General features: G+C 42.7%; 1 protein-coding gene across 1 annotated transcript; it reads left to right on the top strand.

Annotated features, from left to right (window-relative positions):
• The first annotated feature begins 13347 nt into the window (after positions 1-13347).
• Odf2l (outer dense fiber of sperm tails 2 like) lies at positions 13348-49663 on the top strand. Its single transcript, XM_032897222.1, has 16 exons — positions 13348-13760; positions 19857-20019; positions 21520-21664; positions 22472-22600; positions 24815-24874; positions 24992-25063; positions 25888-26004; positions 29145-29330; positions 35511-35620; positions 36457-36592; positions 37701-37811; positions 41410-41514; positions 44902-44987; positions 45088-45250; positions 47157-47282; positions 49425-49663. The coding sequence occupies exons 2-16, from the start codon at positions 19913-19915 to the stop codon at positions 49551-49553; spliced, it is 1782 nt and encodes a 593-aa protein (XP_032753113.1). The 5' UTR covers positions 13348-13760; positions 19857-19912; the 3' UTR covers positions 49554-49663.
• Positions 49664-62576: the final 12913 nt, after the last annotated feature.

The following is a 62576-nucleotide window of genomic DNA, read 5'->3' as shown; positions in this document are numbered from 1 at the left end:
TGCTTTTCAGTTCTGGTCATGCCAGTGGAAGAAGGAGTGAGTGCTTTTATGGAATGGTGGGTTGTGTTGATGGTAGCTTATTAGTGACTGTGGTAGCTGAATAAGTCATGTCCCATATAGACTCAGGTATGGGAATACTTGGTCTCAAATGGTGGCACTGTATAGGGACACTTAGAAGGTACAGCCTTGTGGGGAGGTAGGCTTGGAGAGCTTAAGGGTTTGTACTTTTTCCAGTTCACTCTGTCGACTTGGCGCTTGAGGTGAAGGATTGGCTTCCTGTTTAGCCGACAGGCCGGCTGCTTGTCGTCATGCCTGTACATTGTAATGGATTTTGGATTTCTGCACCTCTGAGACCATAAGCCAAAGGAACACTTTCTTTCATAAGTTAGTCATGGTGTCTTATAACCACAACAGAAAAGGGACTGACACAGTGTCAAAGCAAAGACTCAGAAAAGCTAAAAAAAATAAATAAATAAATAAAGAATGCAGTGCTAACAAAAGCAATGGGCTTTGACTCCAACTGTTTATCACTGTCCCGTGATTTCTCTTGGCTATCAAGTTAGACTTAGGAACCATCTTTCTCTTATGGGTGTGTCCAACCTGTGGCCTATGGAACTATGTAGATGGCAACATCTTGGATCAATGCCAAGAGGCTGGACCTGCTGACTGGTTTCACACACACTGACAGCTATTGTGAAGCTTTTCCAAAACTAAGGGAAAGTTGTATTTATTGGGGTAAATGCCACAGAGAACACATCTGGAGACCCGTAGCCACTTGTACATTCTGCCCAGCTGTGACCTCTTTAGGTCAGGCTAACGTCCCTGTTCTCAATGTGGAGGTCACACTAAGTCTACGCAGTTCTTTAATGGCCGTCTTCAGGGCACTCTTCCTTCCCTAAAATCTGGAGTCGTCTGAACTAAGGCTTCGAACTCCTGACCTTGCCTTTGCACATTACCAGAATAGCATGCAGTCTTTAACGAGTACTTACCATGCACACACTTTGCTTACTGTATTAGTTATTACCTTGTCCTCATGATAAAATGACTGACATAAACTAAAAAGAGGAGGAAATATCTATTTTTAGCTTGTGGGCATCCAAGGATTGGGTTCATATTTGCTTGACCCCATGAGCTTGGGTAGACCACCAAGGTGGCAGAGAATGTGATTCAGGAATGTGCTTGTGTCACAGCAGGCAGAAGGCAGAGAGGTGCATACTGAGAGCCTAGCATAAGCTGTAAAGCATTGCCTGAGTAACCATAACACTTTCTATAATCTTCATTTTAAGAAGTATTTTTGCCATCTGCATCATACAGATTTGGAGCAAAAGTTTAAACAGAGTCTATGAGAGAGAGGGAGAGAGAGAGAGAGAGAGAGAGAGAGAGAGAGAGAGAGAGAGAGAGAGAGAGAGAGAGAGAAACAAGACAAAGCAACCAAATAAACAAAACAATAGACTCACCCTTGCCCCCAAGGAGTTCCTGGCCTAAGAGAACAGAGGCCAATGTTTGAAAGATTGGTTAATCTCAGAGGCAACTGAGTCACACTGGGAAGCATCTCTCTGTGGCTCCTGAGAGGCTGCAGGGGACGAGTCTCCATCTGAGCTGGAAAGTTGAACTGGAAAGGATGAGTAGATGGCAGGCAATGTAGAGAACACGAGGGTTGGGGAGTGTCCGGAACAGACACCCGGAGGTTCGAACCACCCTTGGAGAACCCGAGAATGAGTTATAGAGCTAAGAGCTAGTTGTAACCCTGAGAGGTATCGAGGGGACACTTCTGGATGAGAACCTCCTTTCTTACTGCCCTCCAGCTTGTCCTTCAAATTCCAGCTGTAGTCTAGACGCCCTGCATGAGCGGCTAGCTGAGTCGGATCTCCCCTTTCCTGCTCTGACAGCACCAGGTATCTGCATTCTCTTCTGTCACATTATCCTGAGTCCATGGCTTTCATTGACCACTTATGTCACATCCTGATGTCGGCTTCCTACGGTGGCTGCGTGACAGAAAAGACATGCCTACTTTTGCTTACTACTTTCCCAGCAACTAGTTCTGTCAAATCTGAATAAATATTTATTGAATGAACAAATGCATTTGGTAGAAACAAGAGCTAGGCTGAGGAGGGGCCTGGATGATGGTGTGAAATGCATGCCAGAGCTCTCTGTCCTAGGGAACAAAAGTCTCTTCTGCTTAGGGAGGTTTTCACTTTCATTTCCACCTGACAGGAATGGGTCTCGGGATCATCTGGGCATGGTGGAGAATGGACTGCCTTTCGCTGTGTGACTGTAGAACCTGCTCACCCGTGGCTTGGATCACATCAACCACCTACCTTGCCTTCCCAGGCTCTCCTTCCCAGTGTAGGTTTTTTCCACTGGGCTTTGTGCCAGGCGTGGTGACTCACTGAGCAGGACAAAGCACTTCCTTTCAACTTTCCTTGGCAGTTTATTTCCTTATACCAATCTCTTTTGAGAAAAAGTAGGCCAAGCAGTAAAGCAATAGGGACAAAGATCAACTCTTACCTTGTAAGCATGCTGCAAATGGGTGCTCCTTGCCCTCGTGTGTGAAAACTGTGCATCAGAGGAGGGTCGAGGACTATATCCAGTCTCTGTTTTTGTCAACAGCTAACCATGGCTGTATTAGAATGTGGGTATGGATGTTATTGGCTCTATGCAGAATACATGCAGCTTAAGTGTGCAGTCTTGTCCAGTTTTACCTGGTTAAACCCCAGCAGGTGTGCTAAGGCTCTGCTTAGCTTGTGCTGATAGTTTAGGAGTGATATCTACTCTTGTCTACTTTCTACCTCCTTGGTTCTGGACCAAATCCTCCCTCTGGTCATTTCCCTAGATCCCACCCTCATTGTCTGTTCCACACAAGATACTTGGTTGCTCACCATTTTCTGAAGATGCCTTGGAAACCTGTCCACTTCTGAGACCGAGGTCAGCTCCCCAGAACCCACTTTGCTGTCAGCATCCTTTCCTGGGCCAGGCCAGGCACAGATAACTCTTTTTACTACTCTCCCTGTCTAGCTGGCTGACCCCACAGGAGACACAACAGAAGCTGGGGATGGTGACTTGGCCAAATGAGGAAAGTTCAACCCCTGAGCCCAGGACTCGGTTCCAATGAAGACCGACTCCTAACAATCGACCCTTTGTGTCCATAAACCTGACAGTATCAGAAGGAGTGAAGAAAACTGGGAGTACAATTTCCGCGGGGTCATTTCAATGTTCTGTAAACTCTAGGAATGTGCTTTGCTTTTATCTGCTTTCAAGAAAACGAGTTATACGATTTCAGTAACTAAAGACCCAAGACCCATCTTTGTTCACTGTCTGATCTGCTGGCCGGCTTGGCCTTCGATGAACCTGTGCGTTTCTTTTCATAGAAGCTGTTGGCATAGAGCCATGAGCAGCACCAGTGAAGCATCTAACAGAGTCAGGGAAGAGAGAAGATCTGAAACCTTGAGCCGAAAGTTCTGGACACTTTGGTTTTGACTGGCCCATTTAGAGGAGGAGAAAATACTCACGGCTGTGACTGCGACACAAAGCTCACGCAGCACGAAATATAACACGTTAGAAATGGGGCAGAAGATAAACTTAGGAAGGCTTTTCTAAGGGACTGGACTGTGAACTCCACACCTCCCTGATCAAACTCTCTCCCATTTCACATCCCTTTTTAAAGCCATGCGGTAAGGTGGACGGTGCGCACAATGGCTGGAAAGCTATTTGTGTGTGAGTCATGGCATAGAGAACAGGGGGGTGAGAGGAGATGAGGCCAGGGCAGAGCTGAGCAAATCAGAACCAAGTGGCTCTCCTCACAGGCTCCGTACTGAGGAGCTGCTGAGGCGAATGAAGATTTCCAAACCGAACGAGACGGGTGTGACTCGGGGCAGAAGGAGGCACTAAATTTAGATCCTGCAGAGACTTTCCCACCATAAGACCCAGGAGCCTCAGAAATAATTAGGACCAGCTCTTGTATGGGGTGTTTCGGGTTTAAAAATAATTTCTTATATTTATTTACTTAGTGTGTGTAGGTGTGTGTGTGTGTGTGTGTGTGTGTGTGTGTGTGTGTGTGTAGGCCTTCTTGGGGGACCTTCCCCAGCAGAGAAAGGAGAGTTAAAGAGTGCTTCTTGGAAGGGTCCTCAGAAGAGATAAGGAGTAGGGGTGGAGGGTGGGGGTAGTCAGGCTCCGTGCTCAGGGGAATCTCACAGCTGACTTGTTAGCAATCGGGCAGATTCTGTGGCTCTAACTTGTGGGCAATCAGGCCACTTCTGCTGTTTGCTCTGACTGAGTAGCAACCAGGTGCCTCTTTATTTATACAAGGTTCACAGAACAAAGGCAGACTAATGATTATTTAAGTGGTACAGACTATATGTTTGACTTTCCATTATGGGTCTAGGTCACAAGTTCAATTACACTTAGACAATACAGACAGAACATATTATTCCTCATTAATAGCCTTATAACTCCAATTTCAAGACTCTAAAGAATGTCACCTCCAAAGCAAACACATTTCAAACAGCAGCCTGCTTTTAGGCCGGCAGTATTTGCTATTTGAAAGTACTTCAGACAAACAGAAAAGTATCTGAACCGATCTTTTTATGAGTAGCAAATATTAATGCCTAACTTCTTTTACTATGTTTCATCAACTACACTATAAAGCAGAAAAAGTTTATTTTAGTCAATTTATTTACTGAGTTTTATCCCTTCAGAAGTGCACCCTGTACAACCTTTTATCATTAAGCCACATTTTAAAGAGCCCTCTAAGCCTATAATAAAAAGAGAGCTTCAATCTGTAACCTCTTCTGGCCAGTGAGCGCTTGTCTCTGTTGGTCCTGCATCAGTCATTCTGTTTGAATTTGCTCAGGGGCAGACACCCCAAGAATATTCCTGGAGTAAGGGCCTCATCTAGTTACGTGTCTGTGCCTAATGATCTCCAGGGCATACGGGAGCCTTCCCAAGAGTGGCCAGATAAAGTTAACTTTAGGATTTTCCTGGAAAGAGTTAGACATCATTTTTCTCAGGAAAAAAACATAAAATGAACCACAATGCAGTGACTTCCCAATAACGTAATACATAGAGACCAAAACTCAAAAGTTAGAGACAGATGGACAGCGACTGTGGCAATCCACTCAGCTTTGCTGGAACTGTGTCAAGCAGTCCTTTCCAGTGGATGTGGTTATACTAGTTCTGTGTGTGTGTGTGTGTGTGTGTGTGTGTGTGTGTGTGTGTGGTTGTGTGTGGTTGTGTGTGGTTGTGTATGTGTGTGGTTGTGTGATTGTGTGTGGTTGCGTGTATATATGTGTGTGATTGTGTATATGGTTGTGCATGGTTGTGTATGTATGTGGTGTGTGTGTGTGTGTGTGTGTGTGTGTGTGTGTGTGTGTGTGTGTAGGTCAGAGGACCTTGTGGAAATCACTCCTCATTCCACTGTGTTCAGCCCAGGGACTGACTGGACTTAGGTCGCCAGGCTTGGTCACAGTGCCCTTTCCCACGGAGCCATCTCACTGTCCCGATTTTGCAGTTTTCAAGGAGCTTCTGCACACCTTACTTCTTCCCAAGGCACAGGGACCTGTGACATGCCACTCTGAGTAAATTAACCTAGGTAATTATCTTTTCGGAAGGTTATTTTAGTGAGCCCCCTTTTGAGTTCAAGGGAAGTTCTGTAGCTCATTCTGGGAAAATCAGTAGTAGGAAGTACCATGTCATTCGAAAAGCAGGAAACGTTGGTTGTTTTCATTTTCCACAGGAGTCAGGTCACTCCTGGGAAACTTCCGCAAAGCCAGGAGATTTACTTCTTTATAAGCATTATTTCTTCTTCCTCCTCCACATGCTTTACTTATTTCACTATGGCAATAACTCATTAACACACACACACACACACACACACACACACACACACACACACAGAGAGAGAGAGAGAGAGAGAGAGAGAGAGAGATTTGCCAAAAATGGTCAGTAAAATTACTATTAGTAACAATTTAATACAGATAATTAGAAAAATGATATCAAATAGTACCATTTGCACACTTGCAAGGCAAGTAATTTTCATAGAAAATTACTTTCTATGAAATATTTCTATGAAATATTGCTACCTCTGTTTGAACCTGGTAGAACATAGCATCGTATGGGTGTAAATGTTAATACTACTGTAGGTGCTTTTCAGAGGTGAAAAGCAGAGAGCAGGGGTTTGACAGAGATGAGGAAACCGGAGGGACAGAGAGCAGTGTGCAGAAGCGGCATAAGGTTCTCTCTATGCTCCAATTCAGTTTTTTTTTACTGCTCTGACCCTGCCCTCAATATCCTGGCCTTTGTCAGATTCCCAGCTGCCTTTAATCACACCAAGAAGAAGTTTCTCCCAGCTGCCCCTGTGGACAGTCAACCAACCAGTGGAAAGGCCTGGAACCTGGATTAGGGCTCCCTCCTCTGTTCAAGAGGTGCAAGTATCCAGGTCTCTGAATCTTCAGAGCAAATCTTCAGCAAAGGGAGCTGAACCAGAGGCTCTCCTGCCACAATGCCACAAAACAGATTTAGAGCTTTTAAAATTGTATTACATTTAAAGTTATCGCCTCTTCAAATGCAAGTTCTGCCTCTGTAAGCCAAGGTGAGACCATTATTCTGCATATCAACTGAACTTCCATAGGTCTCCAGTATAAGTGTCTGTTACTTTATGACTACCCTCTAAAGAGGAAGCATGAATGAAAAGGAAGTCTAATTAGTGAGCTCTGCTAGGGGAGACCAGAGCGACCAGTATGTAAATTCATGAGATGCATGTATAAACTGGGGTCTGTAGGTCACATAGTCTCTGGATCAGAAGAACACTGCGGGGTGGGCATGATGCATTTCCCACTGCAGCCCAGGCACCAGAAGCTCTGTACTCCTTTAAATAAGAAGCATCGGCTTATGTTCATTTAAGAACTGATGGGATTTAATGTAGCTTGATCGCATCCCTCCCATTTTCTCCTCTCCCTTCCCCTGATCGTCGCCTGCCTCCCTAACGGTCATCTTTCTACACTTGTGGTTTGCTTTTTCTAAATTCTACACATGAGAAAAATAGCTGATATTCTTCTTTGTGAGTCAGGCCTATTTTGCTTAACACAGCAATCTCTAGTTCCGTCCGTGTTTCCTTCAAATTACATAATTTTGTTCTGCAAACCACTATCCTGAAAATTATATAAATTCACTTTCCACAATGGAAAAATGCCATTGTGTATATAAACATTTTCCTTATCTGTTCATCCATTGATGGACCTTTAGTTCATAACTTGGCTATTTTGAATAGTGCTAAGAAGTTGTGTTTTCTACTTGCAGATGTGCAGTTTATCCAATACTGTGTGCTTTTGCTGAATCAGATGGCTGTAGATGTGTGGTTTTGTTTCTATTCCATTCCATTAGTCTACATGTCTGTTTTTGTGTCAGCATCATGCTATTTTTGTGAAAGCCCTGTAGCATACCTTTAAATCAGATTTTGTGGTACCTCCTGCACTTTTGTTTTTGGTCAGTATTACTTTGCTCTCTGATGTACTCTGTGTTTCCGTGTGGATTATTAACTTCACTGTCATTGTAGCTTGGATGGTGACTGCATGGAAACTGCCGGCCATTTTTGTTATATGGTCATTTCGCATCTCTAAATCTGTCAGTCTATGAGTATGGGAAGTTTTTCCCTCCTCTAGGGTCTCATTCAGTTTTGCTCACTCCTGTTTTAAAGGTCTGTCACAACCTTGGTTGTGCTTGTTACGAGGAGGTTATTCCTGAGCCTATTGTAAATGCGATTATTTTTAAATATCATCTTAAAACACATTTTACCATTTATCAAAAAGGACTGATTTCTTCAGCACTTGCACTAATTTTTGATCCTTTTATGGTGGCATTATTTCTTAAAATTCTGCAAAGAGCTGCAAAGTATCACCTTAACAAAGAGAGATTTTAAAGGCAGGATGTTGCTGACACTAAGAACTCACAGTCCCCGACTTTGGGTTCGTAGTTGCTGTGTTCACCCAGGTCTAACCAGATTCTGGAATATTAAACTTTATTCTTTTTAACATTTTGGTTTTGAGTCGAGTCCTTAAAACTCATTTTAAAAACTTTTTGATTCTTTGTGAATTTCACATCATGCCCCACCTCAATCCCACTCCTCCCCTGTGCTTTCTTATTTCTTTCCTCTCCTGCAACCTCCCCCTCAAAAGAAAACAAAAATCAAGCAAATGAAAACAGAGCGTCTCATCACAAAAGCTGCCGTGTGCCACGGTGTGCCACACAGTACACACTTTTTGCCTAAACTGCTTTACTTGCAAACGTTCATTGCAATGAGTCTTTGGTCTGGATGGATGTCTCTGGGCTCTGCTATCACTACTGAATCCTCACCAGGACTCCTCTCTGGGCTCTGCTATCACTACTGAATCCTCACCAGGACTCCTCTCGGAGATCTTGTGTCACGGACATCCTGCAGCTTTGGGTCTGAAGGACCAGCTTCTTCACATGTTCCAGCAGTTTATAGATGGCGTAGATGTTGGGGTGGGCTACTCGGAGCCCTGGGCCTGGGTGGATGCTGAGTTGGTCAGCCTGCCAGCTCTCCTGCATCACCAGGGCCAGCTCTCCTGCATCCAGGTCACCAGGGCCAGCTCTCCTGCATGCACGTCACCAGGGCCAGTTCTTCTGCTTTGCTGGGGGTAAAGATTAGGCCACTTCTGCTGCCCTGTGCTGCCAAGGCCAGGCCTGGGATGGGAGTTGGGGGACTGGGCTAGATCTCCTCCCTGCCTCGGGCGTTGAGGGTTGGGGCAGGGCATCTCTCCCAGGTCCACACCCTCCAGCTGCTCTACTGTGCTGCCCAGGTGAGTTTCGAGTCCTGCTCTCCCAGTCTCCCAAGTGCTGCAGCCAGCGAGAGACTCTCCTACCTGCCATAAAACTCTATCCTTAATGTACTTCTGCATTATTAAAACCATACTTCAAAGTCAATGTGTTTATTTTCTTTTTAAATTAATGCATTAATCTTTTCAACATCTTTCATTCTTTAGTAATTTTCAACACATAACCACGCTAGCCAGGAACTCTGAGATGTGTCTCCTTCCTTCGTGCAGGGAATTGCTCCCATACATCCTCCTCATTTGCTCTTTATAATCCCTTTTAAAACTAAAATTTGCTGACACGACATTATTAAAACTGTTAAAATAAAGGTGGGCTCTTACCAGCCCCAGCCATTGTTAGCTAGGAGTGACAGCAGTCAATAACAACATGGTCTTGCTTTTGTGAGGTCTCCATTCTAGAGAAGACAATGGAAGAGACGATAACACATGAAATGTGACATCCAACTGGGGATGCTGGAGGGCTGAGAAGAGAGGAAGAGGCAGAGGTCGGACTATGCAGACTTGTATCAGGTGGTCCATGAACACTGTCTGATAGGATTATCCAAGTGAATCTCAGATAATCATGCTCAGATAATCATATCTGAGAGCAGAGTCTTATAGGAGAGATGGGGGCTGAGACCTGCTAGAACTGGAGGGAGATGAGCACAGAGATGCATAGACAAGTGGAGGGGTCTCTGCTGGAGGGCACTGTGGCATGGAAGGCACATTTGTGTGAGGGCAGACACTTAGGCTGCATGCAGTTCACGGTATGGGAAAGCTCTGGCTTTGTGCTGCTCCCTTGTCAGGACCACTCTAGCTGCTGCGTGGAAAATGGGCAGAAGAAACCCATGGGTGTGGACAGAAGTAGAGGCCAGCTGATGCTTTAGGTAAGCACACATCATCTCCGTACAGGTTTTCTGATTGCGTCTTTACTCTGAATTAGCAGGAGAGGCACAGTCCTTGGGTTGGTGACCTTCCTGTGTCTCCTTGGTTGCCCCGTCCCTGCCTTTCCAGTGGTGGCACTTCAAAGCTCAGGCCAGCTCATTTCTACCCCTTTCTGATTCTGATATAAAACACCAAGCTTTTTCTCTGTGGCTGATGAGTGCAAATCTCTTTTCCTTCTAACTGGTTACAGCCACGGGTTCCTGTGTCCTGCAGACGCCAGCTCTCCATGTGATATGTTTTTCTTTCCCTTCGTTTATCCTTCTCCAGTTTTCTTGAATAAGCCACTACTGTGATTATTTTAACAGATTTGGCAGCAGCTTTTCTGTATCCCTTATCACTCAGCAATTCTTTCTTCATCTTCTGTAAGTTCTTCTCTTTTCCAAGAAAGACAGAGAACAGCTTTGAAATGCTTAGCATTGTCTCCTCTATCACAGCACTTTTTACACTGTTCTTTTCATTAGACTATGACTGGACTGGGCCAGGAGATGACAAGGGAGTGCAAGAAAAACACCTGCTGCAAGAGTGACAATTGGGGTGGAGCATTATGGGCAGTGGGACGTCGAGGAGCTCTGCCTCAGCAAAGCCCAGGGCGAGAACCCACTCCAGAAAGCTGTCCTCTGTCTCCACCTCCATGCCTCTGCCTGTCCAAATGCATAGACACAGGCACAAAACAAGGGGTTTAAAACAGAAAGCAATGAGACTAATTTGAATAGGAATTCTTATAGTTTCATAGATAGGGAATGTAAATCATCCTTTCATTTAACAATATAGTTGGTTATTAAATACTATAATTAGAAAAAAAGAGAGTGACAGACATATCTTGGTCAAGATCAAACATTTAAAATATAATATTAAAATATTAGTTTCCTTGTAAACAATAGTTTTGGACAACTGCTGATTTGGAGAGGGGCCTTTTTTTCAAGGGTTATTTTGTCCTTTATCATTCAAGGATAAAAGAATGAGTTTTTACATCATAAACCATGTGACATCTATGACTTACCTCTTCTTGGATTATTATAACACAGTAGCAATGGATCATGCCTTGTAAATTACTTACTAGGCTGGGGATAAAGTCAATATATTGAAATTCCAGTATCTAAAATTATGGTTTTTTTTTAAAAACTCTCATGTTTTCTGCTTTCAGTTACAAAAACCTCTTTCGGCATTTGCCTACTGTTCGTGGACAGCCATGATCGGGTAAAAGCAGCTTACAGATATGGTTAAACATGCCGAGAAGTGATAGTGGGGAAATAATAAAAATTTTTATTTTCCACAATTAAGTCAGTACTGGGAGAACAGCCTTCAGGGAAGGCTCACTCTCCAACAAGAAGTAGCATGCAGCCCCCTGCCCTGCAATGAGTGAGTCCCTTCCTCCCCCTGTGAGTCCCTAACCCTCTGTGTGCAGGCACTTGGAGAGGAGGCCTTGGGTTGATTAGATTAGGAGTAGAGTCCTCTTGATGAGATCAGTGCCCTTACAGGAGACAGTGAGACCTTGCTTCTTGCTCAATTGAGACTAGAGGCTCTAGACTGAGCAAGGAGGCTTCCAACCATCTGTAAGCATTAGGAACAGACAACCCATTAGCAGCCGGATTGGTGGATTCTCAAGTTTGGTCTTCTGAGATTCCAGACATGTGACAAACATGTTTCTGTTGTTTAAACAATTCAGTCTACGATACTTTCTTATACAAGGCTGAATTAAGATGCCTATTAATACTCTATCCATGGCTATTCATGTATCCAGAAACTCAATATTGAATGTCCCAGGCAACAGAGTGAGGAGCTTCTTATGCAGAAGAGTGCATATTGAAGTGGCTTGTTATTTTTTATTGTGTAATATCATTCCATTGTATTGAATACATAGTCAATTTTCCCACTGATAAACATTCAATCTACTTGCCATTTTTAGCCATTATAAATAAACGTGCCAGTTATGATGACATTCTTATAAAATATTTATAAGCATGTATTTCCATGTTCCTCACCTAGGAGTAGAATAGCTCCCCCTGGAACTCCGTAAGAAGCATAGCAACTGTCTCGAAGGCACTTGGACCGGTCAGACTGAAGGCTCTACAATCAGCTCCTTCTTGACACTTACATCACAGCTACCATTTTACTTCATCTACTAGCACTACAAGTATGTGCTGCTTCGATCCGGCGTTCATTTTCCTATCTCTTCCTGTAGACTGCTCTAATGGTGGTGGAACTTAGGGGAGTGGAGCCTAAGAAGGAGGCAGACTAATGCCTCATGCAGTACCCAACTTTATTCAGAGCATCAGACAGTTTATACCCTGAGTGTTAGGAAAGGTCACTTGAGTCTATAATCACAGGGACAAGGTGCACATGGCAAAAAAAAAATGTTTGGTTTTTTTTTCCCACAGAGGCAAATAAATGGATAACGATAGCCAGTTGTACAAATAATCTAAAGTAAACACTTCTATTCACTATACCTGGGAGGAGCATGAAAACACATTCCAATAACAATGACAAAAATCCCGAAATTTCATGAGAAAAAAAAGCACTTCCGGGTCCTCCCCCTTTCTCACGGAGATTTCATTTAGCTGGCTCAGCAGTTTAGAAAGCACAGCAGCTTTCTGTAAGAATTTGGGACTGGGGGCTGGAGAGATGGCTCAGTGGTGTTAAGAGCACTGACTGCTCTAACAGAGGTCCTGAGTTCAAATCCCAGCAACCACATGGTGGCTCACAACCATCTGCAACGGGGATCTGGTGCCCTCTTCTGGTGTGTCTGAAGATGGCAACAGTGTACTCATAAATACATAAATAAATCTTTAAAAAAATAATTTGGGACTGGGATGGCATTTTGGAGAACATGCTGACTATGTTATTTAAGAGGAAAAACCCCCGAGGCCTAGGGAAGGCTCGGGGATAATGCCATACATTGGAAACAAGGTTTTTCTATTGTCTTTTTTCAAATCCTATCTGCAAAAAAAGCAGAAGCAGGGAGGTCAGATTTCGCCCCAGTGTCAAGAGACTCGGAATGGACCTTTCTTCTCTGCTTAGAATGAGAGCGGTTGAGACTTTTCGGTAACTACACACAAAAGCTATGCTTTTTCTCAAAGCAAAACGCTTTACAAATTCTCACGGGAGAAACCAGAGCAGAGACGAAAGCCCCGCCGGCCACACCCCCTCGCTCCCACCAATCACAGAGGGAACGGCACTCGCGCTCTAGAGCCCGAGCCAATTAGCTGCGTCGGAGCGGGCCGACGAGGGCGGGGCGTCCGTTTCCAGAGAAGCCGCGGGCCGGTTACTAGCAACGTTTGGCTCCTGGGTAGATGCAGTCTGTCCGCCGCTGCCTGTTCTGGTGACTCCTCGACTTCTCGTCCCGCGCTCCCTGCCTTTCCTTCTGGCCATCTTCTCTTCCTTCTGCACTCTCCGCCTGCCGAGGCGACCCTGGGCCGGGCAGACCTTAGAGAGCCCTCCAGCCATTGTAGGTAGTGGCGGCGGCGGGGGATGACGTCAGGGCGACGGGCGAGCGCGAGTCGGGGCGGGCTCTGAGAGCGGGCCGCGGGTGACCCTGGGCACCCGGAAGTGAAACCCGGAAGTGAAACCCGTGGTGCCCACCCTACCTGAACAGTGGGTCTTTGATGCTCAGGTCCTCCACTTTTCACCAAGAGGAAAGCGGACATTCTGCCCCTGCTTCCCGAGCTGTGGTCTCGGGACGTCGGGGAGAAGTTAGCGGGAGGAGGGGTCCGGGGTTTGGGTTGTTTCGGAGGTAGTGTTTTCCTAATCTTGAAAATGACAGTCCAGTTCACGTCATGCCCCGAGTCATGCCTCTTGTCTCTGGCACTGAGTATGTCAGTTAAGTAACCGCAATCTAACTGGCTGCTATCGGTGACGCTAAAGGCCAAGTTTCTCTGTCACCTGCCTTACAGGGTGTCAAGTGTTTGAGGATAAGAGTGCCTGGTTTAGGTAAAGGATCAAACTGTAGAAATCGTGCCTGCTTTTAAGCTTTACTTCATACCTTTGATTATGGTAAGACTGGCCACATTTGTAATTTTAAATACCCAAATACGTTATTATTGTTGTTTTCTGCTAATTGTACAACCGATGTGTGTTAATAGTTTAGTCCTTGTTTTTCAAGCACCTCAAGACCTGAGCAAATGACCTCAGCTTTTATCGGTCACTTTTGTTAACTCCGTACAAATGGGAGTGAGGATGAGTATAGAAAACATCTGCTGGACTGCTTTCTGTCAGAGGCCACTAGTAGCCCCAACCCCACATCCTCTGGTTTAGTAGTTCTCAATTTATGACTGAGAGGTTGTTCTGTAAAATAAGTTCTGATAACTCAGGCTTGTAAGTGGTTGTAAGGTAGGTTGGTTGATTCAGGATAACTACTTTAAGAAGGAGAAACTGGGAGAACATGAAGACTGCTGAGAAGGCCCAGCTAAGCAAGCCCGATAGGTTCTAAGTTTAAAGGGGGTGGGATAAAGTAAGACTAGTCCAGTGGTTCTACTTTTTTTTTTTTTTTTTTTTTTTTTTTTTTTTTTTTGCACATTACTGTGACTTTGGTCAGTAACGGTTGTTCTCTTCTTACAGAAGAGGAAGACAAGGCCCAGTGTGGCTAATGACTAAGTGATTGTCTAGATCCTGTCGACATTAAGAATTAAGAAAAGATGTTCTGTGAGTCCTGTCCAGTAGTCTGTGCTGGTTCCAGGCCAGACTAGAATGCTTAAGTTCTGTTTGCTCAACTTGTTCTCAGATTAGATGATGAAGAAGAATAAGTTTCTCTGTTTTAAAAAAGGAGTTTTCTAAATTAATTGTGGTACTTGAAGGGATAGTGTAGAAAATTAACTCACATGTAGACCAATCCATGCTTCATGGGCAAATGAAGTGTAATGTTTACATATGACCTTTGTACTAAATTCCTGCTGTTCCAGAATTCTCATTCCTATGTGATGTCCATGTCTCTATTACTCACGAGAGCATTTTAGTTGATTTCGTTAAAATATGAGAAAATGCACTGACATTTCATCTTATCTCTGTGTTCTAGTTTATTTCTTTGTTGCTGTGCTTGAAACACTGGCTGGAAGCAACTTGGGAGAAAATGGTTCATTTTCACTACAGGTTACACTCCATTCTGAGGGAAACCAAGGCAGGAGTTCAAGGAAGGAACCAAAGTACAGACCACAGAGGAATGCTGCTTGATACCTTGTTCCCCTTGCTTCGTTTAGCTTGCTTACTCATACAACCTGGAGCACCTGCCTGGGGTGACAATGCTCACAGTAGGCTGGTTGTTTCTAAGTCAGTCATTAATCAAGAAAATGCCCCTACAAACATGGTCAAAGACCAGGCCGATAGGGACAGTTCTTCAGTCAAGATTCACTCTTCCATAGTGACTGATTTGTGTAAAGTTAACAAAAAGGGTGACAACTGACACCCATCTACTTGACACACAAACACATTATCATTAAACCATAACCTTTCTTTTTTGTTTATCCTCAAGATCTTTTGCTAACATTGCTATATAAAACACAGAATAACTTTAAAACCCCCATAGTCTTTAAAAGTCGAAACACTTTAAAAGTACATGGTTTCTTTAAAATCCAAACAACTTATATATTTTCTTGTTACAAGAGCACAGTAACAATCAGATAAAACCAAAACCAAACTCTGATAACATACGTAACTCAATCAATGTCTGCTGTCGGGAACTCATTGATGATTGGGCTTCAGAGCACTTAGTACAGCCTCACCTTTCCAGTTTTGCCCTGGGAAGCTTTCTTAGGTCAGCCGTGAACCACCCCTGCTGCTATCCTTGATGGTCATCCCTGGTCCTAACAGTGCCCTGGTCTGCAGTGTCCTAGGGTCTCTATTACAATTGAGGCTGCACTCTAACCAGTGGCCTTTCCTGTCCTTTCGTTGCACGAGTCCTCAGTTTCTTCCCATGATGCTTCAATCTTTGTGCCTCCACTGTCACTGAGGCTGCACTTTCTCCAGTAACGTCTCCTGGGTTTTCCTTAGAAACTCTTGCCTAATGGTTCCAAGCCTTAGTTTGTATTTATTGCCTCTTCAGTCCTGAGGCCTCCACTATGATGGAGGCTGCTCTGTCACCAATGGCTTTCGGGCCTCTGTGCTGGGACTCCAGTCCTGCTGTTTGGTGCCAAACCACAGCTGCTCTCTGTGATCCCTTTACTCCTTCAAAACCAGTACCATGTGTGAAAATCTTAACAAATTACTAAGTTTAGCCACCAGCTTAAGGTACAGCCTTGGTCTCCCTGGACCATAGCTTCCAGGGGAATTCACCCCAGCAATGCCGGCCACTTGGTAATTATAGCTAAGTTTGCAGCCTCAGCTAACCAGCATCTGCTGTGAAGCAGAGGCTTGGTTTCAGTGCTGGCTGACCTCCTGCTGACTCTCCAGCCCCAGGTGACCAGGAGCACAGATTCTTACTCAAGTTAGCCTCTCTGAATCATAAATGTCCCCGTTCCTTCCCCACCCAATCATTTTGGTAGCTTTTACTTAGAAATCTGTTTGCCTGCTTTGGTCATTTTGCTTACCTGTTTCTAAGTTTCACATTTTCCCCCCCACTGTGGAGTCTAAAATGCTGTGCAGTTCCTTCTTCGATAGTTTTGGCTCGTTTCCAGAATACAGAGAACGGCGTCTTTCTTAATCTGCCTTGTGTTTCTCACTGAGTGTCTGAGTTTTGGATGTTGTTAATAGAGCCTGCACGTTATTGTTTGAAGTCACTGAAGTTTGATTTTCAGAGATTGGTGTTTAGAAAAACAAATAAGAGCTTATGGAATTCTGTGCTTTCTCAACCAGGAGAGTAGTTTTTAACCAACATTTGCCTAAACTGGTCTAGGTGCCATGGTCTTTCTCTTCTAATGTCCTTGTTTCTGAGCATCCATCCGTTAATACACTTATTGATCAAAATGGAACACAGTTCTGTGGTTATAGCTACACCAGCAATGCCATGATCACCTCTGACAGATTAAAAATTAAGACTACTGATGTTTAAGAATTTGCTCAAAGTGTGTAGGATGGGCCTTTGTTCCACTACTGACAAGTTGTACAAAAAGGCAGTGTCTGTCAGTTGGCCATACCTTGCACATCACTGAAAACTCTGGCAGAACCTCAGTTTCTACACAAAAATGCCTTTAGTAAACAGAAATGAGAGGATATTTTATAATGATGGGATTTTTTTATAGATTAAAGAAAAGTATAGCATTTTTGTTCAGCATGCAAATAGTGTTATATTAAAGAAAAGTGTTATACCTGCTCATCTACTTTTGGTTATAGAATTGGCACAGCACAAAAACAGTGGCATGTCTTCAGACATGTGCATAATCTTTGTGTCACAGAGTATGATTTCTTATAACTTCTGCGAGAATATGTGAAGCTCACCCAGGTCTCTGTCTTGTGTTTTGAGGAATCGCAGATGATAATATCATAGAAGTCATTCTTAGATCCCATCCTGCTTTCGTTTCTCTTGCTATGATAAAATGCCTCAACAGAGCAGTTTTAAGAGAGGGACAGTTGTTTGACTTACAATTCAGATTACAGCTCCTCATTGCAGCCAAGACAACAGGAGCTAAAGCAATCAGTCACACTCACAGTCAGGACCTGAGGGAGACTGAATGCACACATGCTTCCCTTTGCTCTCTGTTTTATTTAGGGCCCAACCCATGGAATAGTGACGCGTACATTCAGGATGGTTCTTCCTACCTTAGCCCAACTAAGCAAATCCTGACAGGCATACCCACTGGTCAGCCCAGTTAAGGCTGTTTCTCATTGAGACTGTCAGGCCAGGATTCTAGATTGTGTCTAGGTGATAATTAATCACAGGTCCCCATTTCTACTACATTTTTACATTATTTACCATTTTAGATGTTGTTAATATTTGTAGGTGATGAAGCAAAAAAATTTATAACTTCTGATAACATTTTAGAATAGTTTGTGTATTTCTGTGTGTGTGTGTGTGTGTGTGTGTGTGTTGCCATATGCACCAATAGCCCAGAACATACATGAGAACTCATTTAAATCACTGATGCCAATGATTTTCATCTTATAAAATACTTCCTAAGAATGGAAGATCCTTAACCTCTCATGCTGGTTTTACGTTTCACTCCTAAGTATAGAGACGTTGTTCTTAAGCCCTTGGAAAGGTCAGAAAGGGAGGGAGGGGATGTGGAAAGCAGTCATTTATCCTGTTTGCTGAGATGCTGAGCTTAGCTATTCCAGGCACTGCCAATTCTCCAGAGCTGTAGGTGTTTAGGATTCAATTGTAAATAGGACATTCTTTCTTGAGATTCCAGCCTGTGGAGAGAGAAACTTTTAAACAGGTGAGTGAGAAAAAGATGAATGCTAATACCCCAGAGGGGCTGTGGCATTTACAAACCAAACAGACCCACCCGCCAGCGAGTGACTTCCCAGAGCCTGCTCCTCCTTAGCCTTAGTTGGCTTTTCATGTGACCTGTGTATTTCAGGTTCTTCTGGACTGCCACTGTCTCCATGCACTCTCTACAGTGTGATGTTGTAGTGACAGGTGGTACAGGACTCAGCAGCAAGGGACCCGGGGAGCAGGCGTCACAGGTCCTCTGCGTTCCCTTTCCTCAGATTTTAGCTGCTAAATATTTGTGTCTGCACTGTACATCAAAACACCAGACAAAATTTGATGTTATTTGGTCTTTTTTGTTTTGTTTTGTTTTTGCAGCTTCTCTGGGAGGTTTGTGACTTGCTAATTAGAGTTTTTGAATAGTTTCAACCTATCATTTCACATGAACCCAAACTAATGAAAAATTCTTGAACATAATGTATTTAAATAGGGAAATCTAAGATTAAGTCATAAATATTTGAAAGCAATGTAGAAAACCTTAGACATGGCATTTAATCTTGTATGAATAGCCACAAGCAAAGAGTCACATGACCGTTTCTAATTAGAGCTGTGAAAATGTAGCTTCATTGTTGCTGACCTGTTCATTTATCACTTTTAACAGGGCAGTTTGCGAGGAATTCATGTCTGACCAGTCACTTTTCAAAAATGACATCTACAGGGCCAAATGAGAAGATTTTTTGCTAAAGTTCAGAAGTACTGTCATTTTTAATTATTATTTTATCAGCAGAAAGTATTATTCTTGATTGAGCTGGAAATGGGAATAAAGAAATGTAAAAAAAAGGATGCCTTACAAAATAACGTTTTGTCCACTCTGTGGCAGTTGTTGGGAAGTACGTTAAACGCTGCATTGAGTTTCTGCAGCTGTAAGAGCAAACAGCAGCTTCTGTTGCTCAGGCCAGGTAGAGCTAGTACAAGATTCATGGTTTGCATATTTGTTTTCTACTCCTTTTGGGGGAATATCGAAGGATTGCTGAAATACTTTTGGAGATAGACCGATGAAGATAACTAAATTCGGGACTGGAGAGATAGCTCAGTGGTTAAGGGTGCTTGCTGTCCTTCCTTAGGACCCAAGTTCAGTCCCAGTAGCTATGCAAGGTCACTCACAATCCCTGTGTAACTCCAACTCCAGGGTACTCTCTGATCTCCATGTTGCCAACTCCCTAGGACTCAGGCACATACCCACAAACAGATGCGTGGTTAAAAATAAATCTAAAAAATGTGTGTGTGTGTGTGTGTGTGTGTGTGTGTGTGTGTGTGTGCGTGCGTGTGCGCAAGCCTTCTGAAAATGTGTATAGGGGTTGGGGATTTAGCTCAGTGCGCAAGGCCCTGGGTTCGGTCCCCAGCTCCGAAAAAAAAAAAAGGGGAAAAAAAAGAAAAAAAAAAAAGAAAAGAAAATGTGTATAGAAACTTGGAATTGGTAAATTATTATGCAATGCAATTTTGATATTTTGAGTTAACTAGAACGGTGAGTAGCATTTATAATTTTTTTAAGACAGAGCCTCACTATGTAGCCCTAATTGGCCTAGAGCTTGCTGGGTAAAGTGGACTAGCCTTAGACTCACAGAGATCTGCCTCCTTCTGCCTCTTAGGTACTCAGATTAAAGACACGCACAACCATGTCCTGATAGCAGTTATAATTTGATATTGCCTTCGAAGCATTTATACATGATTGGGATCTGTAAATCACAGAATAAAGATAGGAAATGATAAGTGGAATAACACACGTCTCCTAGCTTTCAGCGTCTGTGGGAAGCTGTTGCTGAAGCGCTGTAAGAGAGTGGCGGAGTTGATGGAGAAGCCTACTAGTGATGGAAGTCATTCAGAGGGCCTGTTGTCCTACCTCTTACAGGAGAGAGGACCTGACCTACTATGTGCCCCTGAGAAGCACCGCAGCAGGTATCCTCCGTATTGGTGGAACAAATCTCATCTGTCTTCTTAAGTAAATGTGGTAATCATTCACAAATATTCTGTCACATTTAGTGTTTATTCATTAAAATATACCTACACAATCTGATTATAAAGATTCTTATTCAGCAGTTATAGAGCAGTTGTCAATCTTTATTATGTTTGTTGGCTTTACCTTTGAGACAGGGCCTCACAAGCAGCGCAGGCTGCTCCCAGACTCTCAGGCTACTTGCCTCAGCCTTCTGTGCTCCGTGATTACAGGTGTGTGTTTAAGGGTTTTTTATTTGTAATGAAGGGAACTGAAAAATCAACCCAACCTATTAATAGAATGAATATTATTGTAAGGTGAATATTATTGCTGGCATATTGTTGTATAACAAATGATTATCATATTTTCCTTCTTTTAAATGGGAAATTTACTTGTTATTTTTATGGATTAATATTCCCCAAAGTAGTAATCTTAAAAATTATTAAATCTTAAATCATTATTGTTATCATAGGTCGTATAGACTAGCTTTTAGTTTAGTTTGCAGAAAATGGAAAATGGTGTTTCATCAAATATAATTGTTAATTTTTGAGCGCTTGGTTTTGAGTAAATGACGCTTATTTATCATAGGCTTTTTACTTTAAGCCAGTGGTGCTTACGGACAGAGTCTTCTCTTTGAAGTGCTGTAAGATTCCAAATGTGTGCGTTTATGTGCACATGTGAGATTTGTGCTGTGGAGGTCAGAGGACAACTTTCAGAGTCTGTTCTGTCTTTCTACCATGTGAGTTCCAGAGTCTGAACAGATCTGTAGTCATGGCAGCCATGCCTTTACCTGTGAGCCGGCTTCCCAGCCCATCAGTCCTAGATGAGTTTTTATAAGAATTCCATTAGGACAGAAACAGTACTGAGTGATGAAAGGCATGGTGCTCTCACAGCAATTGCTGTTTGTTTTGTAATTGAAAAAGCTGCTTTCAAATTTAGTTATACATAGATTTTTATTTATTAAAGTGTTTAAATATATTATTTGTTAAAAATTTAAAGATATATTTAAGTATATGTAAATTTTGCCTCCATATATTTGTGTGCACCACATGCATGCTTAGTGCGCATGGAGGCCAAAAGAGGGTATATGAGTTCCCCCAGAACTGGAGTTACAGACAGTTGTGAGCTACCTTCTGGGTGCTGGCACTAGAACCTGGGTCCTCTGAAGAGCACTGGTGCTGAGCCATCTCTCCAACCCTATACACAATGTACATAACTTGTGATTCCATAACAGCAAAATGTAAGATGAATCATTCACTTACCTGTACTCCAGGTCTCCCTTTTGACCTCTTTCCGCCCATGTTTGGCTTGGATACTTATAATTCTGGTGGTAAGGCCTCCCCTACGGGCATCTAAGTCAAATTCATGTCAGTCCAGAGGCAGGCCTGACTGTTGTTATCATACATGAGATGTCTCCAGTTTGTGTGTTAGATGTAACTTACAGCTTATCTGTCTGTTATCAGGTTCAAGGGAGACGTACCAAGTACTTGCTCAAGTACCAAGACGGAGTTGGAAGCAGCGCTTAGGGAAGCTGAATTGGCATCCTGTTCAGTAGAGTTACTTTTGCCATTGCTTAAGAACACTGTGGAAGGAATTGGTTTAGAACATGTGAGTGTTGGGCTTAGAATGGCTAATGAGATTGAAAGTCAGCATAATATTCAGAGTGCCTTGACCAAGGACTCAAATATCAAAGCAATGCCATGTATAGGTACCTGATACCAAATATAGGGGTGGGGTAAGAATTCTTTATTCCTGTCATTAACTGCAGTTCTTTTCCAAAAAGATAGACTCAGCCTATAGTACACCTAGTAAGAGACTAGACTGAAAACTACAAGTTGATGTGTGACTCATCTGGTCTTGAACTAGAGAATGACATTTTCAGAAAAGTGGATTTAAAACTAAAATTGTGGTCTGGAGAGACGGTTCAGTGATCAAAGTCTTCCAGAAGACCATCTCTAACTCCAGTTGCAGAAGAAATGATTCCCCCTTGTGGCTTCTCAGTGCACAGACTTGCAGGCAAAACACTCATTCACACAAAATAGTAATAAATCTTTTAAAAGTAAACTCCCTGAGAGAGAGATGCCCTAGATCTGTTTTCTGTGGCATCATTTGGAACAGAATGATTTTACAATTTCAAATAAGCTTCACTCTGGAACAAGACCAGCCTGTGCTCTGCACATCAGCAGAACAAGTCCAGCAAAGCCGTGGGGTCCTGCAGACTCCTTTCGTTATAACTTAACTGCCTCGCAGTGCAGTGCGTTCTGTCTACTATTGGTAAACTTGCCAGGGCTTACCAATACTGTGTGCAAAGTAACGATTTAGACAGTAGGAAATGCTTCCTCATTGATAATATCCGAGGGTGTTTTACGTTATGTCGTCTTAACGTGTAGATATGTGCTTCTTTTATTTTGTCAGGCTAATCTTTCTGCATCCAATTTGAAGAAGATTTTTGAACAGAAGGACATATTATCAAAAGAATTAGACACTTTTAACCGTGTGAAATTAGCCTTAGAACATCTTATTAAACAGACAGACTATGAACAAGTAAGGCTCCTGTGCTGTGTGCCCCTGCTGTAGCGACGCCTCCCCCTTGGAAGATACTTTATTTCTCTAACTGTGCATATAAAATACTGGTATTGAAACAAAAGTGATTCTTTGAATTTTTGTTTGCAATATTATTATTAAATGTCTATTTTTTTTTTCTTTCTTTTTTTTTTTTTTTTTTTTTTTTTTTTTGGGACTGGGGACCGAACCCAGGGCCTTGCGCTCGCTAGGCAAGCGCTCTACCACTGAGCTAAGTCCCCAACCCCCTAAATGTCTATTTTTAATGTTAGTTAATTTAGCTGCTGTAGAAATGTTTAAGAGGCGCATAGTTTAAGCTCTCATGTGTGTCATTGTTTATACACACTTTCTCCCCACACTAATAAACGGTGCTGTGCATGGTCTTTCTGTTTCACAACTGTGAGCTCTCAGGCCAGCCTCTGGCTCCTCTCTACTCTTGGCTCCTCCTAGTGGCCATGGCTCACCCTTTCCCATTTCTTCCCACTCTGCCTACTCTCTCTGACATGTGGCTACCTTTTTTACAGTTTTCTATAAAAATGTCTATAAAATCAGTTGTCATATTCCACATGTAAGAAACATCATGATCTTGCCCTTTTGTATTTGTTCTGCATGATTTTCACTTCTTCACTGTAAAGCAAATGGCAGGGTTAACTTTTTAACGACTGAACAGTATTTCATTGTGCATATACACCATGCATGGTATCCATTGACCCATCATTGTGTATATACACCATGCATGGTATCCATTGACCCATCATTGTGTATATACACCATGCATGGTATCCATTGACCCATCATTGTGCATATACACCATGCATGGTATCCATTGACCCATCATTGTGCATATACACCATGCATGGTATCCATTGACCCATCATTGTGCATATACACCATGCATGGTATCCATTGACCCATCATTGTGCATATACACCATGCATGGTATCCATTGACCCATCATTGTGTATATACACCATGCATGGTATCCATTGACCCATCAGTCGTTAGACACTTCGGTTGTCTGGGCTGATTTACATCCTCGTCAGTAGCATAGACAAGTCCCTGTCCTCCATGTCCTTGCCAGCACTTTGCTCCTCATCTTTTCCTAAGCTTTTGGTACTCAGTGTGGCTTAGATTTGATTTTGTCTGATGACCCGTGATGCTAAGCACTGCCCTGTACCTATTAACCATCTGTGTCTTTGAGAAATGCCTGTTTAGATCTATTGGTATTTTTTAAAACAATTAGTATCCTATTCAATTTATTCTATTTTTATTTTTATTTAATTAGCATGTATTGTTTTAAATAATGGGTTTCATGACATTTCAAATATGTGTATAATATATTTGAGCATTCATCCACCTATTACCATATCCTGTTTCCCGCCCCCACTGCTAGAATTAAAGGTATAATGCCTCTTTTTAAATAGCACTCTGTGATTCTTTAGAAAATAGGTGAGAGAGAGAGAGAGAGAGAGAGAGAGAGCGAGAGAGAGAGAGCGATGTGTGTGTGTGATTTTTGTGTATCATATCATTGGCCTATACTTTTTGAGGCATTTTTTGGAGAGAGATTGTAAATTATGTGCAAGACAGTGCTGAGCCTCAGGCAGCAGTCTCACCTAAGAGTCGGCGCGGTGCATGGCCGCTGCCTGTGCTGGTCTTCACGGATGCCTGTGCTGTGTTTTATTCTTTCCATTCAGAGCACATGCACAGTGCAGGACTGCCCTCCCTACCATCTCAGAGGTGTGTTCATTTCACATTCCACACAGTCCATCTGCAGAGTTCACATTAGGAAATAGTTATAATTTAAGGACCAGGGATGTAGGTCAGTGAGAGACTGATTAACTGACGTACACCATGCCCTGGGCTCAATTCTCAGGGAGGGAGGGGAGAGAATGACTGGGTATAGTGGAATTACTTAGGACGTTGGCTGGGTAAAGGATGGGTAGGGTTTTTGTTGTTGTTGTTGTTTTTGAAAAGATATACAAACTATAGAAACCAAAGTAAAATATTAAAATATAATTATATCAAGCTAAGAAGCTTCTAAAGTAAGATAGCACAGCATAGAGGTGATGTACAGATAGAAAATATTGGCAACCCCCTCCATGCGGGTCGATATCCATAGACAATGACTTCCCAAGCAAGACAGACGGTACTCGGGCTTAGAACTGTGGCTTCAGATGTTGGTGATCTTTCTTACAGACAGGACCCCGCCCACCCTGCTTGTTGAAGGATCTCAGTGACAGTGACAGTGAGAACAGAGTAAGCTTTTCCATTTGTTAGCCATTCTTTCTGACTTTTACCTTTGCTTTGCATGCTGTTGGGTTTTGGCCAATATTACCTAAATATTATCTAATTCTTACCTTGTATTTCCTGAAGGACCTCAAGAAGAAGGTACTTGAAAAGGAGACCTATATCCAAGAACTTTCATGTCTCTTTCATAATGAAAAGGTAAACACATTTTGAGCTTTTGTCCTTAAGCTATCATATTTTGTTAGCATTGGCTCCCTTTCCTTACTCCCTCCGTTTTCATGTCCTCAGTTATAGTTATAATAAAGGCTTTATGACAGTTTTGATCAGTATTAACTTACATGTATCAAATAGAACATCTTTCTAAGGTTCGTTGGCTTGTTTTGGGGGTGCGGTTTTGCTATTTAGTCCACTTAACATAAGTCACCAGGAATGCATACTTGTGGGTTGGGTGATGGGTCTGTCGGAGACCAGGATCTGAGGTGAGTTCCTAACACCCCGTGATTCTGGGCCTGGAAGGAGAGAGATGGGAAGATGACTGTGACTCACTGGCCAGTCAGACCGGTTTACTTCATAAGCTCCAAGCCAATAGGAGAGCCTGTTTGAGAGGAGCTGGATGATGGTCCTGGGGATGACACCCAAGACTGTCCTGTGTGTGTGTGTGTGTGTGTGTGTGTGTGTGTGTGTGTGTGTGTGTGTGTGTGTGTGCGCGTGTGTGTGCGTGTGTGTGTGTCCTCAAACATGTACACAGCTGAAAATACTTATAGTTTATTTTTTGTCAAGATCAAGTAATTTTGGTGTTTGGAGGAAGAGTTTTAACATAACGTTTTACTTGAGAGGAGAAATAGCAAGACTTGTAGGAGATTATCAGAGGCATCGAATGAATGCAGTTTTTATGAAGTACATTGGTGAGGCCACAGCATATGGAAAGGAGTGCTCTGTTTCCCCATGTGCTCAGGGTGAGTCTGACTGGGGTCTAACAAGGACAGGGAACACAGTAACTTGCTGTTATTTATCTTTTACAGGAAAGTGCTTTGAAAGCAAACCGGTTTTCTCAGTCTGTCAAGGTAGTACACGATCGCCTACAGCTCCAAATTCAGAAGAGGGAAGTGGAGAATGAAAGGTTAAAAGAACACATACAGGTCATGAGTATTCATTTTTATAGCTAAGTACAAAAAGTAAGGAAAAACTCACTGTGACAGCATTGCTGGACTGTGGAATGGGGTGATAATAAACGGTGGTAGTTTTGGCATTTCTGTGAGAAACACATGCTTATAAATTAATCATAAGGTGTCTGATCCCTGTACGAAATTGTTTCTGTTTTGTATTTTAGTCCAGGAAGCACGTGTGGAGATTGAGTTTCACTTCATTTTGTTCGTTGACATTTTGCACCCGTGTCTGCTTTATTCTGGTTTTCCCCTCTATCCCTCCCATCCTCCTCCTCCTCCTCCTGCCGTCTCTACTGCTCCCTTCCCTAGGTACAGGACTTTGGGTTGTGTTTATGGTAACCCTTGGATTGGAACTATGCATTGTCTGTAGTGGTAGCCAGTAAAGACACTGGATTCCCCTCCCTTAACTCTAGCAACAGTCCTCCATTCTGCACATACCGTGCCCTAGAGCACCTTCTCCCATAGCTCCGTTCCATGGATCCTCCCTGCTCTTGGCATGGGTGAGAGGACAGGGAAGCTCATTTGCTGTGCCAGTGCTGTTCAGGCATGCATAGGCAAACAGTGGGATCTAGCCTGTCAGTCGCCTAGCTCGGATTATCTTATGATATCCTTTAGTAGCAGTTGAGGATGTTTTTCAAATCTAAAGGAAATAACAAGGTAATTTCAAAGGTAAATTTTAACAGTATTTTTGTCTTTTCCTTTAATATACATAATCATCTGGAGATAACACAAGGCTAAATCTGGAGCTCCGCTGCAGTGTCCCCTTCTGATACTGGATGCAGCACCCCCACCCCCACCCCCAACTCCCCTGACCCCAGCACTGCCCCGAGGGCAGTAGACAGAAAACCACTTTAGGCCCTCACTGTTCTGCCTTTCTTCTCATACACACTCTGATTATACCTTGTATTTATACATGTATTGTGGAATTTAAAGCAGTAGATAATGTGAAGGGATTAGAACTTAACTCATTAGATTTTGGGCTTAACAAGGAGGTTGTTTTTTAAGTGTAAAACCAGAATTCAGTCTGGTAACATAAATCTCAGGTTTTTATTGTTGTCATGCAGTAAACCTTTTATAAATTTATGTTTTAAATCTTTCAGACCTGTCCCAAAGATGCTTTGAGTTGATTTTTTTTTCTAAATTTCTGTAGTCTGCCAGTTGGAGTTAGAGTATTTTTAGAGGAGACAGGGAAAGTGATCTAGCTGTATAGCACATTTGTTCTCAACCTGTGGGTCATGACCCCTATAAGGGGTACACATCAGATGCCTGCATATAGATACTTAAATTATGATTCACAACAGTAGCAAAATTACAGTAGCAATGAGAATAATTTGATGGTGGGGGGTCAGCACAACATGAGGAACGTTCTTAAAGGGTCCTAACATTAGGAACATCGTGACTGCTGGTATGACATGATACATATCCCACTGTCTCTAGACCCACATATATACACAGGAGGATTATGTGTAGTCTACGATATAATGTGATGTATATAAGCACAATCTGCATGCATATCCTCCTATCATATGTATCCATTCACTTGGCGAATTTTGAAACTATAAAAATAATTTGCCAATTTCAGTCTATCCCTAGAGTATTGAAGTGTAGGGTTTGAGAATTTCATAATGTATACAATATACTTTGATTATATACATCCCATCCACTTCCACCCTCCAGCATATGCTCCTCCTAACTTTATTGTCTTTCTCTTTTTTAAAATACTCAGTGGGTAAGAAGTTTTTAAGCAAATGTAGAAACTGTTCACAGTGTGGTGGTGACACCGTGTGGCCATCTGGAGGAATGACTCGTGTATTTCTTGTGGGTGGGTCCTTTCTCACACATAGACTTAGCTTCCATTGGTTTTGTCATTTACTGTAGTGCTCCAGGAAATTTTTTTTGTCTGTTTGTTCAAGATAATTTGTAAAGGCCGCTGAAGAGGGAGTTGCTGCTTCCTAGTTTAAGCTAAGACTTAAACTTAGTTTGTCCTTATACTTAGTTTGGACTAAACAGTCTGCAGTGCTGAAATCCAGAGGCTTGTTTCCTTATTCCAGGATTAGAGGAAGGGAAGGGAGACACAGCTTTTGCACAGGACTAAGTGGGACAGCCCGTCTTCTCCTCTGAGTACCAAGTGTATTTTCTGCTGCAATAGCTGTCCTAGGAATGGGAGTGTCAAAGACAGATTCTGTAATTTTAGATTCTTGAACTTGCACATAATTTTCAAAATACAAACGCGTAACAGTCTGTAGTCATTGATTTTTACATACTTAATGTTCATTAGTACTTACATACAGCCCTTAATGCTCAGACACTTGAAATAATTTGAAAGAAAAATATCAAGTTCTCACACTAAAGCAGGTCTCTCATGTGATAGAGGTCTGGTTTAGTGTGTCAAGGAATTGGTCCTGCCAGTGAGCGCCATCCTGTTCCCATGGCAGCAAGCCACCCTTAGGCATTGCTCGGCCTGCTCCTCAGGCCGTGTGGACCTGGTAGGCCGTGTGGACCTGGTAGGCCGTGTGGACCTGGTAGCCAGGGATTTAGTTGCCTGGGGTTTGGAGTTGATATCTCCAGGTCTGGCACTGTGGGACGGAGCAACATTTCAGTCTCCTGACTGGAACTTTGTAGCAGCAGAACATGGCTTCTGTTCCTAACGTTGTTTGGTTGTTTGCTCATGGCTCTCTGCTCATCCTGTCTTCACCCTCCATGCCCTGTGTGTCCTGGAAACCCAGGAACTCTTGTGTCTCTGGAGAGCTGCCAGCTCCTTTCCAGCTGTGGGTACACTCGATGGAGATTGCACTTGACGTGTGCGTTCTTTAGATGTCGGTGTCATACTTCATGTCACCTAAGTGACGCCTCGTCACAGGGCTTCAAGTAACTTGGTGCTTCTGTCAATAACAAGTGTTAGTCTCTAGTCAGTTTTATGTAGACTGAAGTCGTATGGATTTTCATTTTTTAACTTGTCACAGGACACTTTGTCACCCCTTATCGCTTTATCTTTTTAATCAATCAGGATTAGCTATTTTGATAAAATATGTGTGGAAGATGATATGTGCTGTTTTGCAACATTTACATAAACATTGAAGTGCTGATGTAATTGATTGCTTCTACAATTTTAGAGCCTGGAAACCCAAATAGCCAAGTGGAACCTGCAGGTGAGAATGAATAAGCAAGAGGCTGCGGCCGTCAAAGAAGCCAGCAGGCAGAAGGCTGGAGCTCTGAGAAAAGCGTCCAAAGTGTACAGACAGAGGCTGAGACACTTTACAGGGGACATCGAGCAGCTCACGTCCCAAATCAGAGATCAGGCGAGTGTGCATGTGCTTTCTTAAAAAATTAATTACTGTAATATATATACATATATATGAGTACACTGTCATCACTGTCCTCAGACACACCAGAAAGAAGAAGGCATCAGATCCCATTACAGATGGTTGTGAGCCACCATGTGGTTGCTGGGATTTGAACTCAGGACCTCTGGAAGAGCAGTCAGTGCTCTTAACCACTGAGCCATCTCTCCAGCCCCGAGTGTGCATGTTCTTACAGAATATCTTCATGTGCTTCAGTACCATCGTCAGTTAGAGTCAGAGAGCAGAGTTAGACAGTAGAGTTAGCATAGTTAGATAGATTGGTTAGATAACAGATAGCATGGTCAGTTAGACAACGTAGTTATTTGGTTATTTGGATAGCATAGTTACTGTAGTTAGGATATTTAGTTAGGTAGCATAGTTATTATAATTAATTAGCATACTTAGCATAGTTAATTAGCATAGTCGGCATTGGAAGCTTTAAATGATGATGTTCTTATCCATGTTACTATTAATATTACAAAATTTGTTCATCTTTTTTGCTTTGGATTTTTATTTTGAATTGTATAGCACTTTTTGGGGCCCGCTGAAAGGAGGTATCAGTATATGCCATACCCACTCCCCAACACACACATTGAAAGCTTCTAAGCCAGCTAAGGGTGAGCCTTCCTCCATCTTGCCTACTGGAAAGTTACAGTGCATACTAACATACTGAAGGCCCTGAGAAGGCTTTCAGAATGCAGTAATGAGGGCATGGAAGTAAGAATTTCCCACACTACCCACAGAACAGCTCTTGGAAATGGTTCTGAGAAGTATCAGTTTGGGAAATGCTGATTTGTGTTACTAGACCATATGACTTTATTCAGTAATTGACCTCTGTAATGCATCTGAAACCATATGCTGACGTAAACAAACCATGTGAAAGAGATCTCTGAGTATAATACAGAGCTGAAGAATGGAGTTAGTGCTTTGTTCTTCTCGACAAGTCATTATTCAGTTGCCATCCAATAATATATTCTCTGTTTGTGTGTCTCATAGTATCCCACCTCTTTAGAACGCATGCTAAGGCTTATAGGTTCATTAGTAGCTTCTGGGAATGAAAACAGATTTGTATGAAAGCTTGGACAAACAAAACAAGTTAATATTTTATAAGCTCAAATGTTACCATTTTAAGGCTCTAATGTTTTAACTTACATTCACTTGGATATAAGTAGATATAAGAATTGAGGACTGGGCTCAACTTCTGTAAGGCTGTGACCTGGCCGCATACCTATAGATGCATAGAGTGGTGGACACTCATCCTGGCATTGATGCTTTTGAGGTTTTCCACTAAAGGACATCACCAGAGTCCTGTGCCAGTTTAGAAAGACTGTGCACTGGTGAAACCTTGTAACTTTATATAGGACACTTAAGCTCTCTGACCTCACTTCTTTATGAGCTAGGGGAGAGCACTGCTCACCTCAGATAGCTGGAGCAGCATGTGTAAGAAACAGACAGGGCTGCTACATGCTGTCTCCTTTGCACCCTCAGGGCGAGCGAGGAGCTGGCTGCTTTGTGAACGTCCTGCTGCTCTGGCTGTCAGTGCTTCTTGCTCAGTGTCAACAGCCCTTTCCCTTTTACTCAGTGAGCTGCCTTCCAACGGCTTTTCCTCCAGAGATGATCTCCCCTTCCTACTCTTTAAGTAGCAGACCTTTAACAATTAACCATATTGAAGTCTTAATTTTTTTTTTATTAACTTGAGTATTTCTTATTTACATTTCGAATGTTATTCCCTTTCCCGGTTTCCGGGCAAACATCCCCCTAATCCTTCCCCCTCCCCTTCTTTATTGGTGTTCCCCTCCCCATCCTCCCCCATTGCCGCCCTCTCCCCAACAGTCTAGTTCACTGGGGGTTCAGTCTTAGCAGGACCCAGGGCTTCCCCTTCCACTGGTGATCTTACTAGGATATTCATTGCTACCTATGAGGTCAGAGTCCAGGGTCAGTCCATGAATAGTCTTTAGGTAGTGGCTTAGTCCCTGGAAGCTCTAGTTGCTTGGCATTGTTGTTCATAAGGGGTCTCGAGCCCCTTCAAGCTCTTCCAGTTCTTTCTCTGATTCCTTCAACGGGGATCCTGTTCTCAGTTCAGTGGTTTGCTGCTGGTATTCGCCTCTGTATTTGCTGTATTCTGGCTGTGTCTCTCAGGAGAGATCTACATCCGGCTCCTGTCTGCCTGCACTTCTTTGCTTCATCCATCTTGTCTAATTGGGTGGCTATATATGTATGGGCCACATGTGGGGCAGGCTCTGAATGGGTGTTCCTTCTGTCTCTGTTTTAATCTTTGCCTCTCTATTCCCTGCCAAGGGTATTCTTGTTCCCCCTTTTAAAGAAGGAGTGAAGCATTCACATTTTGATCATCCGTCTTGAGTTTCATGTGTTCTATACATCTAGGGTAATTCAAGCATTTGGGCTAGTAGCCACTTATCAATGAGTGCATGCCATGTGTGTTTTTCTGTGATTGGGTTACCTCACTCAGGATGATATTTTCCAGTTCCAACATTTGTCTATGAATTTCATAAAGGCATTGTTTTTGATAGCTGAGTAATATTCCATTGTGTAGATGTACCACATTTTCTGTATCCATTCCTCTGTTGAAGGGCATCTGGGTTCTTTCCAGCTTCTGGCTATTATAAATAAGGCTGCTATGAACATAATGGAGCACGTGTCTTTTTTATATGTTGGGGCATCTTTTGGGTATATGCCCAAGAGAGGTATAGCTGGATCCTCAGGTAGTTCAATGTCCAATTTTCTGAGGAACCTCCAGACTGATTTCCAGAATGGTTTTACCAGTCTGCAATCCCACCAACAATGGAGGAGTGTTCCTCTTTCTCCACATCCTCGCCAGCATTTGTTGTCACCTGAGTTTTTGATCTTAGCCATTCTCACTGGTGTGAGGTGAAATCTCAGGGTTGTTTTGATTTGCATTTCACTTATGACTAAAGATGTTGAACATTTCTTTTTAGGTGTTTTCTCAGCCATTCAGCATTCCTCAGCTGTGAATTCTTTGTTTAGCTCTGAACCCCATTTTTTAATAGGGTTATTTGTCTCCCTACGGTCTAACTTCTTGAGTTCTTTGTATATTTTGGATATAAGCCCTCTATCTGTTGTAGGATTGGTAAAGATTTTTCCCAATTGGTTGGTTGCCATTATGTCCTATTGAAAATGTCCTTTTCCTTTGCTTTGCATTTTAGGAGGTCCTATTTGTTGATTCTTGATCTTAGAGTATAAGCCATTGGTGTTTTGTTCAGGAAATTTTTTCCAGTGCCCATGTGTTCGAGATGCTGCCCTAGTTTTTCTTCTATTAGTTTGAGTGTATCTGGTTTGATGTGGAGGTCCTTGATCCACTTGGACTTAAGCTTTGTACAGGGTGATAAGCATGGATCGATTTGCATTCTTCTACATGTTGACCTCCAGTTGAACCAGGACCATTTGCTGAAAATGCTATTTTTTTTCCATTGGATGGTTTTGGCTCCTTTGTCAAAAATCAAGTGACCATAGGTGTGTGGGTTCATTTCTGGGTCTTCAATTCTATTCCATTGGTCTATCTGTCTGTCTCTGTACCAATACCATGCAGTTTTTATCACTATTGCTCTGTAATACTGCTTGAGTTCAGGATAGTGATTCCCCTGAAGTCCTTTTTATTGTTGAGAATAGTTTTAGCTATCCTGGGTTTTTTGTTATTCCAGATGAATTTGCAAATTGTTCTGTCTAACTCTTTGAAGAATTGGATTGGTATTTTGATGGGGATTGCATTGAATCTGTAGATCGCTTTTGGTAAAATGGCCATTTTTACTATATTAATCCTGCCAACCCATGAGCATGGGAGATCTTTCCATCTTCTGAGGTCCTCTTCAATTTCTTTCTTCAGAGTCTTGAAGTTCTTGTTGTACAGATCTTTTACTTGCTTGGTTAAAGTCACACCGAGGTACTTTATATTGTTTGGGTCTATTATGAAGGGTGTCGTTTCCCTAATTTCTTTCTTGCCTTGTTTCTCTTTTGTGTAGAGGAAGGCTACTGATTTATTTGAGTTAATTTTATACCCAGCCACTTTGTTGAAGTTGTTTATCAGCTTTAGTAGTTCTCTGGTGGAATTTTTGGGATCACTTAAATATACTATCATATCATCTGCAAATAGTGATATTTTGACTTCTTTACCAATCTGTATCCCCTTGATTTCCTTTTGTTGTCTGATTGCTCTGGCTAGAACTTCAAGAACTATATTGAATAAGTAGGGAGAGAGTGGGCAGCCTTGTTTAGTCCCTGATTTTAGTGGGATTGCTTCAAGTTTCTCTCCATTTAGTTTAATGTTAGCAACTGGTTTGCTCTATATGGCTTTTACTATGTTTAGGTATGGGCCTTGAATTCCTATTCTTTCCAGGACTTTTATCATGAAGGGGTGTTGAATTTTGTCAAATGCTTTCTCAGCATCTAATGAAATGATCATGTGGTTTTGTTCTTTCAGTTTGTTTATATAATGGATCATGTTGATGGTTTTCCATATATTAAACCATCCCTGCATGCCTGGGCTGAAGCCTACTTGATCATGGTGGATGATTGTTTTGATGTGCTCTTGGATTCGGTTTGCCAGAATTTTATTGAGTATTTTTGCATTGGTATTCATAAGGGAAATTGGTCTGAAGTTCTCTTTCTTTGTTGGGTCTTTGTATGGTTTAGGTAGAAGAGTAATTGTGGCTTCATAGAAGGAATTCGGTAGTGCTCCATCTGTTTCAATTTTGTGGAATAGTTTGGATAATATTGGTATGGGGTCTTCTATGAAGGTCTGATAGAATTCTGCACTAAACCCGTCTGGACCTGGGCTCTTTTTGGTTGGGAGACCTTTAATGACTGCTTCTATTTCCTTAGGAGTTATGGGGTTGTTTAACTGGTTTATGGCATGTGTTTGATTCTATTTGTTTGATTCCTCCTCCTCTGCAACACAGATGAGTGCAGCCCTGAGACGTTGCGTTGAATCCCTGCTTGTTTCACTGCATGTCTGCACACATTACCATGAAGGCAGGGTTTGCAAGGAGGGGACTGTGAGGTCTGTGCTAATTACGAAGCTGCAGCAGGACTAGTTCCAATGCCGTGCAGGGTGAGCGGCTCTTGCTTTGTCTTTTTATAAGGACAGGTTAAAAAAGAGATGAGGACTTTAAGTATCTAATATACACATCTCTTCCTCATTTTCAATTCCACACTGTCTCACAGTATATATTATGATAGGAACTAACTTTACAGTATATGTTAAACCTATCTCTTACTTTATAACTTACACTAAAATTGATTTTACACAAAATGAAATACGGTTCTAGTCTTTGGTATAACAAATATTGCTGTGAAAAACATAGACAATATCTTGTACATACAAGATGACCAATAAGCTCTCTTGTATGCATGGATGATAGGAGGACAGAGGAAATAGTATGTTAACTGCTGTCCAAACCATTTCTGGGTCCTCTGCTGTGTGGGTAACTGGCATTCTTAGAACCAGCCAGTCTGTTCTTCCGTGGAATGTGGACAAAGCCAGAGAAGCTAGAGCTCTGGGGTTAGCGCTGCAGAGAGCTACTGACATTTATTTACCGAGAGTGTGCTGTCTTCGTGGCACCACTCAGACCCCTACAGACAGCGATGAACAAAGCAGACAAGAGTGCTCCTTTGTGAGCCTCACAGTCACCGTGGCTTAGGCACTCCCTGTGCTGACAGCCGCAGTCTTGTCCGGCTGACGGTAACCTCTGGAAAGGCAGATGAGGATGATCCGAGATGTTGTGGGCTGGGGAGTTGCAAATGGTTTCTGTATATTACGGGAGGCTTTCTTCTCACATGTATATGGTTCTTCTGTATAAAGAATGGAAAATGAAGATGCGTTCACACATAAAATAGAAATTAATTTTATTAATTGTGAAATATTGCTTATAACTAGTCACATCAACTTCTTAAAATGGTAAGTTGGAAGTTTACTGTGTGCGAATAACGTAATAGTCATGTACATATTTTATTAAAGCTTACTTTAAAGTTTTCCTATAGTAAAAGCTGCACACTAAGAAAAATTTAGAAGAGTGTTTTCATATTTATAATGCATTTGTATCTAAGACCTGAAAAAAATAAACAAGGTTTAAGCTACCAGCTGAACGCATTGTTTATTTTTAGGAAGCCAAGTTGTCTGAAGCAGTCTCAGCTTCCAATGACTGGAAAAGTCGTTATGAGAAAATCGCAATAGAAAAAACTGAACTGGAAGTTCAGATCGAAACAATGAAGAAGTAAGCAAGAGTTTACACTGATTGCTGCCCAGTGCTGCAGTTCCGGGTGTTCTGGAGTCTGTGGTGAAGGAGCCTTCAGTGCTTCAGCCTTTCTTCCTCTAATGCAAACACTGCTTGATATCCCGTCCTTAAAGGTGAAGCTTGTAGTGTAGCACTTTGTGCTTGAGGATGTGTTTCTGTTCTTTGTTATAAATGTAGATACTTTGTCCTAAATGGAAGTGATATCTCTCGATTAAACAAGGATACGAAGGTAGCAAACTTTGTAAGTGCTTTAAAATCTCAAAATTATTGTCCCTTAATTCAAGTGACTAAAATGCATAAAAGAATGTTAATGAGTAAAAATACATACATTTTATTCTTTGACACTTCTGCTAATAGAACAATAATAGACCCTGATATTTAAGAGGCCCGTTTGTTTGTTTGTTTGTTTGTTTGTTTTTACTATGCTGTTAGGCTTTATTATGGAAAACTAACATGTGATTTGCTTCTAAAGATGAAGTGTCACTGCCTGGCTTGGTCCTTCTTTTTAACTTGTCTACAATTGTGTGTGTGTGTGTGTGTGTGTGTGTGTGTGTGTGTGTACACACCCATATGTGTGAGGCCAGGCAGACTTGCATCCTGTAGGAAATAAACTAGATGACATCATCAGTAGGTATGTATTTATAGTCCTGGGTGCTTTGACTGTAGCCCTAGGGTACTTCTGTTCTGTTGCTCCATCCATCCTGCTACCTTTCTATGCTTTTTAAATTTTAATCAATGCACCCTACCAGAATAATTTTAAAAAAAAAACTTATTATTTGAATGAGACTTTCCATCCTTTCACTTATTTTATAAAGGCAAATCTCTCATCTTCTGGAAGACTTGAGGAAAATGGAAACTCATGGGAAAAATTCATGTGAAGAAATTCTTAGAAAACTTCACTCACTGGAAGATGAAAATGAAGCCTTAAATATTGAGAATGTGAAATTAAAGGTAGTGTGTGTGTGTGTGTGTGTGTGTGTGTGTGTGTGTGTGTGTGTGTAGGTCAGAGGACCTTGTGGAAATCCTCATGATACTGTATTATTAATGTGAAAAATCCCTAGATCTGTCAAGTAAGAAGTATGCATATATTTATGTTCCTCTATGTCAGTTTTAAGATTTTCAGTTATGTCCAAAAAGAAGTTTAAATTTCATTTAGCAGGACAACACTTATGACCTTGAACAACTCTCTCTTTGTCTCAATCTTAAAACAGTTTATTTACTCTCTAATTTTAGCAGTGAATCATCCAAAATTGCATTAGCTTTACTGCACAAAAGTATTGGTAAGTGTCATGGTTACCATATGATACAACATCAGACTGGGTCTGCTTGAAACCAGAAAGTATGTTCTTGGCTCCTTTATAACCAGACAGAATTTCCAACTGAGTCAAGTCCAAGGAGTAATTGGTTTACATGTGTCCCAGAGAAGAGAGGGGGAGGAAGATTTTAGAGTTTCTGAGAAAAAAGAACCCAAGTTCTCAGACAACAGGCTTGCCTGTGGCTGAACACGAGGGCGCCATTCTCAGCTCCACAAAGCAAACCTTAGCAAAGAAGCACTTGGACCATGAAGTACATAATCACAAAATTCCCCCAGATTCATGTTCTTGAAACAGAAATAAAGGTTTAGGGAAAGTAGGAAGGATTAGGATGTAACCTTACAGAAGAGAGAGTAGGAAGGGATGTTTTCTGTGTGCTCCGTAAGTAGGGGGCAGTCACGGCCACTTTGCCCTGCTGCCATCTGAGTTCTGAGTTCATTTTCTCATATCCCTCAGCTCTTACACTTGGTGGAGATTGAAAAGGTAATGAATGTAGAAAACGTGACGTGTCAGCGTCGCCCATTCTGTTAGAACTCAGCTCTCCTTTTGTCAGTGATTAAAAGCCTGTCTGGTGTACTGACTAGATTTGTTCATGAGTATTAGTCATTAATTTAAGATGGCAATTATATGTCCTCAAATGTTTACTCCACTGCTGTTGATGAATGAGTTATGCTTTAGTAATTCTTCAGCTCGGACTGAAGTGTTCTGACAGGCAGAAACCCCATCAGTCACGTATTTCTTTCTAGAGTACACTTGATGCCTTGAAGGATGAAGTTGCTTCTGTTGAAAATGAACTTGTAGAACTTCAAGAAGTAGAAAAACGACAGAAAGCCCTCGTTGAAGGATACAGAACTCAGGTGACTTTCGTCTGTTTTGGTGTTCATTAAAGTCTGTAGATGACTGAGACTTGGGTCCACAGAATGAAGAGATGGGGCGAACATCTGTGACATAATAAAATGTCAAGGAATGTCAGACTTTCTTAAGACCCCATATGCTTTCATGAAGTTGTCTTGTCAATTCCAGATGCTAGCTTTACTTATGAAAACACTAGATATTCCTAAGAGGAAATTTAAGGTTGATTGCATAGGCATAATGAGAATCTTAATGTGGAATCTTGTTAGTATATATAATGGCATTGATTTAAAATAACGACTACCATCTAGGGTCATTAATCATAGCACTCCTCTTTCCCTAATAATGTATAATTCAAATTTATTCACATGAAATAAGTGGAAAGAAACACGAGACTTGGTGAGATGACTCAGTTGGAAGTGTGCTTGCTGTGCAAGTATGAGGACCTAAGTTTGGATCCCAGTACCCAACTGAAAAGCTGAGTGCATCAGTGGGACGAGGAGCATACAGATACCTGGAGCTCCTCTGCAGCCAGCTCCATCTGTAGTCACTCACCTCAGTGACAGACCAACCCTGTCTCAGAAATACACCGTGATTAGAGAGGACATCTGGCATCCAACAAAAGCACATGCACACATACATGCACACATACGTACACCACAGAGACACAGAAGAACATATGATGGTTTATCAGAAATAGAATGTAAGTCCAATGATGAGTTACAGTTAAGCTTTCAGTTTTGGAAATGCAGTATCAAAGGAAGACTGGATTACACAGATGCTTGCATGATGGGAAACAAATTGGGCATTAAAGAAAGTGCTGTTATTAGAAGAGTGCGGATTAAGAATAGTGATAGACTGAGGGTGTGGTATAGTCGAAGACTGCATGCTCGCCATGTTTGAGGCTTTGGGCTCAGTCTCTAACATTGCCAGAAGGAAACGAGAGAAAGGATGGAGATGAACCAAGGAAGGAAAGAGAACACACTGTAGGCACAGCTTATGGTGCAGTAAAGTGTAGCAAGCAGAGGGGCTGTGCCTAGATGGGCTGAGTGGAAAATTCCATTGCGACATCCAGCTGAAGAGCTGCAGCTAGCGGGTAAGAGTGAAGTCTGGAGGACTGTGGTACTGAGTCCACTGTCTGTGTCCTGTCTGCTTGTGTGGGTTAAAGGCCTCAGCAAGAATGTCTCATCTGGATATACTATGTTGTACCTGCTGGGCAGTGTACACAGTTCACCCAGGTTATTTGAATGGATTTTGGTTTGGTGGGGAAAATTATTAAAAGTAGAGTTATCCTCACCCCTCCCTTTTATTGAAAATGGATTTTTTCATATAATATATTCTGATTACATTTTTTTCTCCCTCTACTCCTCCTGGTTCCTGCCCACTTCCCCTCCAACCCAGATCCACCCTGTTTAGAAAACAAAAGAGTCTTCTAAGGTATAATAATAAAATATATTAAAATATAATAAGATAAAACAAAAACTATCAAATCAGAATTGATCAAAACAATTAAAAAGGAGAAGAGCCCAAGAAAAGATACAAGAACCAGAGCCCCACTGGGTCCCACACTCAGGAATCCATAAAAGCATTAAATCGGAAGCCATAATGATACGCAAAGGACCTGGTACAGATCTGTGCATGTGGTGTCGGTCTGTGAGCTCATAGGCTCTTTGCTCACGTGGACTTAGAGGGCCTCGTTTTCTTGGTGTCCTCTGTTCCCTCTGGATCTTCCACTCTTTTTGCCTCCTATTCTGTGGGCATCCTAGTCCCTGAAGGGAGAAATTTGATGAAAACATGGTGTTTATGGCTGAGCGTTCCAAGGTCTGTCACTCTCTGCAGTGTCTGGCTGGGGGTCTCTGCATTTGCTCCCATTGCTGCAGGAGGAGGCTTCTCTGATGACGGCTGAGCAAGGCACTGATCTATGGATACAGCGGGATGTCGTCATTAGGACTCATTTTCATTGTGTAGAACAGTAGTATTTAGTTTCTCTAGGTCTTGGGACTATTTAGTCTCTGGTTTTTGGTCACTGAGCATTGTTACGTATGGGTTCCATCCCATGGAGTAGGTCTTACGTCAGATCAGACAGTCGTTGCTTACGTCCAAGCTTTGTGCCACCATAGTACAGTGGCTCTCAACCTTCCTAATGCTACGACTCTTTGATACAGTTCCTCAGGTTGTGGTGGCCTCCAACCACAAAATTATTTTCGTTGCTACTTCATAACTATAATTTTGTTACTGTTATGGCTTATAATGTTAATATTTTTGGTGACAGAGGTTTGCCAAAGGAGTCACAACCCATAGGTTGAGAACTGCTGCCCTAGCGTCTCTTGTGTGTGGGATACCATTGTAGGTCAAAGGAATTGTGGCTGACGTGGTGTTTGTTTCTCTTCTGACAATGTGCAGAGTACCTCCTATAGCAGAACGCGGGGACGTATGAGTGGACGCTCTGTCTAGGTTCCGGCTGGGCTTCTTCTTGCTCAGTGAGCCTTGCTGTCAGCTCGTGCTGTGTTGTCTTGGCAATAGCCTGAGTATCTGGGGATTCCCAGGGGATCCCTCGGGCCAGTAACTCAATTAGATGCAACCCAATTCTTGACCTGGAAGCTTTCGTGACAAGAGATGGCCAACTGGGGCTTTGTCTCCTCCATTATTTGTTAAGATTGCCTTCATATGTGTTATGTTTTAGGAAGCCTCTCCGGTATTAGGTTTCCAGTTTTAGCTGCCTCCCCCTGTATTTCCTCCTCGTTGCCCTCTTCTCCCTGTGTCAGCTCCCACCCCCCCATCCATAACTGTCTATTCTACTTCCTTTTCCTAATGAGATCTATTTGTCTCCCAAGTCTCTTACTCTCTGCCTAACCTCTTTGGCTCTATGGATTGTAGCTTTGTTAGCATTAACTTACCAGCTGATATCCACATGCAAGCAGTAGACACCATTTGTCTTTTTGTGTCTGGCTTACCTTACTCAGGATAATGTTTTTGTAGTTCCACCCCTTGCATCAGCACGGTTTCATATTTTTAGCAGTTGAGTAATGCTACCTTGTGTAAACGCACCACATTTTCTTTATACATCGTTCTGTTGAGTGACATCTAAGTTGTTTCCAAAGAAGAGAGCAGTGATGACGTGGCTGGTCAAGTGTCTCTGTGATAGGATGGAGCGTCCTCTGGGTATATGCCCAAGAGTGATACAGCTGGATCTTGAGGTAGCTGGGTGTCTGTCTGTCTTCCTCAGGAGCTACCACACTTATTCATAGTGGTTCCCCTTGCTCCCATCCTCCCCTGCATGAGCAGTCGCTTGTTTAGTTGACATCAGCTGTTATGGTAGGGGTTGGGTGAAATGAAAGACTTAAAGTAGCAGTGACCTGAAAGAGATGGGGTCTTCAGAGCTCAGGTCAAGTATGAGAGCTTGGTTGGCGAGGACAGGCGGACAGTGGAGGGATGAGCACTAAGAAATCGTGTCTGGAGTTACGTTAAAGCATGCTGAGAGCGTTGGTAGAGCATGCAGAGTCAGAGGGACGTAAATGGAAACGCACGCCGCAGCTTTATCCCATGTTACACTCAATTCATGTGGTACCTTACAGTCTGCGTGTTTTTTGGTTTTGGTTTTAGGTACAAAAGTTGGAAGAAGCAGCCGCAATGGTGAAAAGCAGATGTAAAAATTTACTCCATGAAAATAAACTAATAATAAGTAAAAAAAACACAAAGCTAGAGAAGGTAAGTTCAAAATTGATGTAATGGAGTATTTTACATGTGTGCTTCTCAGTCATCTCCCAAGAGCTCGCCTTGGAGTGACCCTTCCAGGCTCTGCGGGAGTTTAGTCTTTTCCCTTTGAAGATACGATGTTCTCCTGTGCTTGAGATGTTGTTTATTTGTGTGAATACCTTTTTATTTTTTTATTCATATTCAAGAAATAGCATAAATGCCTCATTTTTTTGATATGAGTTTAAAATTTAAAAGGCCCAAATATCACTGAGGTCTACCAGCAATAAAATACAATCTTCTCTCTCTCTCTCTCTCTCTCTCTCTCTCTCTCTCTCTCTCTCTCTCTCATTTTTATGTCTTTAGTATCTAAAAGAATTACAAAGTAACATATTCTCTGGTAAATGCATTTTGGAAAAAAATGGTATCTTAAAAAACCTCTTTTATTCATCCCATTGCAACAGAGGGGAAGCCAGCGTTGGCAGGTGATGATGTTTTTGTGAATAGTTCTGAGTTTTTAGATGGAGCCACATTCTCTTTTGGATTTCACATTGTTTTGGTAAGGAAAAAGTGAGAGTCATAGGATCCCGACTCCTGGCTGAGAGGTGGAGAGCCTTCGTGGTTAGGCGCAGAGTCTGTGGCCGCTCTTGCTGCACTGCTGGCCCATTTCAAGACTGGGAATTAAGAGGAGGGCATTGCTGCCTGAGCAGGCCATCAGCTGTTCTTAGAGCTGCCCTCACCTGTTTTAGCAGACCAAAGAAGAAGCCATGTGAAGTCTGTGTTGTTTCCTCAGGATGGTCTCAGCTCATTTCCCCTCTGCTGCTACGGAGCGCAGTAAAAGCCCAGGTCAAAGCCGGAAAGGGGAGGAACCTGTGGTGTTTAGCTATGTCATTATACAATTTGCTGTGATAGAACTAGAAAAGTATGTTTGTTTTTTAAAAAATGGAAGTCCTATTTATCTGCTGCATAAGTCTCCTGATTTTCTCCTGGGCTCTTAACTATTTTAGAGGTTCAGAGGTGTGCTTATCTTTTGTCTTCAAGATGGACAGATGTTGCACTGTGCTGTGGGTGTCCCAGCTCGGAGAAGTTATCCCTCTTGAGGTTCCTCCGTGGGGACACCCCACATGTCACCTTTAGCTGTTTACAGTTACACATAGCAAGTGGTGTTCCTTAGCGGGTATTATGACCCTCCTCCATGATTTATGGAAGTGCTACAGTCAGAAGGGCAGGAGGTGAGGGGACCGTTCTGGGTACTCACCATGACAACAGTGACTAGACGCAGTCACTGAGAACCAGTGCGCAGTGGACTCCACTGACTGAAAGGGCATGTGTGAGGTATAAGCGCAGTGAAGTGACAGTGACTGGAGAGCTGACGACGGACCAGTGGGAAGGAAGCACACCCATTCCTAGTCACGTGCGCTTGTGTGAACACCTGATATAGACTGATAGCACTATACTTACTTGCCTGACAACCTATCTGAAAATTAATTAATTTTACTCATACATTTCATGTAAGTTAACATTTGTAAAGTACTTACTTATTAATAGCAAGCATGTCTAGTCTTAAGCTAGTAAGAATATTCCTGCAAATGTGTGACTTTGCATTTATTTCCCCTAACGCCACACCTCAGATGAGAGGCCAGGTGGAGACTCATCTGGAGCAGGTAGAGCAAGCCCGCAACTCCATCACCTCAGCCGAACAGAGACTCCAGGAGTGTCAGGAGAATCTGCAGCGCTGCAAAGAGAAGTGTGCAGAGCAGGCGCTCACCGTTAGGGAGCTTCAGGGCCAGGTGTCCCATCGCTTCGAGTCTTGGAAGATGTGTTAAAGAAACGTTTGACGACGTCATTTCAGCAGTTGAGGGCCTCATGTCGGGTTAAATATTTTATTCCCATCGTTATCAGTCGATGCAGTCTTTTCATGCAGACAGTCTACTGTGCATCTGTAGTATTTCCTGGTGACACTGGTCATAGAGGTAGCTGATACGGAGATTTATATGAGTCTGCATTTGGAGGACATAGTGTGGTGATGTGAGGAGAGGAGGGGCAAGCTGGGCTTGCCTGTCTGTTTCATAAGACAAATATATTTTATGTCTGTCAGCATAAGACAAATAATAGTTTACGTTGCAAAAATTAGAATCATTTTAATTAGAACCGTGCATCACATTAACTGGAGTAATTCTTTTACTTAATGCCTCTCAGTTCATCAGCGTAGGGACTGTGCATGTCCTCGTCACCATGACCTCCCTCCTCCCTCATGCCTGTCACACGGAGAGCACTCTGTCCATGCTTTAGGGTTACTTCATGTTTTCTTAAAGAAGCATGGCCAAGTCTGGTAGCCAGTCTGCTTCTTTATGTGCAAGACATTTCCAGGCAGAATTCACTTTGTGGCTTTCAAAAGAAACTTAACTTTAAAAACATAAAGCAAATTTCCAAGTCGAAATTCTACTAGAAAAAAAAATTACTACGTTAATTAGTAGGAGAAAAATTATTCTTTATTCTATGTGTATGTGTGTTTTGTCTGCATTTCTGTGCTGCACATGCATGTAGTGCCCAAAGTGGGCATCACAGTCTTTGGGACTGGAGTTATGGGATGGTTGTGAGCTACCATGGGGGCACTGGGAATATAACCTGGGTCCTCTGGAAGAGAAGCCAGTGCTCAGAGCTGCTGAGCTATCTCTCTAGGCCTGAAGAGAAATATCCTTATTCCTATTAAGTCAGATTGTGAAGCGACAGGAAGAGTAAGTGGTCTGTTCTGTCCTGGGCCACTTGTCTTCCACTTACTCGACTTTTACTGGGTTAGCATTGTCCTGGATAATCACCTATCCATGTGCTAAGTGCAGCATTGTTGATATGAGAAACATCAATCAACCATCTACTGAACAATGTTTACCTTTGTCTCACATGTTTTTTGAGATTTTGTTTTGCTCTTGTTGGGTTTCGTTTTGGAGGCAGGTTTCATGTGCCTGCACTGGCCTCAGTCTGAGGATGGACTTAAGTTTCTGGTCCTCTCTCCTCTCCTTCCTGAGCTGGGGTTGCAGCCCAGGCTCTGTAGTGCGGGTTTGTACATGCCGGGAAGGTTGTTGCCAGCTGAGCCACTTCCCTAGTCCCTGATAAGCTGAACGTCTCTTTCCACTAGAACATTGTTCAGGGTATTTTAATTACCATCACCCAGGAAAAATGTTCTTCATTCTCTAACATAAACAACATCAGCTCTTAAAACTCTGTGAGGATTTGGAGAACTTGTGTGTTAGCACTGTAAACATGGCTTGGTGTCTTTCTGTGTATTCCTATCTTCTTGTTCCTTACACTTCTAAATAAAATACGTAATTTCCTTGGAAGTAGATGAAGAAAATAACCGAAAAAACCTGTCTTTTTCTTTTTTTTCTTTTAAATTCCACTCAGGTTGATGGAAACCATAGCCTTCTGACCAAGCTTTCTCTTGAGGAGGAAAATCATCTGATTCAGTTAAAGTGTGAGAACCTTAAAGAGTAAGTGTCAAGTTGATGTCACATTTCCTCATTCAGTGTAATCTTTGTGTATGTAGATGATATATATGTGTGTATGTGTATGTGTGTATATGATATAAAGAAAATTAGAACAGATGGATGCGGAGAATAAAGAGCTTGAAAGGAAGCTGGCCGACCAAGAGGAGTTTCTCAAGCACAGTGACCTGGAGCTGAGAGAGAAGGCTGCAGAATGCACAGCACTGTCCAGGCAACTGGAAGCTGCCCTGGAAGAAGGGAGACAAAAGGTACAGATGGCCTTTATTTAGAAACCGTTTAATTAGTTTGCCAGAGTCACGTCCCATCGCCAAGCCTACAGTTATTGTTTTCATGCTGATGACAGGGTGGAGGGAGTAGCTCCATTCTTGTTCTTTACTTAATTTTCCCTCAGAGCAAAACACAGATCTTACCGAGCCAGGACTGCTTTTCCAGATGCTTGCTGATGTGGCGGGGGAGTGGGCTGAGGTGAAAGGACCCGGAGAATATTTGTTGCACGAACAAGTGCATGCAAGAATTGTATTCCAGTGAAACCTGTTAGGTGTACATTCAGCCTGCCTCGTCTCTTGCTGTGTGGGCACTGCCATATTTCCTCACAGACAAAGATGAAAAGACTAGACCTGAGTTCTAGGGCACACAATGTAGTAGGGATGTCACCCTACATGCAGGTTCTCTAGTAGACATGGAGAAAAGGCAGGTATTTCAACCAGGGCGAAAGGGAATGATGGGAATCTCAAAGAGGACATGAGTTTATCAAACAACTTGAAATCTCCTGTTGAAAGACCATGGCTGAGTCCCCACAGCTGATTTGAATCCTGGCTCTGATGCAAAGTAACCTCACCAAGGGCAGCTGCCTTCTAACCTTTAGTTTCCTAACCAACAGAATGGGGCTTGTGAAATTCCATGTAGGATGAATGGGGCTAATACAGTGACCATCTCCACCCTGAGGACTCTCATCTAACCCCACTGAAGTCTACTTGGCATCTCCACTTAAGCCAAACCTGACATGTCTTAAGCCAAGTTTAAATCCTTCCCTCTTAACTCTTATTTATTGTATTCCTCAAAGACCTGAGGGTCAGTTCTGTCAAGGCTGAGCTCTGATACCTTCAGTGTTGTGAATTTTGTGCTGAGAATCCACCTTATGTTGATTTTAAGGGACACATCATTGAATAAGTTAAGTAAGAAGGAGTGATGCCAGCTGTAAACCAGCTGCAGATGCAGATCCCTCAGCCCCACCTCCCCACCCCCAACCTCTGCAGAGAACCGGAGGGTAAGACCTTGCCAATGCCAGGTGCTCTCAGACTTTGTCCCAAAGTGATCAGAGTCCCCAGACGGTGTCTGTCCTTTCCTCTGTACTGCACTGGTGGAATGTGGCCATGTCCCATTTCTGACATGTGACAAGGGCCACCACTGCTATATCACCTTTGTCCATGTTGAGGGCATGGCTGTTTCTCTGGGGCCCTTCCTTTCCTTCCTGGCTTTAGAGCTCACTGCTACCCTTTCCTGCTGCATTCGAGAGGTCTGTGATGGGTTCCAATGACCTAGAACCAGTCCTTCTTGCTTAGCTCTTTGTTCTTGGAGTAGCCTCTGCCTCTGCTCTCACACTTGTGGCTTCAAACCAACATGACATAAACAACCAGGAGAAGTAGAAAACTCACATTCCGGCTGCCCTGAGAGGGAACGATGTGCTAAGCTCGTGCATCTGTCTAGGTGCAGTGTTCACCGCCCTCCCCTGTCTGTCTGTCTAGGTTCAGCGAGCTCTAGCTATGGCCCCCACGGTTCAAGATACCACAATGAATGTAAATAAATACATATTACAGACAGTACAGGCACACACACCTCTCCATCTCCAGTTAATTTTCCAGATACATATGATACATATACACAAATATTACAAATGCTTCTCCAAATTAAACTCTTCATTTTCCCCTCTGTAGTACTGGGATTGAACCAGGGCCTTGCACGTGCTAGGAAAGCAATCTCCTGTGGAGCCGCATCCCCACCTCAAGATAAAGAACACCGAAATGTTTTGAATGGGGTTGCCATACCCAACTACTGTCTACTTGGGGAAAAGTATACTATGACTGTACCAGGGCTTCAGACCATATTTACAGGAACACACATTCAGTTACTTTATTCTCTTAATGAAAATTACAGGTTTCTGAAGAAGTAGAGAAAATGTCGTCTAGAGAGAGGTTTTTACAAATGAAAATATCAGATCTGGAAACCGAGCTTAGAAAGAAAAATGAAGAACAAAACCAACTTGTTGGCAACATGAGCACTGTAAGTATTTCGCGTGGCTTGTATGAAAGTGAGCGCTAAGCATGCATTCCATGTGTCTTAGTTACTTCTTAACATACAGGTGAGGTGGCCACGGCTTCCATTGTACAGTGAATGTTAGGAATGACAAATAATCAAAATGCAAAAAGAGATCTCATCCCCCTGCTCTGTGCAGCTTCAGTCACACGGCCTCCGAGCCTCGTCAGGCGGCTCCCTGCTCGCCATGTCTGTGTACCATCTGCTCAGAGAAGGCTCCACTCAGACGCTGCTTACATTCTATTTAAATGTTATTCACTTGAGTTTTCATCTTTTAAAGATACATGCAAGTTAAAGAGTTATAAGCTAGACTTTATATGTGCCTTGATTAATGACTATTATATCTTAGAGATATGATTTTAATATTCACCATTATCCAGTGATGGATGCTTTGATCCACTCAGCCGTGAAATGAGAATACCAACTTGGCTGTGTTTAATTAGCCTCTTATATTTTTTCCTGAATATTCATGAAATAGTCTATTGGCATAAGAAGCTGGCATTAGTTGTGCTTAAATTACTTAATAACTGTCTACTTGATAATTACATAGAGAATGCTGGTATTTTATTTTTCCAAGAGTTAGAGACTCTGTTAAAACTCCTTTTTCATTTCCAAGTTGTAAGTCTAAAGGGCTCAAAGGTTAAATTATTTTAATATATACTGTTTACTCTTATTGTCTAATAAGTTTGCTGGGTTTCTAAACAAAAGCAAACCAACAGACTCCTCCCCGTCAGGATTCCTGACATTGTAAAATGTGTGTGGTGATCTTTGTGCAGTGGAAGCCCCTGAACGAATAAACCGAGATTGATGGATTTTCTGTTCTATGTTTAGTAGTTTGCTAAAGCTTCTAAAATAAATAGGTTAAGATCTGACGGTAAGCCTGATCATTGTTGTGCTAGTAAACAATCTAGAATTCCGAGCCTAATTTATAAATAGCCAGAAATAAATGAGTTTCCCCTGTGCCTTCCAAGGCACCGAGCTTGGTGAGTAATTGCATGCGCATGCGCACACAGCCTGACTGAGTTGTGTGTGCTCAGACAGCCTGAGTCCAGCCCTGGCCACACCACTCTCTCTCTCCAGTGTCTCCCACAGTACATGGTGTACCCTGCAGGACTCTTCACGGTTTGGGCTGTGAGGGGGGGTGGATGCACACTTTGAAGGGTGACCTCACAGCTCCACACCATGGCAACCCTACTGAAGTCACAGCGCCTTTCAGACCTTACTAACTGTCCCAATGCTCACTTGCATTTCCTTTCTGCCCTGCAGTGTGTAACTGTGTAGCTGCTGTTCTCTCCAGATTGATGCGCCATAAAGCCCAGCTCCATTTAGTTGATGACGTGTGCAGTCCAGTGTGCAGTCTAGGGCTTTGCCCCACAATTCCCTGCCTCTCCTGCTGGGCCCTGCTCAGTTTCAGGAGGGACATCACTGTCTGCTGCGAGAAACACAAAGGGCCTCTGTTCTTGGATGTGAGCGTTTCAGCTGGGAACCTGTCTTAGCTAAAGCATTTGCAGTGAGCAGCCCACCTAGAAATCTGTACACCACCAACGTTCAAAATGTGTATGAGTTTATTAAAACTTCTCCCTCAAAGGACATGAATGAAGTTCCTTTTACTGTCTGAAAGAGTTCAGGAGAAAATGTTCATGTTATCAAAGCTGGAGTTCTATCAGTTTTGTAAAACAATGGTACAGCAGGTTAACCAGACTTTGGGTCTGGTTAATTTTGGATGAGGTGTTTGCTGTTTTTACTTGCAAGGTTTTTTTTTTTTATAATAAAGTTTAAGACAGTGAAGGTGTTATGGGATAAAACATATTTTGGCAGAAAAATGGCAAAAAGTGCATGAAAAGATGTCACTGTAACATAATAGGATCTAATGACGCTCTAAATAAACTCATCTTACTCATATCTAATAATTTAGGGCAAAGTTACAGAATACAGTAAACTCAAAATAGAGTGATTAATCACATGTGCTCTAATCACTAAGACACTGCTCTAAAGAAGATGCTATTTAAAATCCTGTGGGAGACTGACGCGTTCGGCTACTGCATACGTGCTGACACATCTTCTTGCATATGGCTGCTCTGTTGATTCTCTGCTTCTCTCCTCATTTAGAAAGCCCAGCATCAGGATATATGCTTGAAGGAAATACAGCACAGCCTTGAGAAGTCGGAGACTCAAAATGAGAGCATTAAGAATTACTTGCAGTTTCTTCAAATTTCCTACGTAACAATGTTTAGATAAATTGTCGAATTCTGCTGATTGATAAACTTTATGATTTACAGGTTAGCAGTATTAGAATTTGTATGTGAAGATACTTGGACATAATTTATTATCTAAATGAACTTTAAGAAATAATAGTTCTGGGGTTGGGGATTTAAATGCAAACACAAGGCCCTGGGTTCGGTTTAAAAAAAAAAAAAAAAAAAAAAAAAAAAAAAAAAAAAAAAAAGAAATAATAGTTCTTATTCTTTTGTGACAGATAGTTTGCATTGAACTCTGGTTTCATTCTTTTTAAAAAATTATTAATTTTTAAAGTATTTTTCTCCATAAATGCAAAAATCAGAATTATTCCTATGAACCATTGAAGTAAATTTGTAATAACTCTAGACCAATTATGAGCCAAATACATGACTTTAAATAATGTATTTGCTTGTTTTATATTGTAATGCTTTATAAATAAAATATTTCAGAAATTTAATTTTATAACAGTATAACATAAGTTTTAAAGATAGCAAGTGTCTTGCTGTATATAATATTGCTTCCAGTTTATGTCGAGTTTCTGTCGTCCTTTGTATGAGATTTAAATATAAGATGTTAGATGATAGCTCTTCAGTGCTAGGTGACGGTAACAGGAAAAGGTGCTGCTCGCCCTTGCCTCTGTAGGCGTCCAGGCTGTCCGTGAAGCCAGGGCTGCTGCTCTCATTCCATGGTAGAGCTGTCTGGTGTCACTACAGATGCCCTGAGCCTTGGTGTTAACTGCAGGATCTCAGGGAGAACGGGCCACTCTGCCCTTCCCATGACCAGGTCACATGGGATGGTTGAAATTAAATTAGGCATCTCAACATGAAGAAGCTTTGGGATAAGCCTTTTATTTATTTTATTTTAGAGATTAGAATTTCATTACAACATTTTTCTCTTCTTTTTCCTCCCTCTAAAATCTCCCTGTTCTCCTTCAAATCTGTGGTTTCTCTTTTTCACAAATTGTTGCTCTCTGTGTGTAAGTGTATGCGTAAGCATAAGTGTGTATCTTCCTAAATGTGTTACGTGTGTGTGTTCAGTCTGCATAATGTTCCCTGTCAGGGTTTGTTGTCAGGGTTGCCATTTGGCACTAAACAACCGGTTGGTGTCCTTCTGCTCCCAGCTTTCCTCAGGTGCCTTTGTGTAGGGTTGAGGCCCCATGGACGTTCCTCTGTGCACTTTGGCATGACCACTATGTCATCCTTGTTGAACTTATATCTGGGCAGTCATGTTGGTGAGGACCTGATGGCTATAGCCTCCAATATTTCTAGAAGACACAATCTCATAGCAGACTCAGTCTTTCTCCCCTCTTCCACAATCCCTGAGCCTGAGGTACATGAGTATTAACTAACTACTCAGTGCTAGTGAAGTCATGGAGAGTCTGCGACTACTAATTTACTAAACCAGTGTAGTTCCTGACAACCACCCACAGACATTGTTCTCATACCACAGGTAAGTCTAGTCTGCACTTCCCGGCAAGGAAACCTCTCCTTGCAACAGATGGAGATCACAGCACAAACCACACCCAGTCAGGACGGAAAGTTGTAGGTCCCCATCCCCATGGGATAGGTCTTTATTATTGTTATCATTAAGTCAAAGAAAGACCAAGGATCTGTTTCCTGTCACCTCTCCCACCATGTGCTGCTGTCAGGTACTTGGAAAGGGGATGGGTATGGCTTCCAGAGATGGAGTAGTTAGCACTCCTCTTGGACAGTGACTTGAGAGTATGGCGCAGAGGAGTACTCGTAAATTGTTCAAGCTGGCTTTACTAGTGCCCTAACCACTCTGGAGGCCGAGTTGGGAGGATTGAAAATTCAAAGAATAGGGAGGGAAGGAAGGCAGGCAGGCAGGCAGGCAGGCAGGCAGGCAGCAGGTAGGCAGGCAGGCAGGCAGGCAGGCAGGCAGGCAGGCAGGCAGAGCAGCAGGCAGGCAGGCAGGCACAGGCAGGCAGGCAGGCAGGCAGGCAGGCAGGCAGGCTGGAATACAGCTCAGCAGTAGATCTCTTTCCTAACATGTACGCTCTGGGTTCAGTCCTCAGTACCACACATAATAATATAATAATAAGAACGACGACTGTGGTGATGTTAGTAGCAGTAGAGTCATTCACATAGGCGGACAGACAGGTCTCTATCTAGCCAAAGCTGGTCTTAAACTTGAGGCTCTCTGCATTAGCTAGTCATTTTCTACCTCATCCAGCTTCTGTTTTGCTTACAGGAACATAATATAGACTGTCAGAAACTGGTTTCTTCCCCCCTCACAGTTGTCCTTTTTCTTTTAGCCCATCTGAGTCCTCTGTTGGTTCTGAGTCCTAAGGCCTTAGGAAGTGCCCTGGAGAACTCCTGAGCACTCCCTCCTCTGCTGGCCAAGAGCAGACTGCATGCAGGTCCTGTTGGTGTCTCAGGTCCTATGATTGGTAATGCTTTGCTCTGTACTAGGTCCTCAGGTGATGACTGTGGAAAGAGCTGGCTGCCCATGTTTGTGTTTTAGATATGAGAAAACAGAAACACGATAGAATTAACCACCATGGCTGCAATGTGAAACTCAAACTCTGACATTGGCATTGAGCTTGTCCAGGGCTCCAGAATTTTAAGTTGTACATGCAGAACCGCCTCCCCATTGTGGCCACAGCAGAGCAGGGGTGGCTCTTATGTATTAAGCACTTGTTACAGATGTGATCCATGAGGGACTTACTCACTTTTGAGGAAACTGAGGACTTAGATGTCAAGCCACTCAGCCTCCTCACGCAGCTGACAGCTGGGAGACAACATCACTCTTCATGCAGTCTCTGCTCCATCTGGGCTAGCCTCGGGACATTTAAAAAATAAAGATAGTGACTTCTTATAGCAAGGATACACTTACTTATGAATGGTTTCTGTTTATGTCCTTAACTGCATTTTCATCAGAGTAACTAAAGTCCGTAGCCTTTAAATATTTGTACGTTCCATGTCCGAGCTAGAGTGTGGAAGGCAGAGACAGCATCCCGGTAGCTGGCTCTTTGCCACCAGTGATCCAGATGGAATTGGACAATGGAAGTTTGCCAGGTCCTGGGAATTTCACCGTCTCTGTGCCCTGTGTTTCCCTGGGAAGCACTGAGTCCCAGCACCCATGAGGTCCCGTGTGGAGTCAGTGCCCAGTATCCCTGAGCAGTATTCATTTCCCAGCTTCCCACTCCAGAAAACTGTCTCCCCCCCCCCTGTTCTAACAGATTTGAGGGGTTTTCTTTTCATTATCAATATCCAGGGCCTCAAGACTTATTAAGTTTTGTAAGTTTTCTTCTACTGTTCAGTTATGATCACTTCCTGTGTTTCTCTCTTCCTAGCTTGGTTCTCTGGATCTGATCTCTATGGCACTTGGCTTTTTGTCAACACAGGATCTTGTTAGGCATCTTATAAGGTTTTTTGACCACTAATAAAGTTTTGGAGGACAGCAGTTCCTCTTTTCGATTGGAATGTTGGATTTTTTTTCACGTTGTAACTATAATATTTTTTAAAATATTTATTACTTTTATTTTATAATTTTTTCCTTATTAACTTGAGTATTTCTTATTTACATTTTGATTGTTATTCCCCTTCCTGGTTTCCGAGCCAATATCCCCCTAACCCCTTCCCCTCCCCTTCTATATGGGTGTTCCCCTCACCTGATTACTGCCCTCCCCACAACAATCATGTTCACTGGGCGTTCAGTCTTGGCAGGACCAAGGGCTTCTCATTCCACTGGTGCCCTTACTAGGATATTCATTGCTACCTATGCAGTTGGAGCCCAGGGTCAGTCCATGTATAGTCTTTGGGTAGTGGCTTAGTCCCTGGAAGCTCTGGTTGCTAGGCATTGTTGTTCATATGGGGTCTCAAGCCCCTTCAAGCTCTTCCAGGCCTTTCTCTGATTCCTTCAATGGTGGTCCCGTTCTCAGTTCAGTGGTTTGCTGCTGGCATTTGCCTGTGTATTTGCTGTATTCTGGCTGTGTCTCTCAGAGATCAACATCGGGTTCCTGTCAGCCCGCACTTCTTTGATTCATCCATCTTATCTAGTTTGGTGGCTGTATATGTATGGGCCACATGTGGGGCAGGCTCTGAATGGGTGTTCCTTCTGCCTCTGTTCTAAACTTTGCCTCCCTATTCCCTGCCAAGGGTATTCTTGTTCCCCCTTTAAAGAAGGAGTGAAGCATTCGCATTTTGGTCATCCTCCTTGAGTTTCATGTGTTCTGTGCATCTAGGGTAATTCAAGCATTTGGGCTAATATCCACTTATCAATGAGTGCATACCATGCGTGTTTTTCTGTGATTGGGTTACCTCACTCAGGATGATATTTTCCAGTTCCATCCATTTGCCTATGAATTTCATAAAGTCATTGTTTTTGATAGCGGGAATGTTGGATTTTTAATCTAACACTTGTGTCTCTAAGTTCCTGTCTCTTTTGAGTTATGTAATTCTGTTCTATTTTTCAATTCCTTGGGCTCTCCTCTGTAATTCCCTTGCTTCTACTTAATTAGGCTTCTCTTATGTTGGTCTCTGGCCTCCCTGCCGTCCAAGCCTTACAAGTGAGTTTCAGGTTTCCTGTTTATGGCTGTGTGTGTTCAACACCAGCCAGCAGTCTGTGGAACAACACATCTGCTGAGCCACCGGCCAGCAGCCTGTAGAGCACATCTGCTGAGGAGAGGCAGACTGAGTGCTGAAAGGTGTGGGGACCTCAGTCCTCACGGGCCTGTGAGCCATGCCGACGTCTGCCGAGTCAGCAACAAATTCTTTTGTCCGCAGACTTTTTTGGTTATAAGCAGCCATTCTTTCAAAATTTTCTTGGGTCAACGGGTCTAGTAAGGCACACAACAAATGAAGTCTTCTTTAGACGTGAGCAGGAACCGTCGTGACTTTGACTCTGATCTGCCTGCTGACTTAGGATTTATTCTTTTTTAACATTTTTAAAAATATCCCCAAAATTTGTGTTCATAGTGAACACAAAATATTTTTGCTTGCATATGTAAGTTGACAGATGTTTGGAGACTCAGGGATGTGGACAAGCCTGCTGCGTGTCTTGGTAGGCTGAGGGAACTACTCAACCTCCTGTTCGTTTTGCTTATTCTTAAGCAGTTTTACAATTTTTATGTTAATTTTCTACTCAGATAAATAAAAATCTTGAAGACTCCTTAGGTGGAAGGGACCGGAAGGGTGGTATTAGTGAGAGACTGTAGTCTAAGAAGGAAGTGCTATGATGTGATTTTCAGAGCTGTAGTAATTTTAGGCAAGAGGGAAAGAGCAGGCTTCCCGAGATCAAGATGGCGGCCACCAGAGTGCGGGTATAGGAAGATGGGGAAGCCTGGGGTGGTAAAGCTGGTTTGGTGTGCCAGGAGTCGGAGAGAGTAAGGAAGTGCCCATGTTGATTGACTGAGAAGCAGGTAATTGATAAGGAATGGAGTTGTTAAGTTTATCTGAGTTTCTGTCCTCAGTACCATCCCTGAGGGCTCCTCACACAGCAGAAACAGCCTGTCTTCCTTGAGGGCCAAGCTTCCTCTTTCCCTCCCACTCTCATCTCGGAAAGCTTCTTCCCCTACTCTTGCCTTGCTGAAACCCCGTTCTCTCGGTACCTTCCTATTCTTTCCTGACTGACAATTGCTGATTTGTGTGCCATTTATTCTCTTCCCTGCTGTGTCAGTATCTAAACAGCTGGTCAACAGCATGAAGCAAATACAGGGTTCCTGGGTGGACAAGTAGGTGGATAGATGGAGGTGCCAAGAAAAGGGGGGAACACCAGTGTGAGATGATTAACTGTATGTCCCCTCCCCCCAGTAGGTTGTTCGTTCTATCAGGGCTTCGCCTCTGACTGCCTTCCAAGAATGAATTGGACAGAGTCAAGGATGGACACAGGAGTTTTATTTGCCACAGAGAGAGAGAGAAAAAAAAATTGGGAAGTAGAAATTTGAATGGAAAAGTAGCAACAGACCCCCAGTGCAACAGGTTCAACAGACGAAAGCCAAGATTTACTGCCTTGTGCTCCTGCGACATGCTGGCAGGTGTGACAACTCTAAGCTCTCGCAGGGCCTCAGGAGCAGTCCCTTGCAGAGCAACTGCAGAGAACTGGTCACTGGATCACAGCAAGAGAGCAGTTATTCTGACTCTGACAAATCTTGAAGACTGATTGAGTTCCCTGGTTGCTCTCTGCTCTCAGGAGCAGTCTTCCTTCTGGAGCATCCCAGAGCTGGGCTGAGAATCCCACTTCAGTCAGGAGCCAGATTTGTAGAAAGTGATGTTGGGCGCAGTCTTACCTAGTTTTAGGTCAGTTCAACCAAGATGAAGTTATCTCAGAGGAAGGAACCTTAGTTAAGAAGATGCCTCCTTAAGGGCATTTTTTTAAATTATAGTGATTGATGGGGGAGGGCCCAGCCTATTGTGGGTGGGACGATCTCTGGGCTTGTGGTTCTGAGTTCTATATGAAAGTAGGCTGAGGGCCAGCACTCAGGAGGCAAAGACAGGCAGATCTCAGAGTTCAAGGTCACCCTGGTCTACAGATCAAGTTCCAGAACAGCCAGGCTACACAGAGAAACTCTGTCTCGAACAGACAAAAACAAAAACAACGCAGGCTGAGGCTTATAGCAGAGCAAGCCTTAGGGAGCAAGCTAGTAAGCAGCACTCTTCCATCCCTGCATCAGCTCCTGCCGCCCTGTTCTTGCCCTGTGTGAGTTCCTGTCCTGATGTTGGTGATGAACCTCTAAGGGTAAGCTGGAATAAAACCTTTCCTTTTTGAATTGCTTTGGTCATTGTTTCATTGAAGCAATAGAAACCCTACAAGGACAGGCCCTCTTGTGTAAGTCTAGTGAGTTGTAATTGGCTGGTGTGTGTATACAAATGAAGTGTAAAATGTAACCAACCAGGAGAGAGCTGTCTAACCCGAGAGGAATAAGAGGAAGCACACCTAACCCTAAGAGTGTCCTCAGAGCCACCACCCCAGAACCCACACTCACTCATGTCGGAGCATGCATAAGGAAAGTGGCAGGCAAAACCCTTGGTTTCCATCCTTCCTGCCAGGGTCTAATTGCCACCAGGTGAAAGTAGCCTGTTGTGCCAGAGATTCGGAGTTTGTTTTCAGCTGCTAGGTCCTTGGTTCCTGGCTGTCACAGGAAAGCTATGTTAGGTCACAGACCAAGGCTCAGATGTTGAGTGATAGCCTTCTGGTCTCAAGAACTACCTTCACCCAGGGTTATCAAACCCCGACTGTTGCTCTCATCAGTGTCCAGATCATCAAGGGCTGACATTCTCTTGAAAAGGGTTAGCATTTGCTTTCAGCAGAGAGATCTGGAATCCATGAGACCTTGCTCCTAATCAGATAGATATCCAATAGACCATGGGTGAAGATATTTGAATCAGCTGTGGGAGGGAGCCCTTAGCTCTGCTCCCCCACCCCTTTCCTTTCTCCTCCTTTTTGGGCCAGATAGGGCACCAATAACAGACCAAAATCCAGTTTGACCAACTAATGAGTTTAATGGGACTTCTGTTCAGGAGTACAGTGTCTTAAAGGCAGCCACATCACAGAAAAGCCTACTCCAGTGTGAGTGACAGCCCCTAGTGAAAGCCCTGGAGTCTCTGCACAACGTGCTTCAGTGGGACAAGCCGGCCTTTTCTCTCCTCAGCCCTCTCTACTGCTTACATAAACTTGGGGGATGGGAGGGGTGGGCTATGATTCTTGTAAGTTTGGGGGAGTTCCTGAGACTTGGGAGTTGTTTACTTCCTGAGGCTTGTCTTCCTCTACTATGGAATGTTTCAAATTGGAATTAAAATTTAAGGATGGAAATGTTTCAATTTAGATGTTATTGCTATAAAAATCCCTTCACTCTCTTCTTTTCTCTTTTCCTACCTCTTTCTCTCCCCTCTCCTTTCCACATCTCCTTCCACGTTTTTTCCCTCTCTTTTAAGAATGAAAATCCTGGGGCAGAGGGGGGAGGGTCCTGGAGAGATGGCTCAGTGGTTAAGAGCACCGGATGCTCTTGCAGAGGACTGGGGTTCTATGACTGACACCCATACTTGGCTCACAGGCCCTGTTAACTCCAGTTCCAGCTGACCTGATGACCTCCTCTGGTCTCTGAGGCACAAGCACCCACGTGGTATGCATATACTCATTAAGCAAAACACCTACATACATAAAATAAAGAAGTAAAAAAATAATAAAAATCCTGTGTGTTACATGTTTCTCTTTTTGATACTACTGAAGAAGCTGGTTGGATCTCAAAAGATTGCTTAATATTTTGGGCTTATTTATCATAACTATAACTTTTTAAAAGTTTTGCTTAACACTTCAAAAGTTAAGATATATTTTAAATATTTAAGTATTTTTCTCACTTTATACTTTGATTTTATTTTGGTTGTTAAGAGTAGGAGAAATATTATTACTAGGTCAGGTTGCTATTGATAATTACTGTTAAAAACATTAAATCTGAGGTCTCCTATCATATTGCTTAGTGACAAGAATATACTATTGAAGCCTTATTTTTTTTTTGTCTAAAATATGTAGACTTACACAAACTAAGGGAACTGACATCAGTAGGTCAAAGAACCTTAGTGGGCTACACTCACATCTGTGATCTCTTACTGAACAAATGTATTGTGTAACTATTTAACTACAAATGTTTTAACTATATACTGGGTGCCACTTTTATTTTAAACAACTTAAAAATGTTTTCTATAACTAAATGTAAAAATCACTTTTAAAAAAGCAACATAAGGAGCCACAGCCCTCTCTGCCCAGATCCTACTGGGAGAGAGCTAATCTCCCAAGAGTGCTGACACACCTAGGAGCACGGGTGAAACCACCATTTCCGCTCCAAGGGACCCGCCTGGAGCCCTCAGGACTCAGGAGCCTAGGAGCAGTCTGGAATAGGATCCATCGGGTTCCAGTTTCCGTCTGTGCCTGGAGCTGATCCTAAGCTACAACCCTCTGTGTCCAGAAACCACTGGGAGAAAGCTGGTCTTCCAGGAGTGCTGACACACCTGAGTGCAGAAGGGTTAAGCCACTGTCAAAGACAGCAAGACCAACTAACACCAGGGATAACCAGATGGCAAGAGGCAAATGTAAGAACCAAGGCTACCTGGCATCTTCAGAACCTAGTTCTCCCACCACAGCAAGTCCAGGATACCCAGCACACCAGAAAAGCAAGATTCTGATTTAGAATCAGATCTCATGATAATGATAGAGGACTTTAAGAAGGACAAATAACTCTCTTAAAGTTATACAGAACAACACAAGTAAAGAAGTAGAAGCCCTTAAAAAGAAACACAAAAAATCCCTTAAAGAATTACAGGAAAACATAACCAAACAGGTGAAAGAATTGAATAATACCATCCAGGATCTAAAAATGGACATAGAAACAATAAAGAAATCACAAAGGGAGACAACCCTGGAGATAAAAAACCCAAGGAAGAGATCAGGAGTCATAGACACAAGTATTACCAACAAAATACAAGAGCTAAAAGAGAGACTCTCAGGGGCAGAAGGTATTATAGAAAACATTGACACAGCAGTCAAAGAAAATGAAAAACTCAAAAAGATCCTAACCCAAACCATTCAGGAATTCCAGCACACAATGAGAATATCAAGCCTAACTAAGGATAATAGGTAAAGAAGAGAGGGAAGATTCCCAACTTAAAGTGCCAGTAAATATCTTCAACAAAATTATAGAAGAAAACCTCCCTAACCTAAAGAAAGAGGTGGCTGGCCATAAGAATACAATTATACAATATATTATACAATATATTATACAAATAATATAAAATACTAAAAAACTGTAACCAAGCAAGTGAAAGGTCTATATGACAAGAACTTCAAATCTCTGAAGAAAGAAGTTGAAGAAGATCTCAGAAGATGGAAAGATCTCCCATGCTCATGGATTGGCAGGATTAATATTGTAAAAATGGCCATTTTGCCTAAAGCAATCTATAGATTCAGCGCAGTCCCCATCAAAATCCCAAGTCAATTCTTCACAGAGGTAGAGAGCAATTTACAAATTCATTTGAAATAAACAAAAACACAGGATAGTGAAAACTATCCTCAACAATAAAAGAACTTCTGAGGGAGCTACCATCCCTAACCCCCAGTTGTATTACAGAGCAATAGTGATAAAAACTTCATGGTATTGGTATAGAGCCAGGCAGGTAGATTAATGCAATAGAATTAAGACCTAGAAATAAACCCATACACCTATGCTCACTTGATCTTTGACAAAGGAGCTAAAACCGTCCACTGGAAAAAGATAGCATTTTCGACAAATGGTTCAACTGGAGGTCAGCATGTAGAAGAATGCAAATTGATCCATTCTTATTGCCTTGTATAAAGCTCAAGTCCAAGTGGATCAAAGACCTCCACATAAACTCCAATACAGTGAAAGTAATAGAAGAGAAAGTGGGCAAGAGCCTGGAACACATGGGCACTGGGGAAATTTTCCTAAACAGATCAACAGTTGCTTATGCTTTAAGATCAAGAATCAACAAATGGGACCTCATAAAACTGTAAGGCTTCTATAAGGCAAAGGACACTGTCAATAGGACAAAACGGCAACCAACAGATTAGGAAAACATCTTTACCAATCCTACATCCAATAGAGGGCTAATATCCAATATCAAGAAGACTCCAGAGAATCAAATAACCCTTTTAAAAAAAAATGGGCTATAGAGCTAACAAAGAATTCTCAACTGCGGAATATCGAATGGCCGAGAAGTACCTAAAGAAATGTTCATCATCCTTAGTCATCAAGGAAATGCAAATCAAAACAACTCTGAGATTCCACCTCACACCAGTCAGAATGTCGAAGATCAAAAACTCAGGTAACAGCAGATGCTGGGGAGGATGTGGAAAAAGAGGAACACTCCTCCACTGTTGGTGGGATTGCAAGCTTGTACAACCACTGTGGAAATCAGTTTGTTGGTTCCTCAGAAAATTGGACATAGTACTACCTGAGGACCCAGCTACACCACTCCTTTTGGGCATATACCCAACAAATGTTCCAACATATAACAAGGACACATGCTCCACTATGTTCATAGCAGCCTTATTTATAATAGCTAGAAGCTGGGAAGAACCCAGGTGTCCTTCAACAGAGGAATGGATACAGAAAATGCAGTTCATTTACATAATGGAATACTACTCGACTATTAAAAACAATGACTTCATGAAATTCTTAGGCAAATACCCAATCACAAAAGAACATACATGGCTTGCAGTCACTGGTAAGTGGATATTAGCCCAAAATGTTTCAGAAGGGGGGACAGAAATACAGAAGGAAATATGGAGACAAAGTTTGGATCAGAGACTGAAGGAAAGGCCATCCAGAGACTGCCCTACATGGGGATGCATCCCATATACAGTCACTAAACACGGACAATATTGCTGATGCCAAGAAGTGCATGCTGACAGGAGCCTGATAAGCTGTCTCCTGAGAGGCTCTGCCAGAGCCTGACAAATACAGAGGTGGATGCTCCCAGGCAACCATTGAACTGAGAACAGTGTCCCCAGTGGAGGAGTTAGAGAAAGGATTGAAGTAGCTGAAGGGGTTTACAACCCCATACGAAGAACCCGATATCAACCAACCAGACCCTCCAGAGCTCCCAGGGCCCAAACCACCATCCCAAGAGAACACAAGGATGGACCTATGGCTCAATCCACACATGTAGCAGAGGATGGCCTTGTCAGGCATCAATGGGAGGAGAGGCCCTTGGTCCTGTCAAGGCTTGAGGCCCCAATGTAATGGAATGTCAGGGTGGGGAGGTGGGAGGGTGTGTGTGGGTGGGTGAGGGGGCACCCTCGCAGAAGCAGGGGATGTGGGATAGAGGATTTCTGGAGGGGAAACTGGGAAATGGGATAACATTTAAAATATAAATAAAAAATGCAATAAAAAAAGAGATGTGCCATGTTGGAGGAAGTGTGTCAATGTGGGGTGGACTTTGAGTCTCTAGCTACCTGGAGTACAGTCTTCTCCTGACTGCTTTTAGATCAAGATGTAAAACTCTTGGTTCCTTATCCAGCACTGGGTCTGCCTGGATGCTGCCATGCTTCCTGCCATGATGATAATGGACTGAACCTCTGAACCCGTACTCCAGTACCAATTAAATGTTTGCCTATTTTAATACATATATACATATACATACATGTATATATATATGTGTGTATATATATATATATATATTTATATTTGCCACTGAGTAGTGATGCTGTTGTTAAAGCATCTCTAACAAACCCATACATCCAATTAGCATATTTGGAGCTGCACTGAACACATATTATCTTTGGCTAACTGTGTACAACTGGTGTGTTCCTTGGGGCTGCGGTCTGAATGTCTAGCGAGTTGTCTTCCCTTCAGGTTTGACAGAGCACATGTAATTCTGCCCTGTTCTTTACAGCTTTCCAGGCTAAGACTTCAGCCAATTTCCTCAGACAGTCTTGAGTTCAGTACACACCGTGTATGTTCAAGACCGACGATTCAAGACCACAGCTGTGTTTGTCTTCGGTCTTTCCTGTATTCTAACCCAACCACCAAAGCCTCTGCCGGTTTCTGATATCCTTTGCCCTCCAGAGGTGGCCTGTGCCAAGGGCCATGCCTGGCCTGGTTTCCAAGCTTGTAGTCATATGCAGAATTGATAGCTGTGCCCTCGGAAAGTGACAACTCCCTCCAAAGCTTCCAGCGCTTGCCTCCCACGTGCTGGAGGGTTTCTACTCTCGGTAGGTCTTCGTCTTTCATCGCGGTGGCCGTGTGAGTCTGTGTGAAATTATGCTTTGCTTTTCTGTGGTTTTCTGCTTAGCTCTTTAGTCTCCTACCCTTCAGAACCTGACGAATATGTTGAAGTATGAACCAGCCATGCATTTGATTTGTCTCTGCCTCCGGCTCCAGCCCTGTGAGGTCTCTAAAGCCTTTGCCACGGTGCCGAGCCCCAGCTGCCGCTCCATGCCTGGCCAAGCCGGAACTTTTAGCCTGTGACCTTTCTGGGAAGACGCAGCTGAGAATCCTTAGCTTACCTCTGAAAATGAGTTCCTTTAGTTATCCTTGCTTCCGTGGCT

Source organism: Rattus rattus, chromosome 3 (assembly GCF_011064425.1).
Source record: "Rattus rattus isolate New Zealand chromosome 3, Rrattus_CSIRO_v1, whole genome shotgun sequence".
In the NCBI taxonomy this organism is placed as follows: Eukaryota; Metazoa; Chordata; class Mammalia; order Rodentia; family Muridae; genus Rattus; species Rattus rattus.
This window is presented reverse-complemented; position numbering and strand designations above follow the sequence as displayed.

What these genes read in the sequence shown, in the direction of transcription:
- Odf2l (XM_032897222.1), top strand. Translation starts at nt 19,913, where the DNA reads ATGGAGAAGCCTACTAGTGATGGAAGTCATTCAGAGGGCCTGTTGTCC. An exon ending in ACAGTGACAGTGAGAACAGA is followed by an intron (nt 24,875 to 24,991) that starts GTAAGCTTTTCC and finishes TATTTCCTGAAG; the next exon opens with GACCTCAAGAAGAAGGTACT. An exon ending in TTGAAGGATACAGAACTCAG is followed by an intron (nt 37,812 to 41,409) that starts GTGACTTTCGTC and finishes TTTTGGTTTTAG; the next exon opens with GTACAAAAGTTGGAAGAAGC.